General features: G+C 47.8%; 1 protein-coding gene across 2 annotated transcripts; it reads left to right on the top strand.

Annotated features, from left to right (window-relative positions):
- The first annotated feature begins 27,850 nt into the window (after positions 1 to 27,850).
- LOC140207319 (C-type lectin domain family 9 member A-like) lies at positions 27,851 to 52,468 on the top strand. Of its 2 annotated transcripts, XM_072275830.1 has the most exons (6): positions 27,851 to 27,927; positions 36,467 to 36,580; positions 41,268 to 41,420; positions 49,835 to 49,977; positions 51,542 to 51,606; positions 51,956 to 52,464. In XM_072275830.1, the coding sequence occupies exons 2-6, from the start codon at positions 36,472 to 36,474 to the stop codon at positions 52,152 to 52,154; spliced, it is 669 nt and encodes a 222-aa protein (XP_072131931.1). In that variant the 5' UTR covers positions 27,851 to 27,927; positions 36,467 to 36,471; the 3' UTR covers positions 52,155 to 52,464. The 2 variants fall into 2 exon arrangements, with proteins under 2 accessions (XP_072131931.1, XP_072131930.1); XM_072275829.1 differs by lacking the exons at positions 27,851 to 27,927; positions 36,467 to 36,580; positions 41,268 to 41,420 and adding an exon at positions 48,749 to 49,056 and having other exon boundaries at positions 51,956 to 52,468.
- The last annotated feature ends 5,032 nt before the right edge of the window (positions 52,469 to 57,500 follow it).

Here is a 57,500-nt window from a genome sequence, read left to right as displayed (position 1 = left end):
AGAGTGAGGGGAGAGTGAGAGGGTTGAGCGAGATAGCAAAGAGAGGGAAGGGAGATAGGAGAGCGAGGGAAGGAGAAAAGTGGGAGGGCCCGGGGAAAGAGATCGAGGAAGTGCGAAGTGGGGAAGCGAGAGGCAGAAGATCATCAGCGAGGTGGGGGGGGGGGAGGGAAGGCACGATAGTGAGAATAGGGTGCGGAGTGGGAAATGAACGGAAGATACGGCGACGGGGAGAGAAGAGACAGAGTGAGCAAAGACAAGGGGAGACAGCGTAAGAGAGAGAGAGAGAGAGAGAGAGAGAGAGAGAGAGGGGGGGGTGGGTAGTGTGATAGAGGGGCGAGTTTGAAGAGTGCGGAAATCCTGGGTCTGTGAGGGATTGAGAGACTGCGAGAGAGTGGGGGAAAGCGGGAGAGGTTTGGAGAGAGGGAAAGGGACAGAGAAATGGAAAAAAGCGAGAAAGAGAGAAGGACATTGATAGTTGGGCGAGTTTAGAGACAGTAGGCAGAGAAGAGAAGGGGAGAGTGGGAAAGAGTGGTGAAAAAGATGGAGTGATTGACAGAGAGGAAGGAAAGCGGATTGTGAAGGGATGGGGCAGTGAGGGGGTGAGGGGAGGGGTAGAGTGGAGAGGGGACGGGGAGTGGAAGGAGAGAAGGAGAGAGGGGCGGAAAGGAGAGAAAGGGAGATGAGAGGAGAGAGCAGATGGGTTAGAAAGTAGACAGTCGTTCAAAATTTATAGCTCTGTCGCTGCTCTCCGCCGATTCCACTGTCAACCCTCCTCTCCACCTCTACCATGGTGTTCCCAAATTACCTACCCTCCCACAGGGTTGCCTCCTCACGGACCCTTCCCTCGGCATTTCCTCCACTACATAGTACTCCTTCCTCAATGTTTTTTTTTTCTTCTGAGCAATCCCTCTACCCAGTCCAACAGCGTTCCGTTCACTATTCTTCCCATCACAGAGGACACCATTCCCACCAATCACTGGCTCCCGCTTCCACCGTGTTCAATCCTCACGGTACCTTCTACACCGAACTTCCCACAGAGTTCCTTCCTCATCGCCTCTTCACGCGTTCCCTCTGACATAGTCTCAAAGAGGGAATCACAGGGGTCAACTGTGCGCTTGTCCTGAGATATCTCGACAAGACTGGACACATCAGCTAAAAAGATTCAAACCAACAAAGATGAAACTGACCTCCATCTCTCCGGACCCGGGGTGCTGAGAGGGCCGTGACATCTAGTTGCACGTATGACACATCAGGTTCAGCTGGTGACAGAACAGTGAGGGTGAGAATCAGGGTGAGGCTTCCTCCCCATCGTCCCATCACACACTCCCGGGGTCAGACACACAGTGTATCTCCCTCCAAACCGTCCCATCACACATTCCCAGGGTCAGACACAGAATGATTCTCCCTGCACACCGTCCCATCACACATTCCCAGGGTCAGACACAGAGTGAATCTCCCTCCAAACCGACCCATCACACATTCCCAGGGTCAGACACACAGAGTGAAGCTCCCTCCACACCTTCCCATCACCCACTTCCGGGGTCACACACAGAGTGAAGCTCCCTCCACACCGTCCCATCACACACTCCCGGGGTCAGACACCGAGTGAATCTCCCTCCGCACCGTCCCATCACACACTCCCGGGGTCAAACACAGAGTGAATCTCTCTCCACATCGTCCCATCGCACACTCCCGTGGTCAGACACAGAGAGAAGTTCCCTCCACACCATCCCATCACACACTCCCGGGGTCAGACACAGGGTGAATCTCTCTCCACACCATCCCATCACACAGTCCCGCAGACGGACACAGAGAGAAACTCGCTCCACACCGTCCCATCACCCACTCCCGCGGACAGACACAGAGAGAAGCTCTCTCCACATCGTCCCATCACACACTCCCGGGGTCAGACCCAGAGAGAAGCTCCCTCCACACCATCCCATTACACACTCCCGGGGTCAGACACAGAGTGAAGCTCTCTCCCTTTCTCCGCCCACTCACCTGTCAAAGGAGCCCGGGAGTCCGTTCTTGTGAGCTGCATGTTCGCGTAGGTCTCGCTCTCGGCCATCCTGTCGAGTCTCCGATCCTGACAAAGGAATGCTACCGTCAATAGAGGAAACCCGCGCTGCCAGGCCGTCGCCCACCAACAACCGATAAAGAGAAGAACCGAGAAAAGGGGTGGGGTGTGCGGGTTGGGGAGGGATTGATGGTGTGCGTCGGGGTGGTCGACAGCAATGAGAGTGCAGTTAAGGGAAAGTGGAAATAGAAGGGGAGGAGAGATTTGGAAAGTAATTGAAAAAGAGGGAATATACACAATGGAGGGAGAGGGGAATCGAAGGCGGCAGAAAGAGGAAAAGAATGGAAGGAGGTGCATAGAGAGGACGAGGGAAATACGGAGATAATTGTGTCTTTCATATAGACTCTCTATTCTCTTGGAAATTTGCATTTCCACCATTGCCTCATCCTCTGTTGGATCCTTGATTTCGCATCGGACGGTCCCACTTCTCCTCCTATCGCCAGGGCCTCAGGTCTTCTCTCCTGGTCCTCACAGTGAAGCTAGATTTGTTGGCCAAATCACACAATCCCGAGATAAGACACTAGGGGACGCTCTCAGCAACTCCACACCATCCCTTCGCACACTCTAACATGCAACATTATACACTTCAGGTTCAGATACAAAACTCTCTGGCACTGTCCCATTTCTATCACTCCCTCTCCCCAACCTCCCACCCTCCTTCTCTCTCCCTCCCTCCCTCTCTCTCTCTCTCTCTCTCTCTCTCTCTCTCTCTCTCTCTCCCTTGCTCCTTCTCTCTGTCTCGCTTTGTTCTCTCTCTCTCTGGTTCTCTTCCCTCTCTTTTTTTCTCTCTCCATCTCTCCCTTTTTTCTCTCTCCGCTGTCTCATTCTCCCTTCTCTTCTCCTCCCTTCTCTCCTCTTCACTACTTCCTTTTCCTCTCACCTCTCCCCTCTTTCCCCTTCTTTCTCTCCTTTTACCCTCCCATCCTCTCTCCCCCTCTTCCCCGTCTCCCTCCCTTTCCCCTTTTCTCTCTGCTCCCCTCTCTCTCCTTCCACTTCTCTTCCTTTTCCCCTCCAACTCTCTCCCACACCTTTGTCCGACTTCCCCCACTTTCCCGTTCAGTATCACCTTCCCTATTATCTGAACCTTCTCTTTCCCGCATCTGCCTGCCCCGTTCTTTTTTGCCTCTCTACCACCAACAGACCTTCCGCCGTGACCATGTGTTATTGCGCCTATTTTCTCCGAACACTGTTCACGTCAATTCCGACTTTTCTACGGTGGAGAAGGGGTTTAGAAGCTTTTTGGCTCGGGACACCCAGCCGTCTCTCGCATTCTCCGACTCCCCCATTCCCCGCACTCCCCTCGTCCCGTTTCCTTACTTCCTTTCTCTGTCCCTTCCTTCGACCCCTCCCTCGCTTCTCATTCTTTACCACAGCACTGTTCATCTTTTTCTCCCTCCCTCCCTCCCTCCCTTTGCCCCTTCACTGCAACCCTCTCCCCCACTCCCCACCCTCATCACTCCTTCCCTCCCTCTCCCTCCATCTCCCTCACCTACCACCCTCACTGGTAACCCGTTCCTGCTCTCCCTCTCCCCATTCCTCCCCTCCCCACCACCTCCCTACCTCTCTCAGTTCCAGAAGCTTGAATTGTGTGTCTGCCTCAGAGGTTGCTCCTGCGTGTCTGAGAGCCGTTGTGGTGAGGAGGGAAGAGGAAGGAAGCGAGGGCGAGGAGTGGGCGGGGGCGGGGTGGAGAGATTGCACACGACAGGAACTACATGACTGGCTTATCCACACACATTTGCGCACAGGCCCAGAACCGAGGGACCGATAGCCGGTGGGAAGAGGAGTAAAACCCGTTGCCAACTTTCCCCCATCCCCCTCACAAATCCCGGTGAACACAGAGAGTGGAGGAAATGGAGAATAAACGGAGGGAAAATTACAATGTCTTTGTTACAAAGGGGTTTGGGAGATCACGTGCAGGATTCCTTTAAGGGTAAATTTTAGGTTGAATTAGTGGTGACGAAGGCAGATGTGGTGATAGCATTCATTGCGGGTGGTCCAGAATATATAAATACAGATGTAATTTTGAGACTTTATAAGGCACTGGCGAGGCCTCATTCGGAGCGTCGAGGGCGGTTTCTGGCCCTTTATCGAGGAGAGTATGAGCTTACATTGGACAAGGTTCAAAGACGGTTCACACGAATGACTCTGGGATTGAATGGCTTGTCATATGGGGAACATTTCATGGGTCTGGGCCTGTACTCACTGGAATTCAGAGGGATAAGACGTGAAAATAGGACGTCCCGCTCTTCCGGGGCTGTACACTCTGGTCTCTGCCACGCTCAGTACAGGATAAATCATCGCCACATCCAGTTTAGCAAGACCTTTTACCATTCGAAAGATTTCCATGAAGTCACCTCTCTTCCTTCTGAATTCCAATCAATACTGTGCCAGAGCCAAAATACGCTCTTCATATGACAATCGTTTTAAACCCCAAATTATTTCCGTGAAACTCCTTTAAGCCCTGTCCAGATTCCGCACAGCCTTTGTAAGCTAAGCGGCCCAACACAGGTCACAGTACTCCACGAGAGGCCTCACCAGTGCATAATGATTTCAGAACGTAAAATCTTTGCGTTTATATTCCCTGGAAATAAATGGTCACATGGCATTGGACTTCCTGATCACAGACTCAACATGCAAATTAACCTTCAGGGAATCCTGCACAAGGACTCACACGTCCCCGTCAGTGTCAGTCTCAGTTTGTTTTTTTTTTTTTAATTTTCTCTCCAGTTCGAAAATGGGCTACGCTACTATTTCTTCTGCCAAGGTGCGTGGCGTTCCCATTCCCGACACTGTATTCATCTGACATTTCTTTGACTATTCACCTAATTTGTCCAAGTCCTGCTCTACACATTCTACTTCCCCAAAACTGCCTGCCCCTCCGCCTATCTTCATATGTTTTGCAAACTTTGCCAAAAGTCCTTCAAATCCGTTATGGAAATATAATGTAAAACGTATCGCTGCAAACGTAGACCCCTGTGGAACACGGTGAGTCACCGGCAGCCATGGTACCAGAATCTCTCCTGCAATGCCATGAGCTCTTAGCTTGTGAGCAGTCTCATGTGTAGCCCCTTGTCAAAGGCCTTCTGACATCCAAAGAACACGACTTCAACCGATTCTCCTTTGTGGATCTCCCTGTTATTCCAGCAAAAATTGCAACAGATTTTTCAGGGAAGATTTTCCCTCAAAGAAACCCCAGCCTATCTTAGTAGTGCCCTTCTAGTAACCTGCGACCTCATCTTTAATAATGGACTCCACTATCTTCCCAGCCGCCGAGGTTAGACTAACTGGCCTATATTTTCCTTTCTTCTGTATTTCTCCGTTCTTGAAAAAAGTGGTGGCATTTATAATTTTCAGTCTTCCGGAACCATTCCGGAAACTAGTGTTTCTTGAAAGATCATTACCAGTGGCTCCACGATCTGTGCAGCCACTTTTTTTTTTTCAGAGCCTAGGCGTGTAGACCAGCAAGTCCGTTTGGATCATCAGCCTTTAGACCTTTCCGTATCCCAGAAAACTTCTCTCTCGTCATGGTAACTTCTCACACTTCAGGCACCCGGACTCCTGAAACTCACACCATACGGGTAGTGTCTTCCACGTTGACGACTGGTCTAAAATACTTATTCCTTCCATCTGCCATTTCTTTCTCCCCATTGCTACCGGTCGAGCATTATTTTCCGTCGGTCCTATATCCACTTTCGCATCTCTTTCCGGTTCAACTATCTGAAGAAACTTTAGGCATCCTCTTTAATATTATCGACTAGTTTAATTTCATATCCCATCTTTACCTCCTTAGTTACTTTTTAAATTACCTTAGGTTTGTTTTTAAACACTTCTCAAACGTCCATCTTCCCACCAATCTTTGCTCTATTATATGCCCTCTCTTTAGCTTTTATGTTGTCTTTGTCATCATCTGTTAACCGCGATTGTGTCAGCTTTCCTTTAGAATAGATCTTCCTCTTTGGGGTCTACATATCCTGTTCCTTCCGAATTGTTCACAGAAATTCCAGCCATTGCTGCTCTGCCGTCATCCCTGCCAGTGTTCTTCTCCATTCGATTCTGGACAACTCTTCCCTCATACCTCTGTAATTCTTTTTTCCCCTACTGTAATACTGATACATTTGATTTGAGCTTCTTCTCTTCAAACTGAAGGATGAAACTTTTCATATTATGATCACTCGCCCCCGAGTGTTGTTTTCTTTTTTTACCTCAAGCTATCTAATCAGTTATGGTTGACTGAACAACATCCAACCCAGAGTTGCTCTAAAATGACAATCGTATGCACTCGAGAAGTACCCCTCCTAGAATCCAGCACCAACATGATTTTCCCAATCTACCTGCACACTGTAGTCCCCCATGACGATAGCAACATTGTCCTTTTGGCATGCATTTTCTATGTCCCTTTGTAAATTATAGGCCAGATCGTTACTACTGTTTGGGTGTGTGTATAGAATTCCGACCAGTTGATCGTATCGTAGCGTTACCTTATTCCTAACCTCAGTGATTCAACACCCAGCGACCCTAGGTTACTGCTGAAATGACTCGGCCCGAAACGTCGTCTGTATTCTTTCCCAGAGATGCCGGCCGGCATGCTGAGTTGTTCCAGCATTTTGTGTCAGTTGCTTGGATGTCATCTCTTTATGACGACTTGATTTCATTTTTGCCATCAAAGCAAAAACGCCCTCTCTGCATCCCCGCCCGTTCCTTCAACAGAATGTGTATCCTTGGGCATGAAGCTCCCACAGCAATCTTTCCTCCATGATTCAGTGACGCCTACAACATCACGCATGCCAATCTGCAACTGTGCTGCAAGTTCATCTTTGTGTTACCGCGTGCGTTCAAATTCAACACCTTCAGGCCTGCATTTATCCTTTCCGATGATGTCCAACTTTTCTTTACATCAATGACTGTGGCGTTTCTCTTCATGACGAAGTTAACGTATTTTACTCAAGAGTCGATCAGAAGAGGAGCGTCACGCTCCCTCCGGATGAACCGGACCTGGTGGCATCGAGATTCATCGTCACCGAGGAGGACGTTAGATGGGCCTTCCTGAAGATAAATCCAAGGAAGGCGACGGGCTCAGACGGCGTCCCAGGACGGTTTCTCAGGGCGTGTGCAAGTGAGCTAGCTGGAGTGTTTGCTGACATCAACTACTGCTCCTTGCTTCAGTCTAAGATCCCCTCGTGTTTTCAGAAGGAAACGATAACCCCAGGGCCGAAAAAGAGCAAGGTGGCATGGCTGAATGGCTATCGACCTGTGGCTCTGAAATCATTTGCTATGAAATGCTTCGAGAGATTGGTTATGGCACACATCAACCACAGCCTACCGGTCAACCTCGACGCTTTGCAATTCGCCTACCGGAGCAACAGGTCAACGGAAGATGCCATCTCTCTGGCCCTACATTCCTACTTGAAACACCTGGAGAATAAAGACGCATGCGTAAGGCTCCTTCTCATTGACTGCAGCTCTGCCTTTAATACCATCATTGCAAATAAACTAATTCCTAAGCTCCGGAACCTGGGCCTCAGCACTCAGATCTGCAGCTGGATCGTCAACTTCCTCACAGACAGGATACAGGCTGTAAAAATAGGGGATAAGCTCTCCCCTACAATCACTCTGAGCATCGGTGCCCCGGAAGGCTGTGTACTCAGCCCCCTCCTGTACCTACTGTACACCCATAATTGTGTAGCCAAGTTTCCATCAAACTCAATATATAAGTTTGCTGATTACACAACAATTGTAGGCCGTATTTTTGGTAATGTTGAGTTTGAGTACAGAGACGAAATTAAGAACCTAGCGGCATGGTGCGAAGACAATAACCTGTCCCTCAACCTCAGCAAGACGAAGGAATTGGTTGTTGACTTCAGAAGGAGTAGCGGAACGCACGACCCAATTTACATCGGTGGTGCGCAGGGGGAACAGGTCAAAAGCTTTAAGTTCCTCGTGGTCAATATGACAAATGATCTGACTTTGTCCAACCAAGCAGAGCTCACTGCCAAGAAGGCCCACCAGCGCCTTTACTTCCGGAGAAAACTACAGAAATTTGTCCTGCCCCCTAAAAGCCTCACTATTTTATTTATTTATTTATTTATTTGTAGAAGCACCGTAGAAAGCATTCTCCTAGGGTGCATCACAACCTGGTATGGAAGTTGTCCTGTCCAAGACCGAAAGAAGCTGCAGCAGATAGTGACCACGGCGCAGCACGTCACACAAACCAATCTGCTGTCCTTGGACTCGCTTTACACCGCACGCTGTCGGAGCAGTGCTGCCAGGATATCAAGGACACGACCCACCCTGCCAACACACTTTTCGCCCCTGTACCATCCGGGTGAAGGCTCAGGAGTTTAGACTCGTGCGACAAGATCTGGGAACAGCTACTTTCCAACTGTGATAAGACCGCTGAACGGATCCTGACCCGGATCAGGCCGTACCCTCCAAATATCCGGACCTGCCTCTCGGTTTTTTTTTGCACTACCTTACTTTCCATTTTTTCTATTTTCTATTTAAGATTTATATATTTTTTTTTAACATTTGCTAATTTTTACAATTTGAATATTGTTTTTAATATTTAATATTGGAAATCCAGAGAGCGGGAAGGGCAGAATCAAATATCGCTGTGATGTTTGTACGTTCTAGTATCAATTGTTTGGCGACAATAACGTATAAAATATAAAGTAAGTATAAGTAAGTTGCAACTCAGCGGATTGACTGCGATTTCCCTCAGTCAACAACCTCTCCTCAGTACACATCGCCTCTTTTGTAAACCAGTCACCTTATCGTCAGCACAATTACCGGCCTTTCTGACGATCCTTCTGCATTGAAATGTAAGCAGCGCAGGGCACGAGTTGCCCTGAGCTGAACCATATGATTCCGAACATTGTTTGAGGTCTTACCACCATCTGGCTCCAAATATTCTCCATAAACTGTTGTGGTGTTCAGGCTCCCATCCCTCTGCAACTAGTCCGAACCCTGAACTGTGAACTGTATCGTTTTCCTGGTTCTGGGCTCACTAGCACGCGGCGTGATCAGCAATCCTGAGCTCACTACCCTGGACATCCTGCCCTTTAACTTAGCACCTAACTCCCTGTACTCCCTCGCCATACGTCCTATCCATGCCATTCGTACCCACAAGGAACACCATTTCACTTACTCTGCACTAGGCCCTGGACCATCTGGACAACAGCAATACTCATGTCAAGTTGCGGTGTGACTGGCAACAGCTCGGCGTTCAGCACCATCATTTCCTCATCTCTCGTCAACAAACTCCAAATCCTGAGCCGTTGCATCTCCCTCTGCAAAATATTGTTTGACTTCCTCATTCTGAAACCACAGTCAGTGCAGGTCGGTCAGAACATTTCCGATATACAGGTAGTGTTGAAGCAGAGACGCTGCATGCCTTATACAGATGAGGAAAATGGATAAAGTACTGGCAGATGGAATACAATGGCCAAAGGTGTATGGTCATGCAATCTTATAGAAGAAATAAAGGTGTACACTGTTTTTTTTTAAAAAAAAAGATCAATAATCTACGGCGTACTGAGGTTTGGGAGTCCTGGTGAAGGATTCCCTGAAGGTTAATTTACAGGTGCCGTCGGTGGTGAGGAAGATAATTGCAATGTTCGCATTCATATCCAGATGACCAGAATATAAGAGTAAATATTTAATGTTTAGGCTTTGCAAGGCACTGGAGAGGGCTCATTTGTAGTATTATGAGCAATGTTGTTCCCCTGAGATATAAGTGGAATTGCTGAAATTGGAGATCATACTACCAGAAGACCTATGCAAATAATTAGGCCATTCAAACGATCAAAACTGCTTTGCTATTCTCATCATAGTTGATCCCGGATCCCACTCAACCCTATACACCTGCCCTCTCGCCATGTAATTTGATGTCCTCAACAATCAGAAAACTGTCAAATTTCGCAGAAATATACCCACGGGCTTGGCTTCCACAACGGTTTGTGGCAGAAAATTCCGCATATTTGCTTCTCTCTAGCTACAAAAACTCCTCTTTGCTTCTGTTCTAAACGGTCGCCGCGCAATTTTGAGTATGTGCCCTCTAGTTCTGGATATCCCCACCAGAGGAAACATCCCTCCACATCCATCCCATCTCATCCTTTCAACATTCGGTAGTTTCAACTAGATCGTGACCCATTCATCTCAATTCCAGTGAGTACAGACCCAAAGATGCCTAACGCTGTTCATACGTTAACCTCTTCTTTTGCAGAATTATCCTCGTGAACTTCATCTAGACTCTCTCCAATGACACACATCCTTTCTGAGATATGGGGCCCAAATCTGTTGCCAATACTCCAAGTGCGGCTGTGCTGTTGTCTTATAAAGCCTCGCCATTTTTTTTTTTTTTTTTTTTTTTTTCATTCGTTCCCCTTGCAATAAATGTCAACATGTCATTTGCCTTCTTACCCCAGACTCAACCTGTAAATTAAACTTCTGGAAGTCTTGCACAAGGGACCAAAGCCCCTCTGCACAATGATGTTTGAAAAGTCTCCGCATTGAGGTAACAGTCTGCCCTATTGTTCCTTCCACTAAAAGGCATTATCATACATTTCCCAACACTGTATCCTATATGCCAATTTATTGTCCTTTGTAATGGCAATAGCACTCTCTCCTGCACCGTTACACTCAGGAATCTCTGGCACGCTGCTGGTTTCTTCCACAGAGAAGAATTATGCAAAGTACAACTTACGTTCATCTGCCACTTTTTTGTCACCGTTACTACCTCACTAGCATTATTTTCATGTGGCCCAGTATCAACTCTCACCTTTCCATTATCCTTTGTACCGCTGAAAGAAAAAAAAACTTATGTTATCCTGCTTTATATTATTAGCTACTTTGCCATCATATTCATTTTCTTCCATTTATAGCCTTTTTAGTTGCCTTTTGTTGGATTTTAAAAGCTTCCAAATCATCAGTCTTCCCATTCATTTTTGTTACGTTACACAGTATGTCCCTCCCTTGGCTTAACTGCAGTCCTCAACTTCCTGTGTCAGCCACGGTTGCCTACCCCTACCATTTGGGAACATCTTCATTTGTGAGACTAATCTATCTTGCTCATTGTGTACAATTACCAGAAGTTTCAGCCATGTCTGTTCTGCCGTCATGCCCGCCAGTATCCCAGCCGTTCCACCTGGGCAAGCTCCTCTCTGATGCCTCTGCAAATCCCATTACTCCATTGTGGTACTGATACCTGTGACTTATGCTACTCCCTCACAAATTGCAGTATGAATTTAATCATACTTCCTCAGTAAACAGACGTCAAGCTTTTGACCCTCGCACTTCCGAATACTTGAGATTCGGTTTGAGATATCCCGGACCCTGGCATATGGGAGGCAAAATATAATTCTGGAATCTTAGTCTGGCACAGCGAAACTCCTGTCTGTTCCCCTAACTAAATAATCCCCTATCACCACAACGTGTCTCTTCTCCCCACCTCCCTTCTGAGTGAAGAGGCAGACTCACTCGACCACTGGGACTTTCCTCTGTTAGCTCGTCGTCCGACAGTATCTAAAGTGGTATACCTGCTACTGAGGGCGATGTCCACAGACGTACTCTCCGCTAGCACCTTAACCGATTTCCCTTCCTGTTTGTCACCTAGTTTGCTGTGCGCTCCACCTCGGGAGTAACTACATCTCTCTACGTCCTATCTGAGTCTCTGGAATGATTGGAATTTCCCCGATGTTAGCACCTCGGAGAATCTAGACTGGGCACAAAACGTTGACCCTCTCACCACTGGGCCCTGGACGATCTGGACAATAGCAATGCTTACATCAGGCTGCGGTTTATTGAAGCAGCTCAACATTCAGCACAATCATTTCCTCACTTGTAATCAACCAGCTCCAAATCCTGGGCCAGGGCATCTCCCTCTGCAACAGAATGTTTCACTTCCTCATCGGGGAAGTCAGTGTGGACCAATAATAACATTACCGATCTACAGGTAGTGTTGAGGTAGCAGAGAGGCTACAGCAGACTTAGACAGATAAGGGAAATGGGCAAAGGTGCAGCAGATAGATTACAATGTTGGAGAGTGTATGGTCATGCACTTTGGTAGAACAATATAAACGTTGACTATTTTATAAATGGAGAGAAAATAAAATATCTATGACGCAAAGGGATTTGGGAGACCTCGTACTGGATTCTTTGAAGGTTAATTTGCAGTTTGAGTCGGTGCGGCGGAAGGCAAATGTGATGTTAGGTTTCATTTCGGGAGGACTGGAATAATTAAGTAAGGATGTAATTTTTAAGTTTTATAAGGCACTGGTGAGGCCTCACTCGAAGTGCTGTGAGCGGGTTCCGGCCCCTGATCGATGAGAGGACGAGCTTACATTGGAGAGGGTTCACAGGAGGGTCACAAGAATTATTCAGTGATTGAATTGCTTGTTAAACAGGGAACCTTTCACGGATCTCGGTCGGTATCCTGTTATTCAGAGAGTAATGGAGCATAAAGGGCGCCGCTCTATTCTGAGGTGCGTCCTCTTGTCCCTCACTCTCCCACCATCGGACAAATTCTCCCCACATCAACTCAAGCAAAGCTGTTCACCGTTCGAGAGGTTTCGATGAAGTCACCCCTCATTTAATGTATCCAGCCCCACCGTCACAACGCTCTTCATGGAGTCATTTTCATGAACCTCCGTTGAACTCACGTCAACTTCAGCACAACCTTCGGAAGGTAAGGGAGCCACAACTGTTCACAGAACTCCATGTGAGGCCTCAACAATTCATTGTAAATCTTTGCTTCTAGTTTCTCGCCCTCTTGAATTGGATGTTAATGTTGTATTTACCTTCCTCAACTTGCAAATTAACCTTCAGGGACTCCCATTCAGCCTTCGTGTTATTTTTTCCGAATTTTCTCTCCATTTAGAACATAGTCTATATCCACCCTACTTCCTCAAAATTGCCTACCCTCCGCCCATTTTTATTTCCATAAGACCATAAGACAAAGGAGCAGAAGTAGGCCATTCGGCCCATCGAGTCTGCTCCGCCATTTTATCATGAGCTGATCCATTTTATCCTATTTAGACCCACTGCCCCGCTTTCTCACCATAACCTTTGATGCCCTGGCTACTCAGATACCTATAAATCTCTGCCTTAAATACGCCCAATGACTTGGCCTCCACTGCTGCCCGTGGCAACAAATTCCATAGATTTACCACCCTCTGACTAAAAAAAATTCTTCGCATCTCTGTTCTGAAAGGGTGCCCCTCAATCCTGAAGTCATGCCCTCTCGGACTAGACTCCCCCATCATGGGAAACAACTTTGCCACGTTCACTCTGTCCATGCCTTTTAACATTCGAAATGTTTCTATGAGGTCTCCCCTCATTCTTCTAAACTCCAAGGAATACAGTCCAAGAGCGGACAAACGTTCCTCATATGTTAACCCTCTCATTCCCGGAATCATTCTAGTGAATCTTCTCTGTACCCTCTCCAACGTCAGCACATCTTTTCTTAAATAAGGAGACCAAAACTGCCCACAGAACTCCAAGTGAGGTCTCACCAGCGCCTTATAGAGCCTCAACATCACATCCCTGCTCCTATACTCTATTCCTCTAGAAATGAATGCCAACATTTCATTCTCCTTCTTCACTACTGACTGAACCTGGAGGTTAACTTTAAGGGTATCCTGTACGAGGACTCCCAAGTTCCGTTGCATCTCAGAAATTTGAATTCTTTACCCATTTAAATAATAGTCTGTCAGTTTATTTTTTCTGCCAAAGTGCATAACCATACTCTTTCCAACATTGTACTTCATTTACCACTTCTCTGCCCATTCTTCCAATCTATCCAAGTCTCTCTGCAGACTCTCCGTTTCCTCAGCACTACCGGCCCCTCCACCTATCTTCGTATCGTCAGCAAACTTAGCCACAAAGCCATCTATTCTATAATCCAGATCGTTGATGTACAATGTAAAAAGAAGCGGCCCCAACACTGATCCCTGTGGAACACCAGTGGTAACAGGCAGCCAGCTAGAATAGAATCCCTTTATTCCCACTCTCTGTTTCATGCCAATCAGCCAAAGCTCTATCCACGTATGTAACTTTCCCGTAATTCCATGGACTCTTATCTTGTTAAGTAGCCTCATGTGTGGCACCTTGTCAAACGCCTTCTGAAAATCCAAATATACAACATCCACTGCATCTCCCTTGTCTAGCCTACTGGTAATTTCCTCAAAAAATTGTAATAGGTTTGTCAGGCAGGATTTTCCTTTAAGGAATCCATGCTGAGTTCTGCCTATCTTGTCATATGCCTCCAGGTACTCTGTAGCCTCATTCTTGGCAATCGACTCCAACAACTTCCCAACCAATGACGTCAAGCTAACAGGTCTATAATTTCCTTTTTGCTTCATTGCCCCCTTCTTAAATAACGGAGTGACATTTGCAATCTTCCAGTCTTCCGGAACCATGCCAGAATCTATCGACCTTTGAAAGATCATCGCTAATGCCTCCGCAATCCCCACAGCTACTTCCTTCAGAACACGAGGGTGCATTCCATCTGGTCCAGGAGATTTATCTACCATTAGCCTATTTAGCTTCCTGAGTACTTTCTCTGTCGTAACTGTGACTGCGCAGACTTCTCTTCCCTGCCACCCTTGAGTGTCCGGTATCCTGCTGTCTTCCTCAGTGAAGACTGATGCAAAATACTTGTTTAGTTCCTCTGCCATCTCCTCATCTCCCATTACAATTTCTCCAGCATCATTTTCTATCGGTCCTATATCTACTCTCATCTGTCTTTTACTCTTTATATACTTGAAAAAGCTTTTAGTATCCTCTTTGATTATTATTTGCTAGTTTCCTTTCATAGTTAATCTTTTCTGTCTTAATGACCTCCTTGGTTTCCTTTTGTAAGGTTTTAAAAACTTCCCAATCCGCTGTCTTCCCACAAATTTTTGCTTCCTTGTATGCCCTCTCCTTTGCTTTAACTTTGGCTTTGACTTCTCTTGTCAACCACGGTTGTATCTTTTTTCCACTCGAAAATTTCTTCTTTTTTGGAATATACCTGTCTTGCACATTCCTCATTTTTCGCATAAACCCCAGCCACTGCTGCTCTGCCGTCTTTCTCGCCAGTGTCTCTTTCCAGTCAACTTTGGCCAGTTCCTCTCTCATGCCACTGTAATTTCCTTTACTCCACTGAAACACCGACACATCAGATTTCGGCTTCTCTTTTTCTAATTTCACAGTGAACTCAATCATGTTATGATCACTGCCTCCTAAGGGTTCCTTCAGCTCAATCTCTCCAATCACCTCCGGTTCATTACACAATACCCAATCCCGTACAGCTGATCCCTTAGTGGGCTCAACAGCAAGTTGTTCTAAAAAGCCATCTCGCAGACATTCTACAAATTCTCTTTCTTGAGATCCAGTGCCGACCTGATTTTTCCAATCTACTCGCATGTTAAAATCCCCCACAATTATCATAACACTGCCCTTCTGACAAGTCTTTTCTATTTCCAGTTGTAATTTGTAGTCCACATCCCTGCAGCTGTTTGGAGGCCTATAAATAACTGCCATCGGGGTCTTTTTACCCCTGCTATTCCTTAGCTCAACCCATAAAGATTCTGCACCTTCCGATCCTATATCACCTTTTTCTAACGATTTAATATCATTTCTTACCAATAAAGCCACGCCTCCCCCTCTGCCTACCTTCCTATCCTTCCGATGCACCGTGTATCCTTGGACGTTCAGCTCCCAGAGACATGCATCCTTTAGCCAGGTCTCAGTGATGGCCACAATATCATACCTGGCAATCTGCAGCTGTACAACAAGATCATCCACCATATTTCTTATGCTGCGTGCATTTAAGTACAACACCTTAAGACCAGTATTTGATATTTTTTGCTTTGATTTCACTGCAACTTTATTGCACTTCAACTCATACCAATGGCTACAAATTTGCCCCATCACTTGCCTGTCTTTCCTGACATCATTACTGCTCACTATCTTAGATTTATTTCTGTTTTCCCCTTCCTCCGCTCTATCATTCCGAATCCCACCACCCTGCCAAATTAGCTTAAACCCTCCCTAACAGCTCTGCAAAGTTCGCAACAATGTAATCAGTTCGATCATCTACATGATTGGCACACAAGGTAAAAAGTATTGGTCCCAAAATTGATCGCTAGCCCAATGCCTTAACCATTTGGCCACGTACCCACGCAGCCAGCATGGACCCCTGTGGAAAATGATGAGTCACTGGCAGACAACCAATAAAACCTCCGTTTTTTCCCCACTCTTTGCCTCCTGCCAACGAAACACCGTTTATCCATTTTACTCCGCACATTAAAATATCAACACCTTCAGTCCTGTATTCATCCTTTGCGATGGTGTCCACCTTTTACGATGCAACTCAGCTGATTGACTTCAATACTGCCCCCTCAACAGCCTCTGCTCAGAACACATTGCCTCTGCTTGTCAACCAGTTACCTCGCCGTCAGCTCCATGTTCAGCCTTTCCTCAGATCCTTCTGCATTGAAATGTAAGCAGCTTAGGAAAATAGCAGTCGACGTTTCAGGCCGAGACCCTTCGTCAGGACTAAGTGAAGGAAGAGTTAGTCCTGACGAAGGGTCTCGGCCTGAAACGTCGACTGCACCTCTTCCTACAGATGCTGCCTGGCCTGCTGCGTTCACCAGCAACTTTGATGTGTGTTGCTTGAATTTCCAGCATCTGCAGAATTCCTGTTGTTTGAGCTTAGGACAATAGTTGATATCATCCAGTTGATTGCTACCTTTGTGTGAGTTCCTACCAACATCCGCCTCCACAACCTGTCCACTAAGTGTTCTGGCACTCCAGCTCCCATCCCTCTGTAACGAGTTGAAACGCGAGTGTAAACTGTATAATCTTCCAGGTTCCTGCCTGAGTAGCACGAGGCACGGGTAGCAATACTGAGATCACTACCCTGGAGATCTTGTCCTTAAACCTAACTCCCTTGTCACTTTCCTACCCATGCCATTGGTAGCCAAATGTAACACGACCTCACTTGCTCCCCACCGGCCCTTGGACCATCTGGGCAATTGCAATACTTACGTCAGGCTGCGGTTTATTGGCAACAGCTCAGAGTTCAGCACAATCATTTCCTCTGTTCTTATCAGCAAGCTGCAAATCCCAGGCAGAGCATCTCCCTCAGCAGCAGAATATTTGACTTCCTCATCGGGAAACAACAGTCGGTCATAACATTTCCCATCTACAGACAGTGTTGAAGTAACAGAGAGGCTACAGAGGGGTTTATACAGATTAGGAAAATGGACAGACTACTGGCTGATGGAATACTGTGCTGGGGGTGCATGGTCATACAATTTGTTAGAAGAAATAAAAGTGTAGACTATTTTCTAAATGGAGAGAGAATTAAACAATCTACGGCTCAAAGGGCTTTGGGGATCCTCGTGCAGGATTCGTTCAAAATTAAGTTACAGGAGGAGTAGATGGTGAGGAAGGCAAATACAACGTCAGCAATCATTTCCAGATTAGGAGAATATAAAAGCAACAATCAACTTCTGACCTAAATATCCCCTCGGACTTGGCCTCCACTGAAGTCTGTGGTAGGACATTCCACAGATTTACTACTCACTGGATTAGAAAAAAAAAAGCCTCCCTACATCTGTTCTGAAAGTGCGCCCTTCAATTTTGATGCTGCTTACTTTAGTTCATAATATCCCCACCGAAGAAAGCATGCTCTTCGTATCCACCCAGTCTAGTTCCTTCACCATTCAGTAGCTTTCAATGACATCTCTCCCCAGCAACTCCACCACCCTCCCAACACCCCGCCGCATCTTTCCGAATTCCAGTCAGTACAGACCACAAGCAGCCAAAAGGGTCCTTAAATGTTACCCCTTCATTCCCAAAATTGTCCTTGTGAACCTCGTCTGGACTCTCTCCAATGACAGATCATCCTCTCTGAGATATGGGCCCCAAATCTGTTGCCAGTCCACTTGCTGTTGCCCTATAAAGCCTCGCCATTATCTCCTTGTATTTTTTTTTAATCGTTTCCACTGGAAATAAATGTCAACATTTGTATTTGCCTTCTTACTCCAGACTCAACCTGTACATTAAAGTTTCTGGGTCTCTTGCACAGGGGATCCTAAGTCCCACTCCACCTATGATGTTTGAAACTTCTCCACATTTAGATAATTGTCCGCCCTGTTGTTCCTTTCACCGAAAGGCATTATCATACATTTCCCAACATTGTATTCCATATGCCACCTTCTTGCCATTTTTTCCAATTTGTCTAAGTCCTGCTGCAATCGCATTGCTTCCTCAGCACTACCAGCCCCGTCATCATTCTTCGTATTATCCGAACATTTTGCCACAAAACCATCCAAAATCATTATTCACATAATTGTCAAACAATGTGACGATCGAGGTCCGAATACTGACAACTAAGGGACAACACTAGTCAACGGCAGCCAAACAGAAAAGGCCACTGTTATTCCACCTCTCTGCTTCCTGCGTGCCCCCGACATTCCTCTATCCATGGCAGTATCCTTCCCGTAACGCCACAAGATTTTGTCTTGTTAATGAGCCTTTTGTGTGGCACCTTATCAAATTCCTTCTGAAAATCCAAGTAAATGGCATTCATTGCCTCGCCTTTGTCCATTCTGCTTGTTACTTCCTCTAAGAACTCTTACATATTTGTCAGACAAGATTTTCCTCATCAGAAACCATGTTGTCTTTGACCTATTTTATTGTTCCTCTCCATGAACCCCAACAACTCATCCTTTATAATAGACTCCAATACTTTCTCAACCACTGAGGTTAGGCTGACTGGCCTATAATTTCAGTTATTTAGCCTTCCTTCCTTCTCAAAGAGTGGAGCGACATTTGCAATCTTCCAGTCCTCCTGGAAACGGGTGGCTCTTGAAGATTATGACCAATGCGTACGTTTACTTTTCGGTAACCTCTCAGGACTTTGAGATGTGGTCCATCTGGTCCAGGTGACTTGCCCACCTTAAGAGCATTGAGTTTTACTCGAGCATTGCCCTTTGTAATCGCAATGGCACTCACTCCTGCTCTCTGACACTCAACGATCTCTGCCACTCTGCTAGCTTCTTCTACCCTGAAGACATATGCAAAGTACAAATTACGTGGATCTGCCATTTGTTGTCACCCATTCCTCCGCAACAGCGTTATTTTACAGTGACCCAATCCCAACTCTCAACTTCCTGTTAACCTTCGTATGACTGAGAAAAAACTTACAATATCCTGCATTACATTATTGGCTAGTTTTCTATAATATCCTCTTTATTATTCAATTTTCCAACCTTTTGTTGGATTTTAAAATATTTCAAATCATCCACCTTCCCACTCCCTTTTGCCACCATACATGTCCTTTCCTTGGGTTAACTGCAGTCTTTAAATTTCTTTGTCAGCCACGTTGCCCACTCCTGCTTTTTGAGAACTTCTTCTTCTGTGGGGCATATCTATGCTGCTCATTGTGTACAATCACCAGATATTTCAGCCGTGTCTGCTCTGATTTCATTACCACCAGAATCCCCATCCGCTCCACCTGGGCAATCTCCGCTCTGATGCCTCTGTAAAGCCCGTTAATCCATTGTGATATGAGACATGTGACTTATGCTTCTCCCTCACAAACTGCAACATGAAGTTAGTCATACCGCATCAGTAAACAGACTTCTGGTTTTTGACCCTAGCAATTACGAATGCTGAGGATTCGGTTTGAAATATCCCGGACCCTGGCACGAGGGAGGCAACATATCATCCAGGAATCTCATTCTGGCACAGCGCACCTCCTGTCAGTTCCCCTCACTAACGAATCCCCTATCACCACAGCGTGTTTATTAGAAACATAGTATCATAGAAAACCTACAGCAGCATACAGGCCCTTCGGCCCACAATGTTGTGACGAACGTGTCCCTATCTTAGAAATTACTAGGCTTACCTATAACCCTCTATTTTTCCCAGCTCCATCTACCTATCTAAAAGTCTCTTTCAAGACCCTATTCTTCCCTCTTCCCTTCTGATCCAACAACCAGACATACTGCCAAACAGCCGATCTCTGGTGTGTGTGAGTGTGTGCGCCCTTAACTCCTGGTGGATCACTGGCACCTCCCTCTATTAGTTCTTATGCCCGACTGTATCTAAAGCGTTTTACCTGCTCAAGATGAAAATGACCCCAGGGGTACTCTGCACTGGCTCGTTAACCGCTTTCCCCTGCCTGGCTGTCACTCCGTTTCCTGTGTCCTGCACCGTGGGTATAAATACCTCTCGATAAGGCCTATCTTTCACCCGCTAAACCAATGGAATTATCTGAATCTCCCGAATGTCAACATCTCAGAGGATCTGTACTGGGCCCAAAACTTTGACCAGCTGCACTTTGTCTCGCTCCACGATAGGTCCACAACGGGTGCAATCTGATTTGCTCTCCACTGGGTCTGGACCATCTGGACAATAGCAATACTTACGTCAGGCTGCGGTTTATCGGCAACAGCTCAACGTTCAGCACAATCATTTCCTCAGTTCAAATCAACAACCTCCCTATCCTCGGGGAGGGTATCTCCCTCTGCAACAGAATGTTTGATTTCCTCATGGGGGACGCGCAGTCAGTGCAGAGCAATAACAACATTATCGATCTACAGGTAGTGTTGAGGTAACAGACAGGCTACATAAGGACTTAGACAGATAAGGGAAATAGGCGAATGTGCAGCAGATGTGCATAGGATACTGCCATGGATAGAGGAATGTCGGGCAGGCAGGAAGCAGAGAGGTGGAATAACAGTGGCCTTTTCTGTTTGGCTGCCGTTGACTAGTGTTGTCCCTTAGTTGTCAATATTCCGCCCTCGATTGTCACATTGTTTGACAATTATTTGAAGAATGATTTTGGATGGTTTTGTGGCAAAATGTTCGGATAATACGAAGAATGATGACGGGGCTGGTAGTGCTGAGGAAGCAATGCGATTGCAACAGGACTGAGACAAATTGGAAAAAATGGCAAGAAAGTGGCATATGGAATACAATGTTGGGAAATGTATGATAATGCCTTTCGGTAAAAGGAACAATAGGGCAGACAATTATCTAAATGTGGAGAAGTTTCAAACATCATAGGTGGAGTGGGACTTAGGATCCCCTGTGCAAGAGACCCAGAAACTTTAATGTGCAGGTTGGATCTGGGGTATGAAGGCAAATACAAATGTTGTCATTTATTTCCAACGGAAACGATTAAAAAAAAAATACAAGGAGATAATGGCGAGGCTTTATAGGGCAACAGCAAGTGAAATGGCAACAGATTTTGGCCCCATATCTCAGAAACGATGATCTGTCATTGGAGAGAGTCCAGACGAGGTTCACAAGGATAAAATTGGCTCACATTGGCTTAAAATAGTGCTAACGATGAGGTAACTAGTTTACAAACGGAGGCACTGTGTACTGAGGAGAGGATTTTGAGGGGGCAACATTGCAGTCAATCGGCTGTGTTGCATCGTAAAAGGTGGACACCATCAAAAAGGATGAATACGGGACTGAAGGTGTTGAATTTTAATGTGGCGAGTATAATGCATGAAGCGGTGTTTCGGTGGCAGGAGGCAAAGAGTGGGAATAAACGGAGACTTTACTGGTTGGCTGCCGGTGATCCATCATTTTCCACAGGGGTACTGTGAATGGTTGTGGGACCTTTATCTTACAAAGAATGTGCTGAAGCTGAAGAGGACTCTAAGGAAAGTCAAGAATTTGATTCCAAAAAGAGTGTTTGATAAATCTGGGCCTACACCGGAATTCAGTAAATGAGGGGTGACTTCATCGAAAACTTTCGAATGGCGAAAGGATTTCCCTGAGTGGATGTGGAGAGGATTTCTAAGCTGGTGGGAGAGCGAAACACCAGAGGATAAATCTCAGACTAGAGAGGCGACCTTTATGCCCCACTTATTGTGTGATTCCCGTGCGTACTGGCCCGGAGCCGCGAAGGATTACCCGGACAAGAAGTTTTCCAATCCCCGAATAATTATTGTGCACCTCCTGTGAACCTTCTCCAATGTAAGCAAATCTTTTCCTCGATCAGCGGCCAGCAATTGCTCACAGCACTTAAACTGAACCTCACCTGTGCCTTATAAAGTCTTAAAATTACATCCTTGCTGATAGATTCTATTTCTCCGAAATGAAAACTAACATCACATTTGCCTACATCGGTACCGACCGAAACTGCAAATAAACCCTAAAGGAATCCCGGACGAAGTTCCTTTGCACCGTAGATATCTCTCCATTTAGAAAATAGTCAACGCTTACGTTTACTTTTCGGTAACCTCTCAGGACTTTGAGATGTGGTCCATCTGGTCCAGGTGACTTGCCCACCTTAAGAGCATTGAGTTTTACTCGAGCATTGCCCTTTGTAATCGCAAAGGCACTCACTCCTGCTCTCTGACACTCAACGATTTCTGCCACTCTGCTAGCTTCTTCGACTCTGAAGACATATTCAAAGTACAAATTAGGTGGATCTGCCATTTGTTGTCACCCATTCCTCCGCAACAGCGTTATTTTACAGTGACCCAATCCCAACTCTCAACATCCTATTAACCTTCGTATGACTGAGAAAAAAAAACTATGGTATCCTGCTTTATATTATTGGTTAGTTTGCCATCATATCCTTTTTTTCCCAAATTTCCAACCTTTTGTTGCATTTTAAAATCTTTCAAATCATCCACCTTCTAACTCACTTTTGCTACCATACATGCCCTTTCCGTGGTTTAACTGCCGTCCTTAACTTCCTTTGTCAAACACGGTTGCCCACCCCTGCCATTTGAGAACTTCTTCTTCTTTGGGACAAATCTATCCTGCTCATTATGTACAATGACCAGATACTTCAGCCATGTCTGCTCTGCCGTCATCCCCGCCAGTATCCCAGCCGTTCCACCTGGGCAAGCTCCTCTCTGATGCCTCTGTAAATCCCATTCTCCATTGTGATAGTGAGACATGTGACCTATGCTTCTCCCTCACAAACTGCAGTATGAACTTACTCATACCTCAGTAGAAAACAGACTTCTGTTTTTTGACCGTAGCAATTACGAATGCTGAGGATTCGGTTTGAAATATCCCGGACCCTGGCACGAGGGAGGCAACATATTATCTGGGAATCTCATTCTTGCACAGCGCACCTCCTGTCAGGTCCCCTAACTAACGAATTCCCTATCACCACAGCGTGTCTATTAGAAACATAGTATCATAGAAAACCTACAGCACAATAAAGGTCCTTCGGCCCACAAAGTTGTGACGAACATGTCCCTATCTTAGAAATTACTAGGGTTACCTATAACCCTCTATTTTTCCAAGCTCCATCTACCTATCTAAAAGGCTCTTAAAAGACCTATTCTTCCCCTTTCCCTTCTTATTCTAGAGTCTGACCCACTGCCAAACAGCCGATCTCTGGTGTGTGTGAGTGTGTGCGCCCTTAACTCCTGGTGGATCACTGGCACCTCCCTCTATTAGTTGGCATGCCCGACTGTATCTAAAGCGTTATAACTGCTCAAGGTGAAAATGACCACAGGGGTATTCTGCACTGGATCGTTAATCGCTTTCTTCTACCCGGCTGTCACTCAGTTTCCTGTGTCCTGCACTGTGGGTATAAGTACCTCTCGATAAGGCCTATCTTTCACCCGCTAAACCAATGGAATTATCTGAATCTCCCGAATGTCAGCATCTCAGAGGATCTGTACTGGGCCCAAAACTTTGACCAGCTGCACTTTGTCTCGCTCCACGATAGGTCCACAACGGGTGCAATCTGATTTGCTCTCCACTGGGTCTGGACCATCTGGACAATAGCAATACTTACGTCAGGCTGCGGTTTATCGGCAACAGCTCAACGTTCAGCACAATCATTTCCTCCGTTCAAATCAACAACCTCCCTATCCTCGGGGAGGGTATCTCCCTCTGCAACAGAATGTTTGATTTCCTCATGGGGGACGCGCAGTCAGTGCAGAGCAATAACAACATTATCGATCTACAGGTAGTGTTGAGGTAACAGACAGGCTACATAAGGACTTAGACAGATAAGGGAAATAGGCGAATGTGCAGCAGATATATTGCAGTGTTGGAGAGTGTATGGTCATACACTTTGGTAAAAAAACATATAAGCGTTGACTATTTTCTAAATGGAGAGATATCTACTGTGCAAAGGAACTTCGTCCAGTATTCCTTTAGGGTGTATTTGCAGTTTAGGTCGGTCCCGATGTAGGCAAATGTGATGTTAGTTTTCATTTCGGAGAAATAGAATATATCAGCAAGGATGTAATTTTAAGACTTTATAAGGCACAGGTGAGGTTCAGTTTAAGTGCTGTGAGCATTTGCTGGCCGCTGATCGAGGAAAGTAGTTGCTTACACTGGAGAAGGTTCACATGAGGTGCACAATAATTATTCGGGGATTGGAAAACTTGTTGTACGGGGAATCCTTCGCGGCTCTGGGCCAGTACGCACGGAAATCAGAGGGGAAGTGGGGCATAAAGGTCGCCTCTCTAGTTTGAGATTTATCCTCTGGTGTTTCACTCTCCCACCAGCTTGGAAATCCTCTCCATATCCACTCAGGGAAATCCTTTCGCCATTCGAAAGTTTTCGATGAAGTCACCCCTCATTTACTGAATTCCGGTGTAGGCCCAGATTCATCAAACTCTCTTTTCGGAATCAAATTCTTGACTCCCCTTAGAGCCCTCTTCAGCTTCAGCACATTCTTTGTAAGATAAAGGTCCCACAACCATTCACAGTACCCCTGTGGAAAATGATGGATCACCGGCAGCCAACCAGTAAAGTCTCCGTTTATTCCCACTCTTTGCCTCCTGCCACCGAAACACCGCTTCATCCATTATACTCGCCACATTAAAATTCAACACCCTCAGTCCCTTATTCATCCGTTTTTATGGTGTCCACCTTTTACGATGCAACTCAGCCGATTGACTGCAATGTTGCCCCCACAAAATCCTCTATTCAGTACACATTGCTTCCGTTTGTAAACCAGTTACCTCAACGTTAGCACTATTTTCAGCCAATGCAGGACCTTCTGCATTGAAATTCCTGCAGCACAGGACAATAGTTGCGCCGATCTGAACCATCTGTTTATAACCTTTCTATGAGTTCTTACAACTATCCACCTCCACAACCTCTCCAATAACTGTTCTGGCACTCTGGCTCCCATCTCTCTGGAACTATCTGAAACCTAGGAGTGTAAACGGTATAATCTTCCCGGTTCTTGCCTCAAAAGCACGGGGCACGGGCAGCAATACTGAGATGACTACCCTGGAGATCCTGCCCTTTAACATAACGCCCCGTAGCCCCTCCTCACTCGTCCTACCCAGGCCGCTGGAACCGAAATGGAGCACTCTCTGACTCGCTCCCCACTAGGCCTTGGACCATCTCGACAATTGCAATACCTACATCACGCTGCGGTTTATTGACAACAGCTCAGAGTTCAGCACAATCATTTCCGCAGTTCTTATCAACAAGCTCCAAATCCTGGGCAGTGCATCTCCCTCTACAACAGAATGTTTTGCTTCCTCGTCGGGAAACCACAGTCAATGGAGCTCCGTCATAACAGTTCCGAATAACAAACAGTGTGGAAGCAGCAGAGCGGCAACAGAAGGGTTTATACAGATTCGGAAAATGGGCAAACTAATGGTTGATGTAATACCGTGTCTGGAGGTGCATGGTCATACAATTTGGTAGCAGAAATAAAGGTGTAGACCAGTTACCAAATGGAGAGAAAGTTCAACAATCTACGGAGGAACGTGATTTAGTTATCCTCGTGCAGGTTCCCTCAACATTAAATTACAGATACGGCACAACAGACAGGATCTCCCGGTGGCCACCCACTTCAAATCTGCTTCCCATTCCAATTCGGATATGTCCATACATGGCCTCCTCTACTGCCATGATAATTCGAGGGATGGAGTTTAAGAGTTGCGATGTAATGATGCAGCTTTATAAAACTCTGGTTACGACACACTTGGAGTACTGTGTCCAGTTCTGGTCACTTCACTATATTAAGGATGTGGAAGCATTGGAAAGGGTACAGAGGAGATTTACCAGGATGCTGCTGGTTTAGAGAGTATGCATTATGGTCAGAGATTAAGGGAGCTAGGCCTTTACTCTTTGGAGAGAAGGAGGATGAGAGGAGACATGATAGAGGTCTACAAGATAATAAGAGGAATAGATAGTATGGAGACTGTCACCAGGCTGTGGAGAGAGAGCGGTGTAGTTTGGACAGTTTGGGGACAGACGTGGAACTCTGGAAAGTTCCAATGCACTGAATGCAAATCGTCCAGTAAGCGTTCCCATTGCAATCGTGATAAGCACCATTTCATTTGCGAGACGGCTGCATCTGTGTGCCTGGATATTCCTGAGGTGATCCACGATCTCTTGAAACAGCCAGTGCAGGAGATATGAATCACGTGACAACCTCCTCTTTCTCCTTAGTCTTTCAAATTCACTGTCAGCCCCCACCTGCCCCTCTCCCCTGCTTTAAACGCCTCTCGCTCTATCACTCTCTTTCCTCCAATCTTGCCCACTCTTCCCGCGTCCCTCCAACGTCTCACTCCCCAATCTCATCTAATCAATCTCTCTGCTCTCTCTCTCACGTATCAGCAGAAACCTGTGCCCTCTTATTCTCGATTCCCCGAACCTGGGGACTGTGCGTACCCAACCTATCTGTGCACCTTGTGGTTTTATGCACCCACCCCTACGCTCCAAGGAATAACGTCTGTTCATACCGCGAGCCCTGGAAACATCCTCGTAAATCTCCCTCTGCACTCTGTCCAGAAACACAACAAAAAGGCAGGCATATCTGCGATCCATACGTGTGCCCATGACTGCACCTTTAGATTGGAGGTAGTGGGAGGAGCCAAAGGAGATATTCTGAAGAGTAAGGACGCTAGACAGAGCAGAGTGTTAGTAGAGGGGAACTGGTTAGGTCTAGAATCCAAAAAGAAGCGGAGAGCTTTGAGACCTTCCTGGTGGGGGATGGAAGTATACAGGGACTGGACATCCATGGTGAAAATAAAGGGGTGGGGGCCAAGGAATTTATCGTGAGACTTTATTGCAGTTTGTACAGTACAGTTTGCATCAGCTGTGAACGAGACACACTACCCTCACTGTCACACAGAGATGTTCTTCAAAGGGACACTGAAAGAGTTTCGGCGTCACCGACACGAACCACAGATGACACGAACACGCCCTTATCGTGACAGTGACACACTGACAGGCTCTGCACCGTAGCAGAAACTCACCACTCAGCGATACCAACACAGAGTCGCGCCCTGCACTGTAGCTGTGAAACACCCTTACCCGTATGGATAACACCCACCCTCTCCAAAACCCTTCCCCCACTCGGACAAACTCTCCCTCTCCGACAGTACTCGCCGTCACCGTCACAGTCTCCACTACACCAGTCGCGTCTCCGTCACCCATCCCTCACCGATAAGCAACCCCGTCTCTGTGAAACACCCTCCCCTGCACACTTCGCCGGTTCTATCATCCCGTACGTACCCATGCACCCCTCCCCGTCTCCGTGATACACTGAACCCGCTAAACTCTCCCCATCTACGTGTCCCTCCACTCTCCTCCCTCTGTGTCACAGGCAATTGTGGGAAGTATGAGGGGGAGATGATGTCTGGTGTTGCACCTCCCCCATTCCACCGGACATCTATCACCAGGTTCTGAGCCAGTCCACAGCTCTGAATGCACGGTAGTTCCACACCACTTGCATCAGAGTCTGCAGTCTCAGCACCCTTTCCCTGGCCTCCTCTCTCCTCCCCTTCCTTCCTCTTCCAGCAGCACACCGTCCGCTCTCACACACACACACACACCATCTCCGAGAGACACACACTCAATTTGAGATTACTGGAAAGCGGAAGGTCTGGATATTGGTGAGTGGGGAGACTGGAGGAGGGGGAGCGTTGTGCAGTTTTTTTCTGATTCCAGTGGAGTTTGCTCCGGTGGGGTGGGAGGTACTTCACAGATCTGACCCGGGAATCTGATAGGATAATATATAGGGAGCTGCGCTGTTTGTCTGATCCTGGAAGTGTGTGATGGGACGGTGTGGATGGAGTTCCACTCTCTGTATGACCCTGGAGTGTCTGTCGGGATAGGGTGGAGAAAGTTGCCCGCTGTACCGGATCGAGGGTGTGTGTGATGGACAGTTGTGAGGGAGCGTCACTCAGTATCTGTTTCCAGAAGTGTGTGATTGGATTATATGGAAGGATTCTCGCTTGTTTGTGACTCCTACTCATTGGCCAGTGCATTTCGGCCATGAAACAGTCTCCAATCAGAGACAGGGAGCAAGAAAATGGTGACTCGCAAGTTCTGCTCCAAAGGCTGCGATCAGAACACCCTTTATGTGGCCTCCACTCTCCTCCCCTTCCTTCCTCTTTTCTTAGCACACCATTCCTTCCTTATGATTCTGAAGTGGGTGAGTGAGCAGCCGTAGCTCCTGGTCCATATAGGTACCAATGAAATCGGTATGAATAGGGAGGTGGTTCTGCAAAGTGAGGTCAGGGATTTAGCTACTAAATTAAAGGACAGGACCATTACCCGTCCCGGCGTGTCCAGACACAGGCAGACCATACAGTTTACCACGTGACTCAAGTGTGGTGTCGGTGGGAGGGCTTCAGAATTTGGGAAAATTGTGTTTTTTTTTTCCAAGGAAGGTGGGATCTATACAGAAGAGATAGACGACGGCTTACACCTCAACTGGAGGGAAACTGACATCCCAGAGGGATGTTTTTTTTCCGGTACCGTGCATGGGAGTTTTTGGGAGAATTGTTGAACTCGAGTTGCAGGGGGATGGGATTCAGGGTTCCAGAGCAGATAGCGAAGTCGATATGGATACAGATGTTGTTAAGACCTCAAAAAAAAAAAAAAATCAGGAATCAAAAGGTTGTGCATGATCTGTCTGCTGCCCTGGGCTCCGCATATTTTAATGCAGGAAGCTTTAAAAAAAAGGCAGTGAGATCAGGGCATGAATAGACACAGTGAATTATGATTTTGCAGCAATTATTGAGAATTGGTTGTAGGGGGAGCAAGCAGGACAGCACAATATTTCGGGTTTCCTTATTTTCAGACGTGAGAAAGCGGAAGGACTTACAGGAGGAGGTGTGACATTACTGAACAGAGAACATGTCGCCGCAGTGCACAGTCAGGACAGACAAGAGAACTCGTCTAAGTGAGGCATTATGGGTGCAAATGAGGAATACGGGTTGTATGACCATGTTCATGGGGCTACATTATAGACCAGACAACAGTCCACTCGATTAGGAGAAACAAAACTGCATGAGATTACCGACTGTTGCTGAAATACAAGACTGATATAGCAGGCAATTTTAGCTTTTCAATTGAGTCCCATTCTGCAAGAGGACCAGTGCGAGAGATTTTGTCAAAAATATTCAGGGAAGATTACTTACACGGTACGGAGAAATCCCAGCGAGAGGGAAGGCAATACTTGATCTCCTACTGCAAAATGAGAGAAGCCAAGTGTCAGAGGTTTGTGCAGGGGAACACCTTTAATCTGGTGATCAAAATACCATCAGTTTCAAGGTAGTTATGAAAAAGGAGAGGTCCGGCCCTCGGGTTTGGATTCTAAATTGGAGCACGTCCAATTTTACCTTGGATCAAAATGAATTTGGATAAAGTGAATTTGGACAAGTTGTTTTCTTGCAAAGGTGTACCTGGTAACTGGGATCCAAATCGCAGTCTAATCTCAGTGTGGAATGCAATGACCTATACTGTGAATAGTGGGAAGTGTTGACGGAGGGAGGGACATAGGTGTACAAGTCCGGGGTATAAACACTGTGAATGGTGAGGTGTGCCAAGGGACTGACACACGCGCCACCTCGACACCGACACACCCCTTACCGTGACAATGACGCGTCCTTCATTGTGTCACCGATACACCGCCACAGCCTGCATTGTAATACTGACACACTCCTCCCCGTCTCCATCGCCTGTCTCCTCGCTAACAAACCTCCATATCTGCGTGCCGAATTCCACCCCCTTATCCTTCTACGTATGCGTCACACAGCCCTCTCCTGCACCCCGGCCTGTTTCTGTAATCCCACACCTCCCCTACACCCCTACATCCCTCTGTGATCCACTCCACTCCACCCCTCCCTCTTTGTGTTCAGAGCGAAGTGCGATGAGGGAGTGGAAGAGTTAACGTCTGTGGCCACACCTCCCTCTTTCCAACCGAATATCGATCTCTCGGTTCTCAAACTCTCCAATGCTCGGTGTGGTTGAACCGATTGTGTGGGTTCACCCCAACTTACTCCAGTGGCTTGCACGCCTTCACCGCAAAGCCCGCTCCACACATTCCGTCACAGAAACATACAAAAACTGCAGCACAATACAGGACCTTCGGCCCACAGAGTTGTGCCGGACACGCCCCTACCTTAGAAAATACTAGTCTTACCAACAGCCTTCTATCTTACTGAGCTCCATGTACCTATCTAAAGGTCTCTTAAAATAGTGTATCGTGCCCGCCAACACCACTGTAGCGGGCAGGCCATTCCACGCACTCACCACTCTCTGAGTAAAACATTTACACCTGACATCTCCGCTATACCTGCTCCCCAGCAGCTTTAACCTGTGTTCTCTTGTGGCAACCATTTCAGCCCTGGGAAAAAGCCTTTGACTATCCACACGATCAATGTCTCTCATCATCTTATAGGCCTCTATCAGGTCACCTCTCATTGTCCGGCGCTCCAAGAGGAAAAAGCCGAGTCCACTCAACCTATTCTCATAAGGCATGCTTCCCAATCCAGGCAACATCCTTGTAAATCTCCTCTGTTTCTTTTATATGGCTTCCACATCTTCCTGTATTGAGGCGACCAGAACTGGGCAGAGTTATCCAGGTGTGGTCTGATCAGGGTCCTATGAAGCTGCAGTATTACTTCTCGGGCCTACGTTCAATTCCAAGAGTCTTGCCATTAATACTACATTCTGCCACATATTTGACCTACCAAAATTAACCACTTCACACTTTTCTGGGTTGAACTCCATCTGCCACACCTCAGTCCGGCTTTGCATCCTATCAGTGTCCCGCTGTAACTCCTGACAGCCCTCCACACTATCCCCAACACCTCCAACCTACCTGAGGCCCTGCGACAATGGAATTTACCATAATGTGCAATCGACCGCAGCAGATCTTGACTTCTGCCGTGTGAACACTAGGGGGCAGCACAGACTGTAGGCCGCGCCACACCGCCCTCACGTTGTGCAGCTCCTTCATTTCCTCTGCCAGAGAACAACATTTGTGTCATCAGGAAACCTACCAATATATTACTCCACTTTCTCATCAACGACATTTATAAAAATCACGAAGACTGAGGGTCACAGAATAGATCCCTGACGCACTCCACTGGTAACCGACCTCCATGCAGAATATGACTCGAGTACAACCACTCTTTGCCTTCTGTGGGCAAGCCAGTTCTGTAGACACAAAGCAATAACCCCTTGCATCCCATGCCTCCTTACATTCTCAATATGCCTTGCATGGTGTACCTTATCAAATGCCTTTCCGAAATCCAGATACACTAAATCTACTGTTGTTCTTTCATCAATGTGTTTAGTCACATCTTCATAATATTCAATCAGGCTCGTAAGGTATGACCTGCCCTTGATGAAGCCATGCTGACTACTCCTAATCACATTATTCCACTCCAAATATTCATAAAACCTGCCTCTCAGGATCTTCTCCATTAACTTACCAACCACTTAGATAAGACTCACTGGTCTATAATTTCCTGAACTATCTATACTCCCTTTCTGAATAAAGGAACAACATCTGTAACCCTCCAATCTTCTGGAAACTCTCGCGTGCCCATTGCTAATGCAAAGATCATCGCCACAGACTCAGAAATCTCCCCCCTCGCTTCCCACAGTAGCCTGGGGTACATCCCATCCGGTCCCGGCGACTTATCCAACTTAATGCTTTCAAAACGCGCCAGCACACGCTCTTTCTTAATATATAAATGCACAAGCTTTTCGGTTTGCTGTAACTTATCACGACAATCACCAAGATCTTAAGCACAGTGAATACTGAATACAGTATTCATTAAGTACCTATGCTATTTCCTCCGGTTTCATACACACTTTCCCACTGTCATACTTGATAGGCCCCATTCTTCCACGTCTTACCCTCTTGCTCTTCACCTACTTGTAGAATTGCCCTGGGGTTTTCCTGAGTCGTGAAGGCCAAGTCCTTCTCATGGCCCCTTCTGGCTCTCCTAATTTCCTTCTTAAGCTGCTTCCTATTAGAACATAGAACATGGAACACTACAGCACATTATAGGCACTTCGGAACACAATGTTGTGCCGACCCTCAAACCCTGCCTCCAGTATAAGCCCCCACCTTAAATTCCTACATATACCTGAGGAGTAGTCTCTTAAACTTCACTAGTGTATCTGCCTCCACCACTGACTCAGGCAGTGCATTCCACGCACCAACCACCACTGAGTAAAAAACGTTCGTGTTATATCCTCCTTGAACTTCCCACACCTTACCTTAAAACCATGTCCTCTTGTATTGAGCAGTGGTGCCCTGGGGTAGAGGCTCTGGCTATCCACTCTATCTATTCCTTTTATTATCTTGTACACCTCTATCATGTCTCCTCTCATCCTGCTCTTCAAAAAGTAAAGCCCTAGCTCCCTTAATCTCTGGTCACAATGCATACTCTCTACACCAGGCAGCATCCTAGTAAATCTCTTCTGTACCCTTTCCAATGCTTCCACATCCTTCCTCTAGTGAGGTAACCAGAACTGTACACAGTGCTCCAAGTGTGGCCTAATCAGAGTTTTATAGAGCTGCATCATTACATCGCGACTCTTAAACTCTATCCCTCGACTTATGAAAGCTAACACTCCATAAGCTTCCTTAACTATCCTATCCACCTGTGAGGCAACTTTCAGGAATCTGTGGACATGTACCCCCAGATCCCTCTGCTCCTCCACACTACCAAGTATCCTGCCATTTACTTTGCACTCTGCCTTGGAGTTTGCCCTTCCAAATGGTACCACCTCACACTTCTCCGGTTTGAACACCATCTGGCACTTCTCGGCTCACTTGTGCATCCTATCAATGTCTCTCTGCAATCTTCGACAATCCTCTACACTCTCTACACTCTCTACAACACCATCAACTTTTGTGCCGTCTGCAAACTTGCCAACCCACCCTTCTACCCCTACATCCAGGTCGTTAATAAACATCATGAAAGGTAGAGGTCCGAGAACAGATCCTTGTGAGACACCACTGGTCAGAATCCTCCAAGCTGAATGTACTCCCTACACCCCGACGCTCTGTCTTCTGCAGACATGGCAATTCTAAATCCTCCTGGCCAAACCTCCCTGGATCCTATGCCTTCTGATGTTCTGAATAAGCCTACCGTGTGGAACCATGTCAAATGCCTTACTAAAATCCATATGGATCACATCCACTGCACTACCCTCATCTATATGCCTGGTCTCCTCCTCAAAGAACATTATCAGGCTTGTTAGACACGATCTGCCCTTCACAAAGCCATGATGACTGTCCCTGATCAGACCATGATTCTCTAAATGCCCAAAGATCCCGTATCTAAGAATCTTTTCCACAGGTTTCCCACCACAGACGTAAGACTCACTGGTGTATAATTACTGGACTATCACTTATGCCGTTTTTTGAACAAAAGGACAACATTCGCCTGCCTCCAATCTTCCGGTACCATTCCGGTGGACAACGAGGACATAATGATCCTAGCCAGAGGCTCAGCAGTCTCTTCCCTCGTCTCGTGCAGCAGCCTGGGGAATATTCCGTCAGGCCCCGGGGACTTTTCCAACCTAATGTATTTTAGCAACTCCAACACCTCCTCTCCTTTATTATCAACATGCTGCAGAACATCAAACTCACTCATATTCTCCTCACCATCAACAAGATCCCTCTCATTGGTGAATACCGAAGAGAAGTATTCATTGAGGACCTCGCTCACTTCCACACCCACCAGGCACGTTTTCCCACCTGTATCTCTAATTGGTCCTACCTTCACTCCTGTCATTCTTTTTTTCTTCACATAGTTGAAAAATGTCTTGGGGTTTTCCTTTACCCTGCGAGCCAAGGCCTTCCCATGCCCCCTTCTTGCTCTTCTCATCCCCTTCATAAGCTCTTTTCTTGCTTCCCTATATTCCTCAATAAACCCATCTGATCCCTGCTTCCTAAACCTCATGTATGCTGCCTTCAAGATTACAAGATTAGCCTTGTAATCTTCTGGATCTCTAACATTTCCTACCTCAGTGAACCTTGAGAAACTTTTTTTTTCTTCTTTCGAGAATTATTGCACCCTTTGTACGCCACTGTTCCTGTACCCTACCATAACTTCACTGTTTCAATGCAACGTAGATATGCAGAACTCTAGACAAATATCACCTGGATATTTGCCACATTGCCTCCGACTTTTCCCTGAGAACATCGGTTTCCAATTTAAGCCTCCATTTTCCTGCATGATAGCCTCATAATTACCCGTACACTTCTTAAACGCTTTTCTAACTTGTCTGTTCCTATCTCTCTCCAATGCTATTGCAAAGGAGATGGAATTATGATGACTCTCTCCAAAATACTCTCCCACTGAGATATCTGACACCTGACCAAGTTAGTTTCCCAATACCAAACAAGTACAGCCTCTCCTCTTGTAGGCTTATCTCCGTATTGTGTGAAGAAAACTTCCTAAAACACCTAACAAGCTCCACCCCTCTTCTAAACCGCTTGCTCTGAGGGGATGGCAATCGATATTTGGGAAATTAAAACTCCTTCACGACACATTTATTATTACACCTTTCGAGGACCTATTTCCCGATCTGCTCCTCGATATCGCCGTTACTATAGTTCTCCACACCCCATCCGTTCACACAGACAGACACAGACACACACAAACACACGCACACATACACACACAAACACACACACACACACACACACACACACACACACACACACACACACACACGCAGCCCCCCCCCCACACACACGTACACACACACTACACACACCCAAACACACACACACACACACACACACACACACACACACACACTCACACAGAGCAGAGGGGAGGGAGGGAGCTTCGACTCTTTTTTTTTCTGAATCCGGTAGCGTGGGCCTCGATGGAGCAGGAGGAAGGGGGCGAATTCATAAAATAACTGAACCGAATAGCGTGTTATGAGACGCGGTGGATGCAGCTCCCCTCTGTGGCTGAACCCTGACAGTGCGTGTTGCGACTGTGTGGAGAGAACATTACTCAGTGTCTAACTCAGGGTGTGTGTGTTAGGACGTTGTGCAGTATTTTTGTCTGACCCCGGGAATGTATTAGGGACAGGAAAGAGGGAGATTCTCTTTGTGTCTATAGCCGGACGTGTGTGATAGAACAATGTGGATGAAGCTTAATTACTTGCCTAACCACGATCTTTTGCACTGGATCGTTGTGGGGGGTTGGGGGGAGTGGGGCTCGCTCTGTGTCTGACTCCGTGAGGGAGATGGGACGGTATGGAGAGAGACTCCCTCTGTGTCTGAGTCAGACAGATATCTGATTTCAGTGTCTCCAAGCAGAGATCAGGAGCCAAGTAAGTGTCACTCACACTGGTCGGCGAGTGGCCATTAAAAAACAGCGATTAGAGGAAGTATCAGCGTTTGAAGAGCAACCAATCAGGATCCGGAATTTATTAGAAAGGGCCGGTGCAAGCCGAGAGCCAATAATTGGTGTGGGCAGTGCTATCGTGGGGATTTGAGGTTTTAGCTCTTCGATGATTCAGCCAGGAGAGTCTCGGTTGAGAGGAAGTACATAGATGTATTTTCCGTTATTTTACTGTTTCCTTTTTTATAATTGCTCTTTTAGAACAGTAGGCATGCCTGGCTGCAGAATTGAATGTTCCTCTTGTAGGGCATGGGAATGCAGGGAGACCTCAAGTGTCTCTGACGTCTTCACCTGTGAGAAGTGCATCCGGATACAGCTTCCAACACTCGGCGTTAAGGAGCTGGAACTGGAACTGGATGAACACAGGATCATTTGGAAAGCTGAGGGGTGATCGGGAGGACATATTGGGATGAAGTTAGATGCATCGTGTAGGAAAGGGGAAACAGTGTGAAAGTCAGGAAGCTGAAAAGAGTTGTGGATCCAGAACAGAATATTCTTGTGGCCAATCTCCACGGCAAGAGGTAGATTGGGAGAATCTAATTGGATTGGAGGGATATGGAGATTGCGAAGGCAGAAAGGATTTCACTAGTATAGCACAGAATTGTGAGCGAAGGGCCTGTATTTTTCTGTGATTTATGTCCACTGCTCTTCAGGAGGGGAGAGACTGATTTGAACTCAGAGAGTGGGAAGATCAGGGGTGGAATAGATCAGGGAAAATGACAATTAACAATGTCGAACAACGATTTTTCCACAGACGACATGGTCAGTGAACGACCCACAGGGAGAGACAGATCAGACTCAAGCATATGGCTAATCTGCGTTTTAACAGCGACCCTCATTATCACGGGTATCTGCTGGAGGATTCATGGTGAGTTTAACACCGGTCGTAACGACCAAACCGCAGAAAATGAAAATGGCCACTATAACAGCGATACACTCCGAACATTACCGGGAAACACCCTTCACTGCGGTACCAACACACCCCTCACTGCGGTACTGACGGGCCCCGTACCATGACTACCACACATCCTTCACCGTGACCCTGACACGACCCTACCAACACATCCGTCAACATAATACCACAAATCCCTCAACCTGATACCGACACACCCCCCACTGTAATAACGATTCACTCTAACACCGACACGCACCTCGCCGTGGCACTGGCAAGTCCCGCACTGTGACACAGACACATCCCTCACTATGACAGAGTCACGTTCCTCATTTTCAAGCCGACTCGTCCCTTATCGTGACACCAACACTCACCGCACTGCATCACCTACATAAGGGTCGCCGTCAAAACAATACATCCCCCATCGTGACACCGACACGCCCCTCACAGCACGCCTACTTACCCCTCATCGTGATAACAGCACACCACTCAATTTGACACGAGCCATCCACTGTGACGACACGTTCTTCGCCGTGACACAGAGCGACACACACTCACCGAGAACCTTCACTCCCCTCACACTGACAGGGACACGCCACGTGACGCCGCGCCCGCCCCGCACTCTGACACTGATGCTCTCAAAACCCTGGTAACGATCAGCCCCACACCGTGACACCGACATCGCCCTCAACCTGACACATATCGTCCTCTCCCCGTGACACCGATAAACCCCACAACGTAACACAAAAATGGGATGTGAGAGAATTTAAACTGGGAACACATATAATATAGTGCGACGGGTAAGTAACAGTGGAAGATTTTCCAAGAGACTCATTAGAGCCCCCAACAATAGTATATTCTGGCTAAAAGCAAGGACAGAACGTATAGGAAGAAGCAGCCTTGTATAAGAAAGGAAATAAAATCTGAGCTGAACGTCCAAAGAAACACGGTGTGTTGGAAGTTTAGGAAGGTAGGCAGAAGGGGCGGCGTGTCTTTCTTGGTAAGGCATGATATTAAATCATTAGAAAGAGGTGACATAGGATCGAAAGGTGTAGAATTTTTTTGGGTTGAGCTAAGAAATTTCAGGGGTAAAACGACCCTGATGGCAGTTATTTATAGGCCTCCAAATAACTGTAGTGATGTGGACCACAAATTACAACTGGAAATAGAAAAGGCTTGTCAGAACGGCAGTGTTATGATAATTGTGGGGGATTTTAACATGCTGGTGGATTGGGAAAATCAGGTCGGCACTGGATCTCAAGAGAGAGAATTTGCAGAATGTCTGCGAGATGGCTTTTTGAACAGATTGTTGTTGAGGCCACTCGGGGATCGGCTGTACTGGATTGGGTATTGTGTAATGAACAGGAGGTGATTAGAGAGATTGAGGTGAGGGAACCCTTAGGAGGCTGTGATCATAACATGATTGAGTTCACTGTGAGATTTGAGAAAGAGAAGCCGAAATCCGATGTGTCAGTATTTCAGTGGAGTAAAGGAAATGACAGCGGCATGAGAGAGGAACGAGCCAAAGTTGACTGGAAAGAGACACTGGCGGAAAAGACGGCAGAGCAGCAGTGGCTGGAGTTTATGCGAGAAGTGAGGAAGGGGTAAGACAGGTATATTCCAAAAAAGAAGAAATTTTCGAATGGAAAAAGAATGCAACCGTGGTTGACAAGAGAAGTCAAAGCCAAAGTTAAAACAAAGGAGAGGGCATACAAGGAAGCAAAAAATAGTGGGAAGATAGAGGGTTGGAAAATGTTTAAAAGCTTCCAAAAGGAAACTAAGTAGGTCATTAAGAGGGAAACGATTAACTATGAAAGGAAATTATGAAATAATATCAAAGAGTATACTAAAATCTTTTTCAAGTATATAAAGAGCAAAATACGGGTGAGAGTAGACATAGGACCGATAGAAAATGATGCTGGTGAAATTGTAATGGGAGATAAGGAGATTGCGGAGGAGCTGAACGAGTATTTTGCATCAGTGTTCACTGAGGAAGACATCAGCAGTATAACGGACACTCAAGGCTGGCAGGGAAGAGAAGTGTGCGCAGTCACAATTACGACAGAGAACATACTCAGGAAGCTGAATAGTCTAAAGGTAGATAAATCTCCCGGAGCAGATGGAATGCACCCTTGTGTTCTGAAGGAAGCAGCTGTGGAGATTGCGGAGGCACTAGCGATGATCTTTCAAAACTCGATAGATTCTGGCATGCTTCCGGAGGACTGGAAGATAGCAAATGTCACCCCGCTATTCAAGGAGGAGGCAAGGAAGCAAAAAGGAAATTATAGACCTGTTAGCCTGACATCGGTGTTTGGGAAGTTGTTGCAGTCGATTGTCAAGGATGAGGTTACAGAGTGCCTGGAGGCATATGACAAGATAGGCAGAACTCAGCATGGATTCCTTAAAGGAAAATCCTGCCTGACAAGCCTATTTCAAATATTTTGAGGAAATTACAGGTAGTGTAGACAAGGGAGATGCAGAGAAAGTTGTATATTTGGATTTTCAGAAGGCTTTTGACAAGGTGCCACACATGAGGCTACTTAACAAGATGAGCGCCCATGGAATGACGGGAAAGTTATATACGTGGATAGAGCGTTGGCTGATTGGCAGGAAACAGAGACTGGGAGTAAAGGGATCCTATTCTGGTTGGCTGCCGGTTACGAGTGGTGTTCACAGGGGTCCGTGATGGGGCCGCTTCTTTTTACATTGTACATCGACGATTTGGATTATGGAATATATGGCTTTGTGGCTAAGTTTGCTGTCGAAACTAAAATAGGTGGAGGGGCCAGTAGTGCTGAGGAAATGGAGAGTCTGCAGAGAGACTTGGATAGATTGGAAAAATGGGCAAAGAAGTGGCGAATGAAATACAATGTTGGAAAGTGTATGGTTATGGACTTTGGCAGAAGAAATAAGCGAGCAGACTATTATTTAAATGGGGAAAGAATTCAAAGTTCTGCGATGCAACGGGACTTGGGAGCCCTCGTACAGGATACCCTTAAGGTTAACCTCCAGGTTGAGTCGGTGGTGTAAAAGGCGAATGCGATGTTGGCATTGATTTCTGGAGGAACAGAGTATAGGAGCAGGGATGTGATGTCGAGGCTCTATAAAGCGCTGGTGAGACCTTAATTTGAGTACAGTGGGCAGTTGTGGGCTCCTTATTTGAGAAAGGATGTGCTGGCGTTGGAGAAGGTGCAGAGAAGATTCACTAGAATAACTCTGGGAATGAGAGGGTTAACATATGAGGAACGCTTGTCCGCTCTTGGACTGTATTCCTTGGAGTTTAGAAGAATGAGGGGGGACCTCATAGAAACATTTTGAATGTTGAAAGGCATGGACAAAGCGGATGTGGCAAAGTTGTGTCCCATGTTGGGGAAGTCTAGTACGAGAGCGCATGACTGAAGGATTGAAGGGCGACCATTCAGAACAGAGATGCGATTTTTTTTTTTAGCCACAGGGTTTGTTGCCACGGGCGGCAGTGGAGGCCAAGTCACTGGGTGTATTTAAGGCAGAGATTGATAGGTATCTGAGTAGCCAGGGCATCAAAGGTTATGGTGAGAAGGCGGGGGAGAGGGACTAAGTGGGGGAATGGATAAGCTCATCATAACATGGCGGAGCAGACTCGACGGGTCGAATGTCCGACTTCTGCTCCTTTGTCTTCTGGTCATATGGCTTATAACCATGATAAAGACACGGCATTCACCGTAACACAATCAAGACTCATCCGGACACCGGCACGCCATTCACCAGAACATGAACAATTCAGTCACCGTATCACGGTCACGACCTTCAACGAGACACAGATACACTCCTAACCGCAACACGGACACGGACCATGGACGTTACACACCCGTGGCAGTCACACTGACCGCAACGTACCCCTCACTGTAACATCGACATTCCCACTGACTGTATTACTGATAAACTCCTCAAGGCAGCAGCGAAACACACCTCAAAATGACACCGACACGCTTTTTCACTGTGACTCTGAGGCACCGTTCACTGTGACACCTTCACGCTCCTCGTCGTGATCCTCACCGCCTCGTGACAAAGACTCAGAAGTCACTGTAACACCCCTTACCGAGACAGTATCACCGCTCAACATAACGCCGATGCACCGCTCACAGAGGCAATTACCCACGCCTCATTCTGACACGGGCAAACCTCTTAGCGTGATACCAAAACACCTCAGCCTGACACTGTTACAACCACCGTGGCAATGACATGTCTCTCACCGTGACACAAAAACATTCCTCTCTATGATACAAACACACCCCACACCATGACAGAGATACTCCACTCACCTTGACAGCACCAGGCTCCTTACTCTGACATTTCCCTCGCCGTGACATCGAGGTACACTTCAATGCGACCCGGCACAACTCTCACCGGAGCACAGAATCACCTATCACGGTGACACCGCCACGTCCTTCAAAACAACTCGATCGTGACCCGCATGATATTGACGCAGACCCCCATTGTGACAACAACATAACCTTCACCGACACATTAATATACCCCTCAGTGTGACACGACAGGCCGACACCTCTCACTGTGACGACCTTCACCGTGACACTGACACAACACTCTCTGTGGCCCGCTCGGTAGCGTGTTGCTGAATCACGTGTCACTGTAAACGTTAATCATCCTTCACCATCTCTCTCAGTGTCACAGATTCGTCAGTCCAAGTTCACCGTGGACCGAAATTACGATGAGTTAAACTCAACCCTTCAATCCAAGATCAACGAGATGGAAGCGAAGTACAAAGCTGTGAACGAAACCAAGGCTCAAATCTGTGAATTGTTGACCAGCAGAAGAGGTGAGGCATCATTCTCATCTTTAACCCGCTCCTCATCACAGGGCAGACACAGAGAGAGGAAGCGTCACTCTGTGTTTGACATCGGGAGTAGTGAAGAGACGGTATGGCGGGAGAGTCCCTCTCTGTGTTTGACCTGTGAGTGTGTGATGGTGCTGCGTGCAGGAAGCTGCACTTTATCACTGAACCAACGAGAGTGTGACGGGACGTTGTGGAGGTGGATTCACTCTGCGCCTGCCCAGAGGATTGTGAGACGTATTTTTACAGCTTCACTCTATTTCTGAATCCGGAAATCTCTGATGGGACGGTATGGATCCAGCTTCACTCTGTGTCTGACAGACGGCTTGTGTGATCGGACAGGGCCCAGAGAGCTTCACCCAAGGTCTAACCCCTGAATGGTGTTATGACATGGCGGAGAGAGAGTTTTACTCTGAATCCGGGAGTGTGTGACGGGAAGGTGCAGAGGGGGCTTCATCCTGTGTCTGAATCCAGGAGTGAGTGATGGGACGTTGCAGAGGGGGCTTCACTCTGTGACTGAATCCGCGACTGTGTGATGGGACGGTGTGGAGGGAGCATCACACTGTATCTGATTCCCGGAGTGTGTAATGGGATCGTAGGGAGAGAGAGCGTCTGCGTCTGACTCCGGGAGTGTGTAATGGGACAGTGCAGAGGGCGTTCACTCTATGTGACACCGGATTGTGTTACTGGATGTTGTGAAGGTAGTCTGACCCCGTGAGTGTGCCATGGGAGGGTAAGGGCGGAACTTCGCTTTGTGTGTGAACACAGTGGGGTGTGATAGGACGGTTCAGGCAGAACTTCACTCTGTGCGTCGCCAGGGAGTGTGTGATCAAACGTAAGGAGGGAGATTTACACTTTGTTAGACTCGGTGGTGTGCCATGTGGCCGTGTGGAGGGAGATTCATTCTGTGTCTGACCACGGGAGTGTGTGATGGGACGTGAGGAGAGAGATTCGCACTGTGTTATTCTCGGGAGTGTGTGATGGGACGGTGAGGAGGCAGGTTCCCTCTGTGTCACACAGTTTGCTCTGTGGTGTGTTGAGAAGACGAAGAGGAGAATCGGTCTCCCTCTGATATTTGTCGTGTGAGCGAAAGGAGTTTCTTTCCGTGTCTAACCGCTGGAGTGTGGGATGGGTTTGTGGAGAGAGAGATTCACAGTGTGTCTCACCAAGGCTCTGTGAGATTGGACTTTGGGGAAGGATCTAAATTCTGATCTTTTTCTCAGGGAGTGTATGAGGGGCGGTGTGGAGGTAGATTCACTCTGTGTCTGACCCCTAGAGTGTGTAATGAAACGGTGTGGAAGGAGTAACATTCAGAATCTAACATGGGAAGAGTGTAATTGGACGGTGTACAGGAAACATCACTCCACGTCTGATCATTGGAATGTGTAATGAGCCCATGGAGAGAGAGGTTCACTCTGTTTCTGACACAGGCAGTATGTGACGTGGCTTTGTAGAGGGAGCTAAACTCGGTGTCTGTCTCCGGGAGTGTATGATGGGACAATGTGGAAGGGAGCCTCACTACACGTCTGACGCCTGTAGTGTGTGATGAGACCGCGGAGAGAGAGATTCCATCTGCTTGTGACCATTTTATTGTGTGATCTGACCTTGTGCAGGAAGCTTAAATCTGCGTCTCATCCCGTGTGTGTATGATTGGACTCTGTTTGTGACACAGTGATGAGGGAAGAAATAGCCGAGGTGGGGAGTGGGTGAGTGTGTTTGGGAGGGTGGGCATGTGTCTGTCTGACATCGGGAACAGTGAAGCGTGCCTGGATGGTGTTCCGCTCTGTGTCTGTTACCAGGGGTGAGTGATAGAACGGTGCGGAGGGAGCATCTCCAGTTTCCCGACCCTGTGTTGTGTGATGTGACGGGGTAGAAGGAGCATCATACTGTGTCTGACCACAGGAGTATGCGGTGGGATGGTGCCGACAGCGTTTCATTGCCTGTCTAATCACGGGCGGGAGTAATGGGGCAGTGTGGGCGGAGGTTGACTCTGTGTGTGCCCGCAGGACTGTGTGATGTGACAGTGTGCAGGGAGCTTCTCTCCATGTCTGACCCAAGGAGTGTGTGATAGTGTGGTGGACAGAAAGCTTCAGTCTGAGGCAGAACCCAGGACAGTGTGGAAGGAGCATAACTCTGTGCCTGACACCGAGGGGAGTATGATGGGCCCGTGAGACAAGAGCGTCATTCTTCGTCTGTTCCCGAGAGTGTGTGACGGGTCATTGCGGATGGAACGCAATGTGTGTCCGACCCATCAGGAAGTCTGTGACTGAATGGCGTGCGGAGACCAACGCTGTATAACTGACTCCGGGTGTCTGTGATGGGTCTGTTTCTGATCCTTCTCGTGTGTCACGGGAGAGTGGAAGAGAGCTTCACTCCATGTCTTTCAAAAGGTGTCAGTAATCAGACGGTGCTGAAGCAGCGACACTGTGCCTGATCCCTGGAATGTGCAAATGGACACTGTGAGAGTCGCTTAACTCTATGCCTGACCGCTGGATTTTATGGTGGGAGGGTATGGAGCAGACGTGTCTCTGTTTTTCACCCGGGAGTGTGTGATAGGATGGTGTGGACGGAGCTTCTTGCGTATCTGACCTCTGTGTTGTGTGATCTGACGAGGAAGAAGAGCAGCAGACTGTGTCTGACCACGGTGAGATAGGGCTGAAAGTGTTTCGTTTTCTGTCTTATCACGGGAGAGTGGAATGGGGAAGAGTAGATACCATGGACATGTGGTCGATGTTTAGAGATCTCTTGCAGGATGTTAGGGATAAATTTGTCCCGGTGAAGAAGATAAAGAATGGTAGGGTGAAGGAACCATGGGTGACAAGTGAGGTGGAAAATCTAGTCAGGTGGACGAAGGCAGTATACATGTGGTTGAGGAAGCAAGGATCAGATGGGTCAATTGAGGAATATAGGGAAACAAGAAAGGAGCATAAGAAGGGGCTGAGAAGAGCAAGAAGGGGGCATGAGAAGGCCTTGGCGAGTAGGGTAAAGGAAAACCCCAATGCATTCTTCAATTATGTGAATAAAAAAAGGATGACAGAAGTGAAACATAGAAACATAGAAAATAGGTGCAGGAGTAGGCCATTCGGCCCTTCGAGCGTGTACCACCATTCAGTATGATCATGGCTGATCATCCAACTCAGAACCCTGTACCAGCCTTCTCTCCATACCCCCTGATCACTTTAGCCACAAGGGTCATATCTAACTCCCTCTTAAATAGAGCCAATGAACTGACCTCAACTGTTTCCTGCGGCAGAGAATTCACAGATTCACCACTCTCTTTGTGAAGAAGTTTTTCCTAATCTCGGTCCTAAAAGGCTTCCCCTTTATCCTCAAACTGTGACCCCTCGTTCTGGACTTCCCCAACATCGGGAACAATCTTCCTGCACCTAGCCTGTCCAATCCCTTTAGAATTTTATACGTTTCGATAAGATCTCCCCCTCAATCTTCTAAATTCCGGTGAGTATAAGCCTAGTCGATCCAGTCGTTCATCATATGAAAGTCCTGCCATACCAGGAATCAATCTGGTGAACCTTCTTTGTACACCCACTCCGGCAAGAATGTCTTTCCTCAGATTAAGGCAGTGGTCCCCAATCACCGGGCCGCAAAGCATGCGCTACAGGGCCAGGAGAAAACGATATAATTTAGCGATAGGAGTCATCCGAGCCTGTCCTCATTTACTGTCTCGGTCACTGAGGAGCTTGAAAGCACACGACGTCATTACCCGCGCGTCATGCATGTCAGCGCGGGAAGGAGATCAACTCCTCAAGCTTACAAATGACGGCGGGCTGAAAAGTATGTTTGATATAACATCTCTGCCGGCATTCTGGATCAAAGCCACGGCTAAATATCCTGAGATATCATTAGGGTACCAAAACTGCACACAATACTCCAGGTGTGGTCTCCCTAGGACTTGTACAGCTGCAGTAGTACCTCCCTGCTCCTGTATTCGAATCCTTTTGCTATGAATGCCAGCATACCATTCGCCTTTTTCACCGCCTGCTGTACCTGCATGCCCAGTTTCAATGACTGCTGTATAATGACACCCAGGTCTCGTTGCACCTTCCCTTTTCCTAATCGGCCGCCATTCAGATAATAATTTGTTTTCCTGTTTTTGGCACCAAAGTGGATAACCTCACATTTATCTACATTAAGTTGCATCTGCCATGAATTTGCCCACTCACCCAACCTATCCAAGTCACCCTGCATCCTCTTAGCATCCTCCTCACAGCTAATACTGCCGCCCAGCTTCGTGTCATCCGCAAACATGGAGATGCTGCATTGAATTCCCTCATCTAAATCATCAATATATATTGTAAACAACTGGGGTCCCGGCACTGAGCCTTCAGGCACCCCACTAGTCTCTGCCTGCCATTCTGAAAAGATACCGTTTATTCACACATTTTGCTTCCTATCTGCCAACCAATTCTCTATCCATAGCAATACCATACCCCCAATACCGTGTGCTTTAAGGTTGCACACTAATCTCCTGTGTGGGACTTTGTCAAAAGCCTTTTGAAAATCCAAATATACCACATCCACTGGTTCTCCCCTATCCACTCTACTAGTTACATCCTCAAAAAATTCTATGAGATTCGTCAGACATGATTTTCCTTTCACAAATCCATGCTGACTTTGTCCGATGATTCCACCGCTTTCCAAATGAGCTGTTATCACATCTTTGACTCTAGCATTTTCCCTACCACCGAAGTCAGGCGAACCGGTCTATAATTCCCCCGTTCTCTCTCTCTCTCTCTCTCTCTCTCTCTCTCTCTCTCTCTCTCTCTCTCTCTCTCTCTCTCTCTCTCTCTCTCTCTCTCTCTCTCTCTCTCTCTCTCTCGTTTAAAGCGAGGTTGCATTACCCTCCCTCCAATCCTCAGGAACTAGTCCAGAATCTAAAGAATTTTGAAAAATTATCACTAATGCATTCACTATTTCTTGGGCTACTTCCTTAAGCACTCTGGGATGCAGACCATCTGGCCCTGGGGATTTATCTGCCTTTAATCTCTTCAATTTACCTAACACCACTTCCCTACTAACATGTATTTCCCTCAGTTCTTCCATCTCACTAGTCTCTCCGTCTCCTACTATTTAGGGAAGATTATTTATGTCCTCCTTAGTGAAGACAGAACCAAAGTAGGTATTCAATTGGTCTGCCATTTCCTTGCTCCACGTAATCAATTTATCTGTGTTTCGTCTGCAAGCTTGCCAACCCAGCCTTCCACCCCCACATCCAGGTCGTTAATAAAAATCACGAAACGTAGAGATCCCAGAACGGATCCTTGTGCGACACCTCGAGTCACAACCCTCCAATCCGAATGTATTCCCTCCACCACGACCTTATGCCTTCTGCATGCAAGCCCTTTCTGAATCCACCTGGCCAAACCTCCCTGGATCTCATGCCTTCTGACCTTCTCAATAAGCCTGCCGTGTGGAACCTTGTCAAATGTCTTACTAAAATCCATAGAGATCACATCCACATCGATACCCTCATCTATATGCCCGGTCACCTTCTCAAAAAACTCTATCAGGCTTGTTAGATACCATCTGCTCTTCAAGAAGGCTTAAGGAATTCTTGTCTTTATTAGTCGAGGCATTGAATACAAATGTCAGGGAGTTATGTTGCAACTTTATAAACATCACCAGTTAGTATGAATCAGGCGTTTCGTATGCAGCTCTGGTCACCAGATTATCGGAAGTATGTCAAGGCGCTGGGTACCCACCAGAGAGGTGTAACAGGATGCTGCCTGGATTCGATGGCATGTGTTACAACGAGAGGTCGGACACATGGGTTGCTTCCTATAGAGCGGAGGAGGCTCCGGGGAGATCCGACTGATCTCTGGAATCCGTCAGACTCCTGCCAGCCAAACACAAGCCAAGGAATTTGGACTCTCAGCGACGACGGCTGACAATAGCTGAGATTGAGAGAGGGAGAGGGTGATCGTGATGGAAGGAGACAGCGTGGATCGTGGGTGGAAGCGAGTCCCAGTGGGAGTCACGGCTGAATTCACGCACAAACTGGAAGTTCTCTCTACAGGTCCGCATAAACAAAAGTCGAAAGAAAACATCGGAAATAGAGCGTACCATAAGATCTGCCTACTCTGCCTCGTTACATCCATCCTCGTCGCGATAGTGGCCGGCCTCTCGATCCATGGTGAGTCGAACGAGCTCCGGCAGGAGTCAGACCATAAACAAACAGAGTGGGATGAAATGTTAGCGCATAACCTCACCGTGACACCGACACGCCCCCCACAGTGACACCGACACACCCCACATCATAAGACTGAGTCTCCCCTCACAAGGATACAGTAACACCCTTCACCGTGACACCGGCCGTCCCCACACCGTGAAATTCTCACGGCCCACACCGTAATACTGACACTCCCCCTCACTGTGACACGGACACTTCCCTCACTGTGACACCGCCTCTCTCTTCACCGTGACACTTATACACTGCACATAGAAACACTGACACGCCCTCCACCGTAACACCGACACTTCACTCACTGTGACACCGACACAACCCTTTCCGTAACACTGATAAACCGCTCATTGTCACACCGACAAACCGTTCACTGTAACAGTGACAGAGCAATCTGCGTGATAGCGACACTCACATCACTGTGACACCGGCAATCCCCTCTCTGTGACACCACCACACCACTCACTGTGACATTGGCACTTCCAACACCGTGATCCCGAAGCTCTCCGCACCGTGACATTGACTGTTCCCTCACTGTGACACCGATACTCCCCACAACTTGACACTGAGACTGCGAGCACAGTGACACCGATACATTACTCACCGTGAAACCGACACATATCCCTCACCGTGACACGACACATACCCCGCACCGTGACACTGTCAAGCTCACACTATTACACCGGCACTTCCCTTACCGTGACACTTACACACCCCACACTGTCACTGACACTGCTCTCAGAGTGACAGCGTCACGCCCCTCACTGTAACACCGACAGTCCCGTCACCGTGACACCGACACTCTCCTCACTGTGACTGTTACACACTCCAGACCGTAATATTTGCAGTCCCTTCACCGTGACACGGACACTTCACTCACTGTGACACTGACACAACTCTCTCTGTGACACTGATTCCCCCACTGCGTCACGCCGACATTCCTCACACCGTGTCAGAGTGAGCCCCATCACTGTGACTGACACACCCCTCACTCTGACACAGACACACCTCACACCGTGTCACTGACACACCCCTTACTATCACCCTCAGTATCACGGACTCGTTAGTCTCTGATCACCTCCGACCGAAACTACCGGAGACTTTGGGAACAACATCAGGAGATGAACAGGACCCAACGCCAATATCAGCAGCGAGTCCGTGAGTTTAACTCAACCCTTAAATCCAGAACATCTGAGAATTCTCGCCTGGATCTCTCCCAGAGAAACTGTCTGAAGAATATTTCCGTCCTCAACAACAACCTCTCCAAACTCGAAAACAACATTACCGTCCTCAACTCCGATCTCTCAGAGCTGAATCGAACGCAAATCGATCTCCGTCATCAATTCCAGCAGCTCAAAACGAAGTACAGAACCATCTCCGAAAACAAAGCTCAGATTTGCCAATACTTCACCAGCAGAAGAGGTGAGATAACGTCCCCCGCTTCCCCTTGCTCCTCATCCGCGGCGGTGAGAGACGGGGAGGGAGGAGGCGGAGAGCTGTGTGATGGGACGGTGTGCGGGGTGATTCCCTCTGTGTCTGACCCGGAAATCAGTGATGTTACTGTTTCAAAGGATCTACACTGTGTTTTACCTTGGGATTGTGCAATGGGACGGCGTGGAGTAACATGACACTATGTCTGACCCAGGAAGTTTGTGATGGAACGGCGTGGAGGGAGATTCACTCTATGTCTGACCCTGGGAGTGCGGGATCGGACGGTGTGGAGGGAAATTCACACCATGTCCGATGCCCGGAGTGTGTGATGAAACAGTGTAGAGGGAGCTTCACTCTGTGTCTGATACCGGGAGTGTGTGATGGGACCGTATGACAGCAGCGTCACCTGCTGTGCTTACTGCGACATTTGGAGGGAGATTCTCTCCCTGCCTGACCCGGAAATCCTTTGATGTTACGGTTTCTAGGAATCTGCACTTTTTTTTTTTAACCATGGGATTGTACAATGGCACAGTATGGAGTAAGCATGCCGCTGTAATTGACCACGGGAGTGTGTGATGCGACGGTGTGGAGGCAGCTTCACTCTGTTACTGACACCGGGACTGTGTGAAAAGACGTTGCGGAGGGTACTTCACTGTGTGTCTGATTCCGGGATCTGTGATGTGACGGAGTAGAGGGAGGTTGCCTTTCTCCGAGCCCTGCTGGTGAAATGAGCGTTCTGGCAAATTATTCACTATTTCCTGATTTGCAGGGCAAACGTGTCCCCAGTACTGGCAGAGAAATAAAGACCGGTGTTATTTCATATCCACGTTGGGGAAATCTTATGATGAAGCGAGGGAATATTGCTTAGACCTTGATGCAAGACTCCTCGAAATAGATTCAAAGGAGGAAAAGGTATGTGTCACATCGTGAGAAGAGATACCAATAACAATCACATACTCCCGGGTTCTAACATGCAGTAAATCAGTTCACAGCGTACCATCACACACTCCCGTGGAAGACTCGGTGAATGTCCTTCCACACTGTCCCATCACACACACTCGCGGTCAGCCAGAGAGTGAAGCTCTCTCCACATCGTCCCATCACACACTCCTGGGGTCCGACACAGAGTGAAGCTCCCTCCACACCGTCCCATCACACACTCTCGAGGTCAGACACAATGTGAAGCTCCCTCCACATCGTCGCATTACACACAGCCGAAGTCCAACACAGAGTTAAGCTCCCACGACACTGTCCCATTACAGACTCATGGGATCAGACACAGAGTGATGCTACCTCGACACCGTCAAATCACACATTCCAGGAGTCAGACACAGAGTGAATTTCCCTCCACGCCGTCCCATCACACACTCCCGGGATGAGACACTCAGCGAATTTCCCTTCACACCGTCCCATCACACAGTCCCAGGGTCAGTCACAAAGTGAAGCTCTCTCCAAACCGTCCCACAACACACTCCCGAGGTCAGACGTAGAGTGCAATGCCCTCGACACCGTCGCTACACACACTCCCGGGGGCAGACACAGAGTGAGGCTCCGACCACAATTTCCCATCACACACTCCTGGGGTCAGACAGAGAGTGAAGCTCCTTCCACACTGTCCCATCACATACTCCGGAGATCAGACGTAGAGTGAAATTCCCTGCACACCGTCCCATCATTCATTCCCGGGGTTAGACATAGAATGGAACTTCCTCGACACCGTCCCTTCACACACTCCCGGGGTCAGACACAGAGGGAAGCTCCCTCCACAACGGTCCCATCGCACACTCAAGGGGTCCGAGACTGGGCAATTCCCTCTTTGTACCAACGCTTCACATGCTCTCCTGTTCAGGCATGGAGAGAGGCCAAATGTAACCCTCAGGTTCGACCATCATGCGTTTGTCTGGGCGGGGTCGAGGCGAGACTGTCCACGGCCCGTCCATGCTGTGAAATATCATTTGTATGGATGCTGCGTGATGAGTTCCCCGGTTATAAATTGCTCGCACAAAGTAACGAGAAGTACACCATATGCAATTTAACCATTGAGCTTTATATTTCTTCATTTGACTGTAGGGTTAGTGTAGAAAACAAGGAGAAAAAAGGCCCATTTTAACTAATCTGTCTAAAACGCTTGTTGTATCTTATTGCCTTCCCGTCCGTTCGTTCTCTATCGATTTCCCCCGGGGTGTCGTCGACCCCCGACACCATTCCAAGTCCGCTCAGGCCTGCAGTCTACGACTTCCCCGTTGTGGCATTTCCTATCTGTATCTTTTCTTGAAATAAAGCCCGAGGAACCCTCGCTGTCGGACACACAAGAAAGAAACCTCCTCCCATCATGGGACGCCGCACATTCCCAAGGCCCCCGTTATCTCTGGTCATAACCCAAACACACTACTGCTGCAGAGAAACCATTACATTAGTAGTGGAACATTTCCCAGCGCGTTACATGCACATTAATCGAAGGAATTTAATTTCACAGGATTTTGTTTCCAGCTCTATCGGCTATGCAGACAGATTTTACTGGATTGGAAAATGCAGAGACGGGTGAGGTTTGGACTCTTGCAGGTCGGTGGTGTGCGAGTGACACGAGGATGTGGGGAGAGCGTTTGAAATTGAGATTAGTTTGTTGACTGATACTGGCTTGTCGGGAGAGGCTGGTGCAGTGGGATTAATTTAGGAACTGACTCAGGATTGCATGGGACAGCACTGTAGTGGGATTCGTACGGCGTTGGACCTGGCTCTGTACGGAGAGCGCGGTATCATGGGATTAGTTCAGAGTCTGACAAGGGGCTGTGGGGAGAGCGCAGGTTAGAGGGATGAGCTTGGCCACGTTCTCCGGTTGTCTGCTGGGTCTGCTGGGTCTCTGTTGAAATTGTCTAATCCTCTTTGATAGGAATGTGGCCTCTTATCTTCTCTACGAGATGTCCCAGGGATCGCCCACCTGCAGTAAGTGCGACTCGTACGGATGGATTTACAATTGCAAAAGTAAATATGAATTCATCTGCGAGAAGTCTGCATATTTATACCCGGATATTCCTGAAGAGATCCAGGATCTTTGTCAACAGCCTGACGGGACGACTTCAATCAAGTGACTACACCCAACTTCTCCCCATTCAATCTACCCCACTCTCACTCTCCCATCCCTTCAATCCCCTCCCACCCTCTCTTCCCCTCCCTTCTACCCCATTCTCCTCTTCTTCTCGCATCCACATTCTCCCCAAATACTCTCCCTCTCCCCATCTGGAGCACTCGTCTCACTTCCCGGCCCCGCTCCCCCCATTTATTCCCCCTTTCCACCCTCTTCTCTCTCCGCTCTTCTTATCCCCAACTCATTCCGCTTCTCCTCCTTTCTCTCCCCCTCGGACCCCATATTCTGCCTCTCCTCTCTCTTTTCCCTCCACCCACTCTGGCCTCAATTCTGTGCGCACTGGCCCTCAGTTCACAACGGCGGTGGGGCGGGGTGGGGGGGGGGGAAGAATATTCACGTTCACCCAAACTGTGCCTCTCCTGGCTTCATACCAACGCTCCAAGTAACAAAGTTCCATCCTTCTTGCCTTCTCTCCATAACTCAGACCCTCGAGTCCCGGTAACATCTTCGTGAATCTCCCCCTGTGCTCTTTCCAGCTCAGTGGCATCTTTCCTACAGCAGCGCGACCAGAACTGAACACCGTACTCCTCGCCGACGTTTTGTACAACTACAACGTGACCTCAGTGCGGTGCAAAGATGTAAAATTAACGCAAATAAGGAAAATTAATAAATACTGAAAAATAGGTGAGCACCATGGGAACGTTCGCAAACTGATACTGACAACACCCTGGAGAAATGCAGCAGGTCGGGCAGCATCCGTGGAAAAGATCGGTCGACGTTTCGGGCCCGAAAGTGAAGGGGCAGATGCCCTATAGAGAAGGTGGGGGAGGGTGGGAAGGAGAAGGCTGGTAGGTTCCAGATGAAAAACCAGTAAGGGGAAAGATAAAGAGTTGAGGGAAGGGAGGCAGGGAGGTGATAGGCCGAAAAGGTGAAGAAAGAATAGGGGAAAACACAATGGGTAGTAGAAGGAGGCGGAACCATGGGGGAGGTGATAGGCAGCTGGGGGAGGGGGCAGAGTGACATAGGCCTAGGGGAAGGGAGGGGGAGGGAATTACCAGAAGTTGGAGAATTGTATGTTCATACCAAGGGGCTGGAAACTACCTAAACTGTATATGAGGTGTTGCACCTCCAACCTAAGTTTAGCCTCATCATGGCAGTAGAGGAGGCCATGTATGGACATATCTGAATGGGAGTGTGAAGGAGAATTGAAGTGGGAGGCTACTGGGAGATCCTATCTGTTTTGGCGGACGAGGCGGAGGTGCTCGACGAAGCTGTCCCCCAATCTGCGCCGGGTTTCACCGATGTAGAGGATGCCACACTGGAGTACCGGATGCAATAGATGACCCCAACAGACTCACAAGTGAAGTGTTGCCTCACTTGGGAGGACTGTTTGGGGCTCTGAATGGTGGCAAGAGAGGAGGTGTAGGGACGGGTGTAGCACTTGCGCTTACAGAGATAAGTGCCGGGTGGGAGATCCGTGGGGAGGGACATGTGGACCAGGGAGTCGCGGAGGGACCGATCCCTGTGGAAAGCTGAGAGGGTGGAGAGGGCAACGTGTGCTTAGTGGTGGGGTCCTGTTGAAGGTGGCGGAAGTTGTGGAGGATAATGTGCTGGATCCGGAGGCTGCTGGGGTCGTAGCTGAGTAGAAGGGCAACTCTGTCCCTTCCGTGGTGGCGGGAGAATGGGATGAGGACTGAAGTGCGGGAAATGGAGGAGATGTGAGTGAGGGCATCATTGATGACAGCAGAAGGGAAACCACGATCCTTAAACAAAGAGGACATTTGAGATGTCCTAGAAGTGAAAATCTCATCCTCGGAGCAGATGCGGCGAGACGGAGGAACAGGGAACAGGGAATTGCATTTTTCACGTGGCGGGGTGGGAAGAGGTACGATTGAGGTAGTTATGAGAGTCAGTGGGCTTGTAGAAGATATCAGTGGACAGTCTGTCTCCAGAGATGGAGGCCGAGAGATCGAGAAAGGGGAGAGAAGTTTCCGCGATAAACCAAGTGAATTTGCAGGCTGGGTGGAAGTTAGAAGTAAAGTCGATGAAATTGACGAGCTCAGCATGGGCGCAGGAAGCAGCACCAATGTAGTCGTCAATGTCCGGAAGGAAAAGTTGGGGAGCAGTACCAGAATAGGTTTGGAGCACAGGATGTTCAACATAACCAACGAAGAGGCAGGCATAGCTGGGGCCCATGCGAGTTCCCATAGCTACACCTTTGGTCTGAAGAAAGTGGGAAGGGCCAAAAGAGAAGTTATTAAGTGTAAGAACCAGTTCTGCCAACCGGAGGAGGGTAGTGGTGTTGGGGAACTGGTGAGGTATATTATCCAGAATGTAGCGGAGGGCTTTGACGCCTTCTTGATGGGGAATGCAGGGGTACAGGGATTGGACATCCATTGGGAAAATGAAGCGGTTGGAACCGGGGAACTGGAAGTTATTGAAGAGGTGGAGGGCGTGGGATGTATCCTGGATGTAGGTGGGGAGGGACTGAACTATGGGTGATAAAATGGAATCCAGGTAGGCAGATACAAGTTCGGTGGGATAGGAGCAGGTAGAAACTATGGGTCTACCGAGACAGCCAGGCTTGTGGATCTCGGGGAGGATGTAAAACCAAGCGGTACGGGGTGTGGGAATTCAAGCAACACACATCAAAGTTGCTGGTGAACGCAGCAGGCCAGGTAGCATCTCCAGGAAGAGATGCAGTCGACGTTTCGGCCGAGACCCTTCGTCAGGACTAACTGAAGGAAGAGCTAGTAAGAGATTTGTAAGTGGAAGTGTTGGGGTAGATCCAATATGATAGGGGAAGACAGGATGGGGAGGGATGGAACCAAGAACTGGACAGTTAATTGGCAAAAGGGATATGAGAGGATCATTGTACAGGAGGACCAGTGAGACGTAAAAGGAGGAAGGGGCGTAAACCCAGAGGATGAACAAGGGGTATATTCAGAAGGACAGAGGAAGGAAAAGGAGAGAGTGAGAGAAAGAATGTGTGTATATAAATAAGTAACGGATGGGGTAGGAGGGGGCGGGGAGGGTCATTAGCGGAAGTTTGAGAAGTCAGTGTTCATGGCATAAGGTTGGAGGCAACCAAGACTGAATATAAGGTGTTGTTCCTCCAACCTGAGTGTACCTTCATCTTTACAGTAGAGGAGGCCGTGGACAGACATATCAGAATGGGAATGGGATGTTGAATTAAAATGTGTGGTCACCGGGAGATCCTGCTTTCTCTGGCGGACAGAGCGTAGGTGATCAGCAAAGCGGTCTCCCAGTCTGCGTCGGGTCTCGCCAATATATAAAAAGCCACATCGGGAACACCGGACGCAGCATGTCACCCCAGCCGACTCACAGGTGAAGTGTTGCCTCACCTGGAAGGACTGCCTGGGGCCCTGAATGGTGGTAAGGGAGGAAGTGTAAGGGCATGTGTAGTATTTGTTCCGCTTACACGGATAAGTGCCAGGAGGGAGATCAGTGGGGAGGGATGGGGGGACGAATGGACAAGGGAGTCGCGTAGGGAGCGATCCCTGCGGAAAGCGGAGAGAGGTGGGGAGGGAAAGATGTGCTTAGTGATGGGATCCCGTTGGAGGTGGCGGAAGTTACGGATAATAATATGTTGGACCCGGAGGCTGATGGGGTGGTAGGTGAGGACAAGGGGGAGCCCTATTCCTAGTGGGCTGGCGGGAAGATGGAGTGAGAGCAGATGTGTGTAAAATGGGGGACATGCGTTTGAGAGCAGAGTTGACAGTGGAGGAAGGGAATCTCCTTTCTTTAAAAAAGGAGGACATCTCCCTCGTGCTGGAATGAAAATCCTCATCCTGAGAGCAGATGCGGTGGAGACGGAGGAATTGCGGAAGGGGATGGCATTTTTATTATGAGTTTTGTGCTTATTGTTTTATTTTGTGTTTACGGTTCGCAAACTCATGTCGGAGAGGAAGCCACTGCTTGTAAATTGTTGAGTTTTCCGGCTCCGGTATCCTGATGGTACCGATGAGCACAGGACATTTCCCAGCTGGTGAGGGTCCTTTCAAATGTATGCTGTCTTCCCGAGGCATTCCGTCTTGAACATGTCATCGATGGATGGGAGGGTTGTACCCGTGATGGAGTTGATTCAGTCTAGAACATTCTGTAGTCCGTGGCGACCCTCTGCGTTGCAGCCTCCACACCAGACGGCCATGCATCAAGTCAAAATGCTGTCCACCGTACATCCCGAGAAAAATACGAAGCTTCAATGAGAGCCCTCATCTCCTCACACTCCTAACGCAGTAATCCCTTTTGTAACGAGAGAGATATGAATGATGGTGAAGGCAATTGCCGAGTAAGGTCCAGAATACACTCCGACTCAGACTTGAAATAAACAACAGGACAGTGAAGAAATCCAGAGACAAAATCACAAACAGTAGTACTCGAACTGGGTCTCCTACGGTTGAGCATTGAGTGCTCGGCTCGAGACCTTCATGCACAGACATTCCATGCAGCAATGTTGACAGGCAAAAATTGGCAGTCTGACCCTTAAAGGGAAGGTGGCAGCTAACAACACTATGGGGAATGCTGTGTTGCCTCCCAGGTGCCAGAGTACGGGATGTCTCGGATCGGGTCCAGAAAATTCTGAAGGGAGAGGGCGAGCAGCCAGCTCTCTTGGTACACGTTGGTACCAGTGACATCGATAGGAAGATGGAGGAGGTCCTAAAGAGAGATTTTCGGGAGTTAGGAAGGAAGCTGAGAAGCAGGACTACCAGGGTAGTAAACTCGGGATTGCTACATGTGCCACGTGCTAGCGAGGACAAGAATAGTAGGATCAGTCAGATGAATGCGTGGCTGAGAGACTGGTGCACGGGGCAGGGCTTCAGATTCGTGGATCATTGGGATCTCTACTGGGGGAAGTATGACCTGTTCAAAATGGACGGGTTACACCTGAACCCGAAGGGGACCAATATCCTGGTGGGAAACTTTAATAGAGCTGTTAGGGAAGGTTTAAACTAATTTGACAGGGGGATGGGAACCGGAATGATAGAGCAGAGGAGGGGGAAACAGAATTATATCTAAGATAGTGAGCAGGAAGATGTCAGGAAAGACAGACAGGCGTTTGGGCAAATTTGCAGCCATTGGGATAAATTGCGGTGCAATAAAGTTGCGGTGCAATCAAAGCAAAGGTACCGAGTACTGGTCTTAGGTGTTATACTTAAATGCACTCAGCATAAGGAATGAGGTGGATGATCTTTTGGTACAGTTACAGATTGGCAGGTATAATATTGTGGTCATCACTGAGACGTGGCTAAAAGATGCATGTCTCTGGTAGCTGACGTCCAAGGATACACGGTGTATCGGAAGGATAGGCAGGTAGGCAGAGGGGGTG

Source organism: Mobula birostris, chromosome 13 (genome assembly GCF_030028105.1).
Source record: "Mobula birostris isolate sMobBir1 chromosome 13, sMobBir1.hap1, whole genome shotgun sequence".
NCBI lineage: Eukaryota > Metazoa > Chordata > Chondrichthyes > Myliobatiformes > Myliobatidae > Mobula > Mobula birostris.
Note: the sequence above shows the minus strand (reverse complement) of the source record. Positions and strands in the feature narration are given on the sequence as shown.

Coding starts and splice junctions, on each gene's coding strand:
- LOC140207319 (XM_072275829.1), top strand. CDS start 48,756: ATGAACAGGACCCAACGCCAATATCAGCAGCGAGTCCGTGAGTTTAAC. Junction 49,057..49,834: donor ATACTTCACCAGCAGAAGAG/GTGAGATAACGT, acceptor CCTGATTTGCAG/GGCAAACGTGTCCCCAGTAC. Junction 49,978..51,541: donor TAGATTCAAAGGAGGAAAAG/GTATGTGTCACA, acceptor TTAATTTCACAG/GATTTTGTTTCCAGCTCTAT.